The 66,463-nt window shown below is 34.7% G+C and overlaps 3 protein-coding genes across 4 annotated transcripts; 2 read left to right on the top strand and 1 right to left on the bottom strand.

Annotated features, from left to right (window-relative positions):
• The first annotated feature begins 19,862 nt into the window (after positions 1-19,862).
• Positions 19,863-21,998, top strand: LOC117325894 (galactose-3-O-sulfotransferase 2-like). Its single transcript, XM_033882397.1, has one exon. It carries the CDS (start codon positions 20,485-20,487, stop codon positions 21,808-21,810), a length of 1,326 nt encoding a protein of 441 aa, XP_033738288.1. The 5' UTR covers positions 19,863-20,484; the 3' UTR covers positions 21,811-21,998.
• A 687-nt stretch (positions 21,999-22,685) lies between these two features.
• Positions 22,686-38,224, bottom strand: LOC117325895 (organic solute transporter subunit alpha-like). 2 transcript variants are annotated; one of them, XM_033882399.1, is made up of 9 exons: positions 38,095-38,224; positions 35,633-35,729; positions 33,705-33,865; positions 33,144-33,217; positions 32,723-32,881; positions 32,438-32,552; positions 30,713-30,965; positions 29,766-29,959; positions 22,686-23,434 (listed from the first exon to the last, which is right to left on the bottom strand). In XM_033882399.1, exons 2-9 carry the CDS (start codon positions 35,682-35,684, stop codon positions 23,390-23,392), a joined length of 1,053 nt encoding a protein of 350 aa, XP_033738290.1. In that variant the 5' UTR covers positions 35,685-35,729; positions 38,095-38,224; the 3' UTR covers positions 22,686-23,389. The 2 variants fall into 2 exon arrangements, with proteins under 2 accessions (XP_033738290.1, XP_033738289.1); XM_033882398.1 differs by having other exon boundaries at positions 35,633-35,712.
• An 89-nt stretch (positions 38,225-38,313) lies between these two features.
• LOC117325896 lies at positions 38,314-47,299 on the top strand. Its single transcript, XM_033882400.1, has 5 exons — positions 38,314-38,476; positions 39,685-39,805; positions 40,280-40,416; positions 43,795-43,918; positions 44,208-47,299. The coding sequence occupies exons 1-5, from the start codon at positions 38,341-38,343 to the stop codon at positions 44,224-44,226; spliced, it is 537 nt and encodes a 178-aa protein (XP_033738291.1). The 5' UTR covers positions 38,314-38,340; the 3' UTR covers positions 44,227-47,299.
• The last annotated feature ends 19,164 nt before the right edge of the window (positions 47,300-66,463 follow it).

Below are 66,463 nucleotides of genomic sequence, written 5' to 3'. Positions count from 1 at the left end.
CATTATTGTTCTCCATGTATGTCAACGACTGTGAAATGAATTTCCTAACAGAAGGATGTCCATCTATTGAGTTATATACTATTAACTTGTTTTTAATTATGTATGCTGATGATATGGTTTTAATGGCAGAAACTCCCGAGGGACTGCAAAAAATGTTAGATACTTTATTACTTTACACAAAGAAATGGAACCTTACTGTAAACACTACCAAAACTAAAGTAATGGTTTTCCGAAACGATGGTAAATTAAGAAAAGAAGAAAAGTGGTTATATGACGGATGTGTATTAGAAACCGTAGATGAATTTAATTATCTGGGGATACAAATGAATTTTAATGGTAAATTTAAGAAAACTCAACAAAAAATTGCTGAACAAGGAAGAAAAGCATTGTCACCACGCAATTTGTAATAACGACGCAATTTGTAATAAAAATTTCAAAGTCTTTTTTATCGGATACAGTGTCATCAGAGAGAAAAATAATCTTTACTTGATACATGTTTCGACCTAATTATACTGGAAAATACTTATATATTACTTATAATGACATTTGAAAAGTTATTACAAATTGCGTTGATGTGCACATGGAAGACGACGCAATTTGTAATAACTTTTCAAATGTCATTTAAAGTAATAAAAAAATATTTTTCCAAAACAATTAGGTCGAAACATGTACAAAGTGAAGATTATCTTTCCATCTGATGACAATTTATCCGGTAAAAAAAGAATTTGAAATTTTTATTACAAATTGCGTTGATGTGAGCATGCAACACGACGCAATTTGTAATAACTTTTCAAATATCATTTAAAGTAAAAAATAAGTATTTTTCCAATATAATTAGGTCGAAACATGTATCAAGTGAAGATTATCTTTCAATCTGATGACAATTTATCCGATAAAAAAAACTTTGAAATGCTTATTACAAATTGCGTCGTTATTACAAATTGCGTGGTGACAAAGCATTATTTTCAATTTCGGGAGTATCAAAGAAAAATTTTTTTAACGTTGAAACCCAACTACATGTTTTTGATACATACGTCGGTAGTATATTTAACTATGGGGCTGAAATTTGGGGTTTTCATAAAGCACCGGATATAGAGAAAATCCACTTACAGTTTTTATGGAGGCGTTTACGCCTGCCATATTACAATCACCTACGAGTTGTGACGTCACAATCTCTCACTTTCATTTTCGTTATATTTCCTTTCACAGTTCATTTTGTAGTTTCTTTCGGTTCATATATGATGTAGTTGAACTATATATACATTTATGAAAACTATCAAGACTACAAATAAAGTGCTATTACATGAAAAAAGGTATATTCAGTATAAATTTCTCTTCGGCGGAAGCCCGGAATTTGAGACCTCTGGTGGTAATTTCTGTAACTAGGGGTAATGATTCGCTTATTAGTCCAAGTATGAGGCACGTCATTGTAGTCCGTCATTCAAAGTATATATGCACAGAAATGTATTAACTATGCTGATAATGTTGTGAACATTTCAGGAACTATTTTGAATAAACAATAAGAATAATGTCTTGTAAATATCTACACCTGCATCGATTTTTGCAAATCTATATCGAAAATACTGATTGAAGGGAGATAACTGCGATATTCTGACGTTACTTTACAGAGGACACTTGTTTAACTACTAGGAATAAAGACGGCATATATAACAACCAAGCGCAAACAAATTCCCGATTTTCATAATACCCTCCGGGTTTTGGCTAACAACATTTCTTTTGTTTACAACTTGGTAGTTTGTTCACGAGATTTTATGAGATTTGGTCCAATATTTAGCGATCACGCGTTCCGTCTGTTTACGTGAGCGAGCACTCTGTCAAAATGGAGGCACGTGGACACGGGCTTCACACGAAGCATCAAAGTGTGATGATTGTCGCTAGAAATTAATACCTATCATTATGAATTAAAGGCAAGTTGCTTACAAAGTTTAAATCTGTTTGTTGACCCACTGAAATAAGCGTTTGTTTATTTAGGACGAAACTGTTTATGATAAGTTGTTCAAGCCTGGCCAGACCACAAAATCACAATATCTACTGCGATTATAGTCTGAATTTTCTGACGATCTTGCTATATACTATATGCTGACTTTAATCAGCTTTAGGGCGATATCAACACCAGAACCCTTCGGATTACTGCGATAACTGATCGAAGTCCCTGTGTTTCAAATCTATGAATCGGTAGACCTGCGTGATGGAATTCGATCGTTTATTTTTTTAAACTAAGAAAACTGGCACATATCTGTCGTGGTGGTCATTTGTGCTGTACCTTCCCCGACAGAGACAATATACAGAATCTGGATTTTTGTGATAAGGTTTACTGCAGTAGCTACTCGCACTCGTAATATATATGAAAATGCTAAATTATTATTGAACCAGCTTGTCTTATTTATATATTATTCAGCTCACGATTCAACCTTTTCAAATGTTTTCATGTAATTTGTATGCACCAAGCTGTGAAATGTTTGTATTAAATAGAATATTTAAACAATACAAAGTAATTGTAGATTAAGTTATTAACAAAATGTATACCAATTGCATTTTAACGTATTAGTAAAACTTTTTGTTGTTTTCATGTAATATAACTTTTTGTTGTTTTCATGTAAAATGATAAATACATGTATATCTATTGGCAATCGATATACAATCCATATAATATAAGACTTTCTCAAATATCAATATTCCTCATAACTTTCAAAGTAAGTCTTTATTTGCTTTTGAAATTTCATTAAAAATGTTTGATTTTCATGTCACGAACAAATCCCTTAAAATGATCATCAATCTCCTTATTGGTCTCCAGAAAGTGTGAAAATAAATGAAACTTTTTTGTCAATAATTCTATTCATTATGAATTCATGTATAACCAGTTAGGTTTTTTCCAATGTTGACCTTTAAAACTATATATATATACAAGCAACAATCTGTGGGATGTCAAATATGGAAGGCTATAGCTGTTTCAGGATAAATTGCCAAAAATGCTTATAAGTACTGTTTCTTATCACTGATCACATATATTGGGTTTTTGAATATTATGTGTTATTGCTACTTAAGTGTGATTTTTTTCGGCTTAAGTGATAATGTATTTCTTTGTACTTATGTGCAACAGACATCACGAGAGTTTAATTCTCCTACATGTACATATAATATTGACTCCTACAAAAAGAAGTTGAGTGATCATGATTGGTTGACTACGAGAGGCATTTTATCAAATCTCATATTTACCATACTGATTGCTCATGATCATATTTCATCCGGCCTAGTAAACTCTAGAAAAAACATCTTAATTTATGAAAGTAGCTAACTCCTTTAATGTATGTGTAAAAATTAAGTATATATATACGTGTATATCGTACAAAACATCAAACTTCTAATATGGTAGATATGAAACATACATTTAGGCTGACTGCCTGATAATATACAATTTGTACAGAGTTTACAATCCTTTGACATTCAGCTCATAATATACACCATTATAATTTGATCTGTCGTCATGCGTCGGTCTTCTTCTTAAGAACAGGATATCGCAGAATGGTGTACAAAAGATTCTTAAGCTGTTTTTATCAAAATTGTTAATTTCATGGCCCCCTATGTGTCGCATTCTCCCTGGGGAGAGGATACATTTTACTATAGTTTATGTAGGAAACTCATCACACATATTTTAGCATAATTTGTTTCATTTTCATTGGAAATTGGTTAGCACGTGGTTAGGGCAAACTTTTCTCAATGATATATTGTCAGAGAATGTCAAGGCCAACGACTTATGGGTTCGAATGTCAAAAATAAAAATCTTATATTGATTATTTTTTTCATTTCGTATGAAAGAACATAGTCCACTGAAACAGAATGTGCATATTTTATTGTCATCAGATAAAAATATGGCAGAAAGATATGGCACTTGGAAAAGAATCATAAAGCTATTTTCTCCAGCCAAAATTAAAAAATAATCCAAAATTGCAGAATAAAGGTTTCTGCTCTTTTATCTATAATATACACATGAAGGCTTGATGTTTGGCGCATAGATAACGTATGGCTGGCTACAAATGTTATACTTATATTTGACCTTGACCTTCATTCAAGGTCACGGGGGTCAAATGATGAAGAAAATTCAAAGTTCTTTCAAAATTATTAATTTAGGTCACATTTTAAAGAATCAGCCCTTTTAAAGGTGTGTGCAATGTATCAAGGTCAAATAATCAAAATGACGCAGATATGGCACTTTTAAAAAGAAATTCCTACCAAAATGAAAAAAATGACCCAAAACTGCACATACACACGAAGGCTAGATATTTGGCAAACAGATACATGTAACATGTGTGACTGGCTACAAATATTGAGTTTATCTCTCTGACCTTGACCTTCATTCACATTTTAAAGAACCGGCTCTTATGAAGGTGTGTGCGAAGTTTCAAGGGCAAATATTAAAAATGATGCAGACATGCCCTTTAAAGAATGTTTTCTTGCCAAAATCAAAAATTATCCATAAATTGCAATTCAATTGTTGGCTCAAAAGGGATCAATTTGGCTCAATTGACAGAAATAACTAAGCAATCGATATAGCTCATACTTGACTGGTAGCATCCTTTTGGGTAGGGATTCAAAATTGTAAAAATGGTGGGGTTGACCCCCGAGGGCAGGGTCAAAAGGGGTCAATTGGTTTCTCTGAAACTAAGTTATGGATATAACTCACATTGGTATGGTAGCAATCCCTATGGGGTTGTACCCAAAGTCAATTTCATTTCATAGATTAATTGCACAATTTGGTATAAAACCTACATTCGTATGGTAGCATGGTTATGGGGTGGGTATTCAAAATTGTACGAATGTTGGGGTTAACCTCCCGGGGGCTGAAGGATGGGACCAAAATAGGTCAATTTCGCTAAATTGACATTTTTAGAATAACAATAAACCAATGTACATGTACCCATATAAAATGCTTATGATATATTGACAAATAAACTTAAGCATCATTCTTGTTTCATATCTCATAAAACCAGGTGAGCGATACAGGCCCTCTGGGCCTCTTGTTTTATCTGTGAAACCATTCAGATCCCAACTCCATAATCTTGCTGGACACCAAGAGATGAACACAATCCTGATTTAAAAATTAGCCCAGGGTTCTTTCCCCACCCCAAGGGCCTTATACAATCATATTGAATTGATATCAAATATGAAAGTTTTCTTCAATATTTTGCATGTAAAACGCTGTATATTTATATACAGTACCTATAGCTACTAGGCTATTATCTACATCTTGGTGGTAAATTAAAAAGCAACAAATCACAAATCACAGTTTATTGTTAATATTGCCATTGGATCTATTAAAATAGATGGAATTGATATCTAATTTTGAAATAATTGTCCTTAAAAATGAGGTCTTTGTTGAAAAAAAAGTGTAGTAACTTTTAAAAGCCGTCAATCTAATTTTGATATTATTCTAAGATCAAATTAGAAAGGAATAAACAATTTTGTTTACAAGATATTGAAAGACATTGCACACTTTCAACAAAAAAGTAGCAGACACTCCCTGTATTTTCAATACATATCGTGTATTGTTATAACTTATCGAAATGCATATCATATTGTTTCGACATTTCTAATACCCAGGCCTATAAAATATAAGTTTGTTTTAAACACATAAATGCAAATTTTGAACTACTTAAGTATAAAAGATGGTTTAAAGTATGAATGTTAATGACATGTACCTAAGTAGAAGTTGATTTGAAAAAAATTTAAATGTTCAACTTTTTAAGTAAAGGTTTGATTGAAATAAGAAATGTTTAACTACTTTTAGAAGTAGGTTTGCAACTTTTAAGATGGTTAAAACCATTATGTACATCGGAACAGTCTAAACCATTACATTCATCAGGACTGTGAAAACCATTATGTCCGGTTGGTTTGACACACTTAAGTGGAAATGTTTAGTCATGTTGATATCAGTTTAATTTGTATTCTTGCTTTATTTCAAATATCTCCTTTTACATCTGACTAACGCCTCCTACAGTACTTTCAGTACTTTGATTAAAAAGATTATTGGGGGTTAAGAAAAGTACTTCTAATTGTATGATTTACCAAGAATTAGGGAGATTACCTTTTGTAATAGTGAGGAAATTTAGAATTTTTAAATATTGGTTGAAATTAAAACAAACCAATAACTGTGTGTTAAATGCTTGTTATCAAGATATGTTAGAAAACGGGAATGAATGGTTGAATGAAGTAAAAGAAGAACTGTATAGAATGGGTGTTGGGTATATATGGCAAAATGGGGATATTTATACAGCTGATTATATTATGAATATTGTTAAATGTAGACTATGTGATATATTTATACAAGAATGTAAAGAAAAAATCAATTCATCTTCCAAGTGTTCACTGTACAAGTTTATTAGTGAAAAGTTCTACTTACAGCCATATTTATCAAAACCAATAGGTACTTCTAATTTAAAAGAAATAACTAGAATTAGATTGTCATCACATAAATTAAATATTGAAATTGGTAGATTTAATAACTTAGAAAGAAATCAAAGAATTCGTTCCTATTGTAACAGTGGAGACATTGAAGATGAATTTCATTTTATTATTAAATGTGAATTTCATTTAGACCTAAGAAAACGTTTTATTAAGAAATATTATTATAATAAACCTAGTATGTACAAATTTATTCAACTTCTAGAAACAGTAAACAAAAAAGATCTTTCAAATTTAGCAAAATATATTAAATACAGTAATAAACAAAGAACAGATTTTTTATTAGTATAAAAAAAAATGTCCTTCTACACTCTACCTGTTGTACAATGTATGTGTTAGTCCGGTTGTGTGTGTGTGTGTGTATGCGAGTGTGTGGTTTTTGTATTGTATCATTTCTGTACATGTATATATTTGTTGAACCGATGAGCCGTAAGGCTCAAGGAAATAAAGAACTTGAACTTGAACTTGAATACTCAAAGTTGGTGACGGTAAATAATACACAAAATTGATAATGACCATTAATACAAAGTTAATGATGCATGGTCATCAATACACAAAAGTGGTGACAGGCATGCACAAACAAAGACGGTGTCAGCTATTAAAACACAGGCAAAGTTGGCGACAGTCATTAATTCACAGAGTATGTGATGGTTATTAATACGCTGACACAGTTTGTGATGGTCATTAATACACAAAGGTGGTGATGGTCATTAATACATAAAGATTGTGATGTTCATTAATACACAAAGATAATGATGGTTATTAATACGCTGATAGAGTTTGTGATGGTCATTAATACATAACGTTAGTGATAGTCATTAATACACAAAATTAGTGATAGCCATTAATACACAAAATTAGTGATAGCCATTAATACACAAAGTTAGTGATAGTCATTAATACACAAAGTTAGTGATAGTCATTAATTTATAAAGATGGTGACGGTCATTAATACAAAAAAGATGGTGACGGTCATTCATACAAAAAAGATGGTGACGGTCATTAATACCAAAAAGAGCAATAAATACCAACATGAGTACGAAGTCATAATTCAAACTCGATTAAAAAAAAGGGGGGGGGGGGGGGGGGGGGGGGGGGGGGTATAAACACAAATAGATTTGCATGGAAACTCATGAAAATATAAATGGATAGTATAATCAGGTGCTCCGGAAGAATTAGCATATTCTGCTTTATCTATGACATACAAATCTGGGTCAAATTCAGGTTTAAAATGTTTGGGCAGTGAAAACGGAAGCATTGGACATATCTAGCATAAACATTAAAACGTGCATCTGACTTAATATATCGCATACAGAAATAGAATATTATAAAATTAGATGATTTAGATTTTTCCCATTGTCTGAATTCATCAACCTTTATCTCTCGAAAACTTGTGTTGTTAATTTCTCTTGAGTAATCGACTCTTTATTTGGTGTTTATTTCTTGCGTCACCTGGGACCAGAAGCTCATGTCAACGGAAAAGGAACTGTCTGTTTCGTAGCCTACCTTTAGACAGACCAGAGACATATATACAGATATATGTCTCTGGACAGCAGAGACATATATACAGATATATGTCTCTGGACAGACGTAGCGGTAGAAATATTAATTTGAATAATTATATAATAGTTATGAAATGTGTTTTGAGAGGAAGTTATTTTTATGATTATTTACGACATTCGAAACTGCGTATTGATACATTTACATTGTTTATGGTAACTTCCGATTTCGTTTTCGCCGGGAAGAGATGGCGCATACCAATCGATTGGGCGCATACAAGACAAAAAAAAATGTTTCATGAAATGATCGGCAATTATTCGGGTTACTGTACACGTGATAGACTTTAAGGTTTATGTCAGTACATAAATGTTAATTTGTATGATTGTGTTGTCTTCCGCGCATTGATCTCCAGTTAGCGATATCTTAGAATTATACATTTTACCTTTAATGGAGAAAATCTTTCCCGCTGATTTTGAAAGAATTTGTTGTCAAATAGCCGCATAAGTAACTAATAACGGGTTTTCAGTACTCACATACATGTACACCGCTGTGAATGATGTACAGTTATGTGATCGCACAACGTTCCACGATGTGCGCACGCACGATGTGCGATGTGCGATACGGATCGTGCAGGAAAATGTGCGCACGATGGGCGATTGGAACGGTACATGTGCAATATGTATCGTGGTCGATATAAAATGAGGAACGCGTCTTCTAAGTATTTAAACGTGTGGAACGATTGTAAAAGATATACAACGATTAACATTTTACGAGGCAGCTAATTACCATATTTTTGGTGAAATATATGCAATAATTATTAGGAATGAAACTAAATGCCGATGTATAGTTAAATAAGTTATCTAAATGATTATTAAAGAACTTTATATAATTTGCTCGGACGTCGTCATTCTGGTACATGTACATGTAGATGTATCACCGGCTACCAATACACGATAATGTACCAGGCCGTCGAAAACATCACGAATACTTGCGAGACAAAATGACGGTACTTAAATGGCAAAAATTAACAGGTCATACATGATCCATGAATGAAAACAATTGTTATGCAGCACATATATATAAAGCGACCATCTTATATCATAATTTTAATTTTTTCTTATATCTTTTCCTATAATTAGTTATTCCGTAATATTTATAACCCTATCGTTAGCTGTGCCGTTTGTATCGCACAGTTGTGCGGTTTGTATCACACATCGCACATTTTTGCGCACGATGTCTGCACGGTGTGCGCACGATGTTTTTGGAACGTTGTGCGATCACACAACTGTAAGATATGCCAAATACATTTTGTACGCACATTGTAGCTACACACTACTGAAATTGCAAATTTAATTTCCCCACACACATTGATATAAAAGTGGAACTGTACTAATATCCCAAACAACTCCGTAGTAGTAGCTATACAAAACATCCATTGAGTTATTTGATAAACTTTCCTCATCTATTACTATACAGTGTTATTGCAAGTTTTGGAGATGGCGTGCCCGGAGGTTCCCTGAAGTGGAACCTTAAACTATTATAATTGCTACCGGATGTAACAGATCAAGGGTACGGGTGTTGATTCACATCATCTTACGGGCGATTTGTAACTTCGATTATGTTTCCTGTCCTGTACCCGTTTAGAACAGACTTTTCAAGATGGCGGGTCATCATAATCACAGAAGATAGTACATGTATAGTGCAGGCTACAATATCAACAAAAAAGAAAAGTTCAAATCCACCAGAGACAGTCGTGACATCATGCAGTGACATAGTGTTTTATAAAAATGTGACTGGACAATAAAACACACAGTGTGTTCCGTAAAAGGATCAAATATGTTGAGGTGCAAATCAAATTATACTAAAATTGGAAAACTCATTTCCTCGTTGATTTTTCAAATTATTGTTGAAAGAACTTCTTTTTTCTCGGGTTACAAATATGATAAAATCATCGGAAGCCTCGGGTTTAACCACATTTTGTGACCCCTCCGGTAGAATACCCATATCCTATATAATTAGTAGTCCCTCCACTCCAAACCCCACACCCCACACCCCACACCCCACCCCCACACCTTGTTTTGGATATATTAAACGTTGAATTCTATTATCTATCTGGATGCCCCTTAACCCTAAGCTGTACATGCATTGTAATGTGTTCTTCAGAACAGATGAAATGTTACTTTAATAGAGACATATTTCGAAGCAGATGGATTAATGCTTTTCAATAGGAAGATACTTCAAAGCAGACGAATCAAGGTTTTTCAATAGAAAGATATTTCGAAGCAGATGGATTAATGCTTTTCAATAGAAGGATATTTCAAAGCAGATGAATTCATGCATTTCAGATGAATTATTATTTTGGATAGAAAAATGTTTACACATTAGGTCCCATGTGTTACGGCTACATTGTGTGAATGTCATAAGGTTCATATCAATAAGGTAGTTTTCTATGTCTCGAAATAGAAAGCATTGCTTATACATAATAGGTTGTGATATGCCTTAAACAAATCAATAGCGGAAGTAACAGAAGGGTTCGAATAGGTCTTTGCCGTATGAATGAGTCTGTCTAAATGAATTAAACAGAATAAAAAGCACATTAACGGACCAGAAATCAGTGTTGCGCATGCGCAGTGATACGAATACTTAATGAAAACACAAACCCACGATACGAATGAGGCATATGACCGATTTGCTGACATTGGTATGTATCTAAATTTTTCATTTTCTGTATAGTATGCAGGCGATTCAAATGTTGTATTTTCTTCGTTTTCGAATAGATGTTGATACATTTCCGTGATAACTTATTGAAATATAAATCATATAAAATATTTCAATTCTTTCACATTTGATTTATTATTCATCTAATAGCGGTCATAGCTAAAGTACATTCCACGTGTTCAACGTAATTCAAATGTGCATGTCAGACTGACACAAATACTCGTATACTCTAGTATTGTTGATTCTCTTTCTTTTTTTAGGCAGTGGGTTTTTTCATAATTATCCTGATTGCTACTTTTCAAAGTCGACCATATATTACAATTATGATATAGCCCAAAAGCTCCGACTTGAAAGTAAACAATTAATCGAGATGACAATCAGCGTGGGTTTTGGCTCGGATTAATCTGATATATGATGTCATATGAACACACAATACAGTAAAAAAAAAAAAAAAGCGGCGAATGATGTTAAACAACCTGTTTCGACCGTTGATAACTACGAATTATACATTCCACTTTTTCGCGACGACAAAACATCATTTTCAGGCATAAAATAACGCTGCCAGTTTTTTTGTTTTTGTTTGTTTGTTTGTTTTTATCTGCATACAATACAAGTAAACATTATGGGTATAAATAGGACATGAGTCTTGCCGAGTGTTGGTTGAGTTATCCCTGTCCAAATTACATACGCATGTTTGATTATTGTTCTCATATACTGCACTTAAAAAAGTAAGAAATTGTAAGATGTTATAATTCTGTTTCAACGGTCCATCATCAATGTATCATTAAAATGTGTGTCGAAATTATTGTCGTAATCAATTTGCGACGTGACTACGCTACATAAAATGATGACGATACGCTATTATGCGTACAGGTTGTCTTATTTATCTAGAATCACAGAAGGTTATGTTTCTGACCACAGTTACCCCTCGGTCAGTTATATATACATCCTATAGCATGATGTACCATGCAGATACATGTATACTTTTGTATATTTGGTGTTTGTATCTTCATATTTTGTTCCTTTTCTTCCGCTGGATTCATGTACACTTAGTTAATGCAATATCTTCCGTAGGTCACCCTGATACATGTATACCCATACCAAATCATGCGATCTTTGATAATGGGTAATGATTTTATGGGTCACAGGGTGGCAATCGGAAATTTTTATGCCAAAGCATACAGATATATGATTTTTCGATTATGTTCTGTTTTCTTCCATTTTAAAATATTTGTCTTTTTAACTAACGTCTTAAAAAGCACTATAGCTGTATGTGTAAATTTGTTGAAAAATTATCGTAAAACATATATGAGCAATAACTATTTTTTGCTTATTTTGATATTACTATTATTACAGCATATGGATATTGAGTCAAATCCAGGGCCTGTAGAAGGTGAACTTTCTGTTTTTCATTTAAATATTAGAAGTGTGAGAAACAAACTTGAATATATTGAAAATATAGCAGGTGAATATGACGTAATATGTCTTACTGAAACTCATCTTGATGTTGAAGTCCCAAGCAGCGAGTTATTACTGGATGGCTTCCACCACCCTTTTAGACTTGATAGAAATTTTGCGGGAGGGGGGATTTTAGTATATGTAAACGAGGTTTTGAAAGTTAGCAGGATAGTTGATCTAGAACGTCCCGACACTGAAATATTATGGCTCCAAATTTATCTTCCCGAAAAAAGCATACATTGGGACTGTGTACCGTTCTTCCTTTCATACAAATCAATTCTGGGAAAATCTTCAGGCTTCAATAAGTGATGCGGTGGAAATATCCAGTAATGTCATACTGCTTGGAGACCTCAATGTTGACATGCTTACTATGTCACAGAATCATGTTTTATCTGACATAATAAATTCGTTTAATTTTATAAATGTCATAAATGAACCTACTCGTATAAGTCCCACGAGGTCAAGTTTACTCGATCCAATTTTGGTATCAGAATCAATTTCATACACTTATTCCTCTGTAGTATCCACTGAAAATGTAGTTACTGACCACCAAGGTTGTGTTGTATATATTTCTGTTCCGTCATTTCAGAAACTAGCATATACACGTAAAATTTGGTTATATAAAAGAGGCGACTATGTACTTTTTAATCGTCTTGTTGAAGAATATGATTGGGATACTCTTTTCGCTACATGCAACTCTGTCAATTCGGCCAGTGAACGTTTTACTGAAATTTTTCTTGATTTTGCTCGTAGATCGATACCACATAAGGAAATTACTGTAAGACCAAACGATAAGCCCTGGATGTCTTCAGACCTTAGAAAAAATATGAGAGCTCGTGATAGATTTCGGAAAATAACCAAACGTACCAATCATCCACGGGACATAGCTAAATTCAAAAATCAGCGAAATAAAGTGAATAATATGAAAAAGTATGCACGACAGTCTTTTTATGAAAATGTTGGAAATCTTATTGAGTTTTATCATTCGTCTGATCCTAAAAACTATTGGCGACTTGTCAAAAGATTGATGGGGAATTCTGAGACATCACGTCCTATCCCTACTTTAGTTGATCCAATTTCGGAACGTTTATTAGTCGATGATAAGGCCAAATGTAATGCATTGAACGGCTATTTTTGCAGTATCACTAGCACAGATGACAACAATAACGATGTTCCTTAGAACCTAAAACAGAGAGTTCTTTTGAGTTACCTGTAATAAGTCAAAATGACATATCTGATGTTTTGATGAATTTAAAACTTGGTAAAGCTTCTGGCTCTGATGAAATTAGCCACCACATGTTGAAGTATACTGCTAAAACTGTATGTAGACCACTTGAATTGCTTTTTAATTTGTCGTTATCAACTGGTATTTATCCCGATACTTGGAAATTTGCTAAAGTGATACCTCTTTTTTAAGAAGGGTGATAGGCATTCTCCTTCTAATTATAGACCTATATCACTTTTGTCCTCTGTTGGTAAAACATTTGAAAGAGTTATCTTCAAGTATTTACATAATTATTTTCTTGAAAATTCACTTTTCTATCAGTATCAATCAGGATTTATGCCGAGTCACTCGACCGTATATCAATTAATTGATTTATATCATAACATTTGCCTTGATCTAGAAGAAAAAAAACATTCTTGTTTAGTTTTCTGTGATATTTCTAAAGCGTTTGACAGGGTTTGGCATAAAGGTTTATTAGTAAAACTAAAGGCATACGGGATATGCGGAAATTTTCTATCATGGATTGAAAACTACTTAACCAACAGACGACAAAAAGTTTTTATGAATAATTGTTATTCGGATTTTGGTTTGATACATGCTGGCGTCCCTCAAGGTTCCATTCTTGGGCCTCTATTTTTCTTAATATTTATCAATGATATCTCAGAAATTCTTCAATCTACTGTACGTCTTTTCGCTGACGACACCTCTTTGAAAGTCTCTTCATCTTCATGTCTAGAAATACAAACAGTTTTAAATAGAGACCTGGATGCTTTAAACAGATGGGCAAGTACTTGGCTAGTTACTTTTAATCCAAATAAGACGGAAGTTATTTTTATTTCTAATTCGGATAACGTTGATGAAGATCTGGAACTGATTTTTGATGGTCATTTTTAAAATTTTAGTAGTAAGCATAGACATCTTGGAGTTACATTAAATTCAGATGCTAAATGGGTAGATCATATAAATGAAATTTATAAATCGGCTATGGGAAAAGTAAATATATGGCGAAAACTTAAATATACATTAAAGCGTGATGCTCTTTTACGAATTTATAAAACTTATATTTTACCAGTTTTAGAATATGCGTGTGAAGTTTGGGATGGGTGCACTTCAAGTGATTCAGAAAAGTTAGAGAAGGTTCAGCGGGAGGCAGCTAGGATAATAACAGGGTTACCATTATTTGCTAGAAACGAGTCATTGTATTCAGAAACAGGTCTAGAATTACTTTCAGTTAGAAGGAAAAGACGGAAATTACAATTAGTTTACAAAATGGATAGACATCAAACTCCAAACTACATTACAAATTTACTTCCCTCTACAGTCGGTGAAAACAGACAGGGTCTAAGAAATAATGAAAAATATAGAATCCCAAATTTCAGACTGTCTATTACAAAACAATCTTTTCTACCTTCCTCTTTGACGATGTGGAACTCTATACATTCTGATATTAGATCCATGCCTTTTTCTGCTTTCAAGTCAGCTTTAGCCCCTAACTTACCATGCTCAGTACCCCCTTATTACTTAATTGGTGATAGAAAACTTAATATTATTCACACTAAATTAAGACATGAATGCAGTTCCCTTAATCATGATCTTTACCGTTCAAATCTGGTCCAAAACTCAAATTGTGTAAATTGTGGCTATTATTGTGAGAATGCCTATCACTTCTTCTTTGAATGTCAATCTTACACAAATGCTCGAGTTGTGCTTTTAAATCATTTAAGTGATTTAGATATAAATATATCTTTAAGATTATTACTTTTTGGAAATGAAAATATGTCTTTGGATTTAAATTGTGTTGTATTTAACAAAGTACAAAATTTTATGAAATCCAGCGGAAGATTTTAACAAGATTTTAACAATATTTAACATGTTTGAAAATTTTATTGACTTTGTTATATTATTTTGTGTGAGTGCCTAATGTTATGTAGACCTATATCTCTTTCGTACTGCAGTTGATCAGTCTGTAATATCATCTGTTGTCTATGTAACTATTGTAAGGAAATGGCTTCATAAGTTGTAATAACTTGTGCCAAATCCTATTTGCAAATATGTGTAAATAAAATATGTTTAAAGTCAAAAAAGTCATAATGCGTGCCAGATGTCTTTCTCTACCCAGTCTGAGATCAATAGAATCGTCGTTCACCCCTTTTTGGGTGAGATATGGAATTGAGGTTCCCCTGTCTCATTTCCATGGGGATGAATGATTATTTTTCTCTTACCCTGTTTACACTCTTATGTATCTAATATTGACGTTACATCAATGCAAAGAAATGTTGACGTGACGTCATTGAATTGTAGACGTGACGTCATGTACTGTTGCCGTGACGAAATACAATTATTGAGAACGTGCAAAGAGCACGTGTAGCTTGTCTTTTCTCTAGAGTGAGATTATATAAATCGATCATGGGTCTGTTCCGTGGACAGGGTTATCTCAACCCGAGCGTAATAGTTTGGCCAGTCAGCACGAGGCTTGCCGAGTGCTGGCCAGCCAAACTCTTTCACGAGGGTTGAGACATCCTTGTTCGCGGAACAGACCTGTGATTGATTATTTTTCTCACATACTTGCAACCAAACGTAAGTTTTTATGAAAGGTTTTCATCGCGCCATCATTCAATGCTCCTTGGAATGTGCGTCAAAATTGATGACGTCATCATTTACGACTTGGTTACGCAACGTAAAATGATGACGTTACGTTATTGTGAGCAGCGTCATATAGCGCGTGCCGGCTGTCTTTACCCACCCTGTGTAAGATCGATTTTTATTACATTTTTACCAGTGAAATATCAAAAATTATTCATTCTATAAAAGTGATATTTTTCACTAGTGAAAAATATCACTTTTGCTGATTTGACCAATCAAATTAATGATTAGAAAATACCAAAATAATTGACCAATCAGAAAGCCCGACATATATGTCAGCACCTGGACAGGGGGAACTACTTTTTTTGTTTACAAATTATCGCTGTAGGCCTAGTTAGCATACGGGGTAGGTTTTTCGTTGATAAAAAATGTAATAAATAGAATATCTAACCGTGTCTTCAGTAATACCAAACATATTTCACTCGTGTGGCTAATATTTTGACATTTTTCACCCGTGCTGCGCACTCGTGAAAAATATCAAAATATTAGCCCCACTCGTGAAATATATTTGGTATTACTGAAGACACTGTTAGATATCCTGTATATCATTTCCCTAGCAACCGCCGGATAACCCTGTGAAGTATGGGAGAATAATAGAATATTTCACCCCTTTTGGGGTGAGATAGGAGGATCTCAACCCGAGGAGGGAGATTGTTAAATTCCCAACACGAGGCTTGCCGAGTGTTTGGGAACTTAATAATTTCCCCCCGAAAGTTGAGATCCCCTATCTCATCCCAAAAAGGGGTGAATTATTATTTTTCTCTTACCCTGTTTTCCAATCGTAGTGTGAACCAAATCCAAACATATGTAAACAACAACACGTGGACGGCGGATGACTGTTGTGATAAGGCTGCAGCAGACGCTTTACACCTTACGATGTTGTTTGCATACAAAATATAATGTCAAAAAGGACACCAAACACTCGGTTAACTCTGATCATTAATATTTATTTTAATTTCTTTTGTGAATAATACTGATATTAACACTCAAACGTTCCGGGTCAGGTCATAGTGACGTCACCCTATCGAGAACAAGAGCACGTTCAAAGAGCACGTGTAGCTTGTCTTTTCCCTAGGGTGAGATAAGAAAATCTCACCCCGGTAAAACTGCGGATATCCCTGTCCAGGGTAAGAGAAAAGAAAATCTCTCCCCGGTAAAACTGCGGATATCCCTGTCCAGGGTGAGAAAAAGGAGGTCTGACCCCGGTAAAACTGTTTTTATGACTAACACGTTGGAAAATATTTGTTTGCAAAATCCACTTTAAGAATAACACATTGTGGATCAGTCTTATAACCCATTACGGAACCAAGTCTTCTGTGATATTGTCAAATAAAAAAAAATAAAAAAAAAATCAATGAATTACACTTACAGGGCTCAGGATATAATATTGGTATCTGTCTTTATATTTAAGATTCAAATATTAAAAATGTTCCATGTTTCACGAAAGGTGGAACGTACCGAACTTAATCGAAGTATTCAGACTACATGTTCTTTCAAAGAAATAGTCACCTAAACGTAAGTTTGATAGATTGAAACAAAACGTTGATTAAGTTGTTAGAGGCCAGATTAATTAACACAAATGTATATTCTAAACATTTTAACCGAAACATGATAACATTTGCTTTGTGAACATTTTTATCAGTTTCTTTTCTAATTTGGGTAGTATCGGGCTCACTCACTTCCTCTCTAGTCGATTTGCGTTCCTCAGAAAATTGAAAACCCACTTACCGCTCGTTACTGTCGTAAAGGTGTCCGCAAGCACAGAATTGTGAAAAGTTTCCTACCTTAAATGAAGTTTCATATTCAATGATTGGTAGATTGCCTTGTCTTTCACATATGCGCTCTCTAATCCGGGCCAGGAAGTGTGATTAGTAAACTTAACTTGATATTATTTGTTTGGCAATTGTTGTAGGTAAGATAAAGTTTATTTATAAATGATAGACCGAGCGTTGAACCCTGATTTTGGTATGATAGAAGAACCCTTTTATTCATATGAAAATGGTATTTTCTAGAACATATAATAACTTATTATTAAAGTTATTGATTATATGTTGAAGAAAATTAAGACTGTATTCCAATAGTAAACCCTAGTCATAACCTGAAGATCGAAACGTATTGTTGATCGAGACACATCCGAAGTAAATTGGACATGAAATAGTTCCGATCCTGTCTCCGTGTGTTAACTTGAGTGATGTAATTATTTCTCTTATAAACTACATGAAGCATTTAAATATATTTTTCAGCAATCTACCTTTAAAACGAGATGTTTGCACTTCATGAGAAAAAAAGTCAAATATTTCGGACATGTGTCAGGTAAGTCCATTTCTTGTTTTATCATATGATCATGTCTTTTACCATTTAATAAAACCATTCCATACAGTTGTCTTTATTACAAACGTGTAATTTTACCTATCTGTGATGTGATTGGTTGATTATGTGTGAATCGTACTTTTTAACCCCTAAACACTTTAACCAAGAGGTAAATGACTGAAATATTTCTCCGAATCGCATAATGGAAATCGTCATCATTTACGGAGTGTCAATAATTATAGCCATGTTAACGGCACACGAACAAAATCTCAAGAGTCCTTTCCAACACGAATGTGACCATTCTGTTTAAAACACAACACGGTCATGTACTGTATTGAAACGTTAAGTTTACAAGAAGTTCGGTATTTTTTTTTCATTTTTTATGCCACGTGTCCACTTGACCGACATTTGTATAGATGCTGTCCAAAACGGCACTGATCAGTTATTCTATCAGCTGTATGAACACTATGAACGGGAAACGAAAGTAATTATGAGTCATAGTGATAAACAGAATCGTTTCCCTTCATATTAGAGTAATGATGCTTGTTTCAAGGCTCGGAAAAATGAAAAATTAAAAACTCATTAATCTTATATAAAAGGACGTTTAGTTGTTGTTTTGTTGTCTTGTTACCCGCTGTCCCCAGTTAATCGCCTGACCAGCTGTCACAGTACACCTACGACAGGAAATTCAAATCTTTACCTTCGGATCAACAACACTAGTGCGTATGATGCATTGTGCTAATAATTAGATATATAATATAGTAATACAAATGACGAAGGAAGTAAATTATATGACTCGTGCCTTGACCGGGTCTCGACCTCACGATCTTTACTGCACCTAATCACCTAGCCAGAAATACCCGCAACAACTGCGCCACATCCATGTTCTTATCAAAAAAAAAAACGTTTTAATGTTCGAAGTGAATAACAGCCCAATACTCTGACATGGTGACAAATCGTCTATTACATATAATGTACATGTAGATGATATGAATATCTGGATAGCATTTTATATACAAACCCGTCATGGCTGACACCCTTATATAGCGGACACCTATTCATAACGGACAGTGCTAGGAATCCTTAATGTAAATTATTACATAACTATATTGTATATTGCGGAACCTACAAAGTACCTGAAGCGAACAGCGGACACATTTTCTGTCCATAATTTTTTTTAAATCCCGTATAACGGAGCCATGAAACCATTGTCACATATCAATTTTTGCATACCTAACAAATTTCTAAATAACAAACGGAGCATAATTCAGCTCCTCTATCACCAATGCTTATTTGAGAATTGTAACAATGGACAGAAATGTTTACGAACACCACTTGTGACAGCTAGGCATTCAACCATGGCGTAGACAACAATCATTGTCGGTTGGTAATTAAATCATCACTTAGACCAACAAAAGAGGAGGAAAGTAATAGTTATGTCTCATTTGTTTTACTTATATTACGTAAATAACCGTATACAAATGTTATAGGACGCAACTTGCAACAACTTTGTTTTCTTTGTGTATAGTATATGGTAATTGGCTGGACCGGAAAACGGTAAATCCGGGTTTAAATAATCGTTATTTATCGTTTTTTCCCAACTAAACATAAAATCAAAATAAAATCAGTACATGGATTTAAGAAAATCTATCTTGAGAATTTCAAAATGCTTACAAATTTTAATTATGAGAAAAAAATCACTATCATTTATGTTAAAATAGAAAAACCTTTCATATTTACTCAAAATTAAAATCAATGTGTTCTCTTAGTACATGTAATGATATTTTAGAATTACTTTTACTATTTTTAAACTTGTTGTGTATAAAGGACATCTTTGTCTTGTCTCGTTGGTGTCATTTATACACAGGTTACACTGTCATATTACATATATATTCAACAAAGTACACTGTATTACTACGACAGGAAAAATAAAATACTTCCTTCCGGATGAACAACACATATTGTATATGATATAGAATGAAGACACTTTTATTATTCATGCCCTGATCAGGCCTCTAACTCCTCGGTGTTAGCACGATGTGGTAATCCACTATTTGTTGTTGATGAGAAGGTAAATATTTGATTTTTTTTTGTCATGGTTGTACTGTATCATCAAAACATGTTGTCCCATCGTTTCTATTTGAAGTAACATGTCATTATTTACCCAATTTATTTTTATCAATACCAGTTTCTTGTCTATAAGTAATGTATTGTGTCTTTTCGACAGATTCTACGCATGCGCTGGGTTGGCTGTAGTGTCAGTCTGCTTCCTTTCTCTCGTCTTATTAATCTATCAAAGCACGATTCGATCCTTTACACGACACGGGGAAGCTATAACACTGCTGACAGAGAATCCCATCGAAAAGAAATCCCTGTCAAATACTATACTCAACAGGTTTGGTGCACGCGAACCAGATAGCTCTACCACACCATTTTATCCTCATTCGAGCAATCGGAGCCTGTCGTTGACTTCAAAAGAACGTCGTCATGTAGCCTTCCTGAAGGTGCATAAGGCTGCAAGTTCAACAGCTCAGAATATCTTTTTACGGTTTGCCATTTCACGAGACCTGCTGGTAGTGTTGCCGTTAGTCCCGAAGTTCTTTTTTCCGAACGTCATTAGCGGTACTACCTCGGTGACAAAACAAAACATTCTTCCTGTTCCGAAGGGCAGGTTCTATGAGATCCTATGCTGCCACGTTATATACAACAGAGATGCATTCGCTCGTATTATGCCTGCTGATACAGTCAACATAGGTATTGTACGAGACCCTTTTGAACACTTTATATCTACTTTGAATTACATGCGACCACATGAGGTGTTTAAGATAAATACTTCAGACCCTGTTTCGGTCTTCCTTCAGAATCCAACGAATTACGTCAAACGAACAAGTCAGAGTTACGCCAATAACAGGATGGCCTTTGAATTCGACTTCCCTGCAAAACTGTTTGAAACACGAGACAAAGGTGGTATAGAGCGTTATCTGCACAAGTTGGAAAGTGAATTTCAGCTAGTTCTGATTGTAGAGTTGTTCGACGAGTCTTTAGTTCTAATGCGCAGACTTCTCAACTGGGAAATGAAGGATATCCTATATGTGAAACTCAATTCTAGAAGACAATTGTTTGAAAGAATAAATTTTAAGCCCGGAGATGTACAATTATATAAAAGATGGGCCGAGATAGATTATGCACTTTATAACTTCTTTTACCGACGGCTACAAGCCCAAATTCAGGAGCAAGGGCCAACATTTCACGAGGAACTCTTGTGTTTCCGAAGTTTACGTCAGGACATGCAGATATACTGTGAGAAGAAACCGATGTCAAATGTCCCATACCACGTAACTGCGTCTTCCTGGAGTGATGCTTTTGAAATAACTAAGGAAGATTGTTCATCTATGAGAAAAGGAGAGATACCTTTTATAAGAGAAATAAGAATGCAGCAGTACGGATTTTACAACGAGATATCTAAAACTTCGTAAACTCTTACAAATCTAGTGATAATTGTAAATGTCGTTAAATTAAATCTGAACGCTTGCAGTATTGTACAGTGAAGCCAATGGTAAAGTTAACTGTGGTTCACTTTACCGTTATGTTGAAGTTAACCACTGGTAATGTGAAGCGCCCTGCCCGATCAAATTTCAATGTTGCAATTCTTTTTCACCCTGAAGATATTGGTATAACAATTATTAAAATTTAAAAAAAAATCCAATGCCCTTATCTAGAAAAAAATCAAAAGTTATTAACAACATGAAATGATGGTATCGGCATTTCAGTGATACTTTGGTAAACGTGTCAATTTAAGTTGTGGAAGGTCTAGTCATGTCAAAAACAAGATGAATTTATCGCGTTTGCATTTAATGCATTCAATTCATAATGAACATTTAACGCGTTAAAAACAATGTTCACACACAAAATAAGTGTATGTTTCACGCGTGAAACGGGATTTAACGCATTCAATACTTATCTTCCACAGCAATCTTCGGGTTTCATAGCTGGATGAATATGTTAGGATTCAGAAACCCGTCAAATCAGGATATGAACTATGTAGCATGTTTATATCAATGTCTTCAGACTGTTTGACTTCTTAAACTTAAAATTCATTAACTCAGCACGGAAAAATGTCCGTGTGTAGATGAGAGTGACATAATCAGAATACATTTCCAAGATTAAATATTTATTACTGTACTTGCTGATGCAGTGACATGTAAACACATAATATGGGTGGCCGTGTGGCGCAGTGGTAACATAGACGGGGTTCGAGTCCGAGATTTGAATGTGAAAAATCATAAAGAATTACCACGTTTTTTTCTCTCCTGGAGTCTTTGTTCAAGAGTAATAAAATACGAAAGCAAAATAATAAAACACTATACTTTAATCGTGTATATTGTAATGTTTAAAAGACACAAATGTTATTAGCACCTTTCAATACATACAGATAATAGTTAAACTGCAATCCGCTGTAAGTAATACCATTTCCCGAGGAAGATATATTGGATTTTAGACGCAATACAATGTAGTAACATGTGATATTTTCTAGATAGCCGAAGCTGCTCTAAATCTTCATGTTAAATGCTAAAATAGACATTAAAACAAACGAACTGTTTTCAGACCATCATGATTATTTAACCGAATGATGTCTGTATCATAATATAAACAAAAAACGCGGGGATCCGGACAGGAACACCCAAAATAAAAGTCGTCATATTTACCTAAATTGAATTATAAACAACCTGAAAGTATAGTATTTACATTTTACATAAATGCTACTTGAATTAACAAAATATTTTATAAAATATGAATGCTATATAGATAAAAAAAAAACATATAGTCGAATAAAAGTATGCAAATAACAAAAAGTCGTTATAGATGATATGCAGTGCATGAATATAAAAACAGCATTGAATATACATGAATTGATGAATTAATACTTAAATTTGTGCAATCGGTAAATCCCAAAATATGTCTACAACAATACACAATTAAGGAATAGAGAAGTCATTATAATGACACATGTTTTTAAGAGATAGAATTCGTTGTTTCGACGAAGATATTAAAATGTTAGTCGAGTAGATCATCAACTTCCTGTGGAGATGAGCTGACCTCCTGAAAAATATAGCAATAATTTTCTTTCAGTAATCAGGGTTACTTGGGCCTCAGAAATAAGTAGATATATTTCTAGAACATTAATCTAATCTAGCATTGCTTATCCGTGCGAGACAAAATGTGTTTCATTAATGGCAATACCGTATACCAATAGCGGGCTTGTTAGCACGGTACAGATGTCTCTCACAAACAATTAAACTTGATACAGTAAATAAAAATGAAGTTGGTGTTTCTTTAATATGGGAAAAAACCAGCATCTTATATTTAATACCTCGTTTTCTCTTGCAGTTATGTTTGGTATGCGAATTATATATGCAATGTGGTATGTCAACACACATCAGTTTTATATTATTAGTATCGGTTTACAGGATTGTATGCCAAATCTTGAAACCACATACCTTTCCATGTCGTTTTGGTCGCAACATTTAGAAAACTGTGTACCCAATACATAACTGCATGCTATTAGCAAAGATATACAACCATGTAATAAGAGTATATAACTATATTAGTTTTCTGAAATTACAAACATGCCATGCAAATACAGCGATAAGTATATTTACTGCTTTTTAAGTATATATAGAGAAAATGTAGATAGAATAGAATATTACTTATACTGCAATGAATACCAAAGAGGTGATCCTAAAGGGGTCGGTTCGTATTCCTAGCTTGTAAGTAATTATGTACAGACTTATTCCAATACTGTCCAAATAAAGGAAGTGCCATCGATATATATTGTAACATTAAACAAGTATGATCAATGAACAGACTTTACTTATTTCCTAATATTGCCGGTGATAGTAAAATTGAAATTTAACACAATGTCCTATCTAAAAGAACAGACTGGATAGAGATTGAAGTGAATATTCTTAATTTCAAGAAATTAAATATTAAATTATGAATTTACTTTTTGAGGTTTTAATTGGTGGCTGCGGTCCATGATATTGGGTTTAGGTCTATTATAATACCTAGTTATCTTTGTTGTTGGTACGTGACGTAGAAAAAATCTTATAAACAAACCAACACTTACAGCAACTATGGTTAGCTTTGTTGAAACCGTTCGAACCCATCGCCATCATTTGCATCATTTTGTAATAGTAATATTTCCAAGATTCCATATAATCCACAAAACGAAGGCAAAAAACAAACAATAAACATCATTATCAATACATCGGTTTATATTAAGGTAACAGAGAAATATCAACGAGAATAAGACCAGGCATTCCGGAAAGGTAAGCATCTTCTGCTTCGTCGACGATACCTGTCATAAAGCTACTAGTATAATATCTGTTTTGCAATTGCTACGTTGACTAACACTATACATAATCTAATATGAATATAAGACTATGACAACGAACAAACGGTATATTCCATTTTATTTTTCTTATTTGTGTACAAACACATGTATATAAAATAACAGTTAACAGTTTTATAACAACATCTCAGTTCGTAAATACTCGTTCATAAACATACCCGAATCAACTTGCTTTATGTTCTATAATAATGTGTTAGTTTTTTCTATCGCGATGGATTAAAGTTATTGAAAACAAACTTATTAAAATGTCAGATAAGTTTTACTCATTAATCTGGACAAAAAACGACACACACCATTTTAAAACAAGCCATACTATCATTTTAAATTTCGCTGTTGGCGAAAGTATTATATGAGAAAATACTTTATGGAAATTTCGTTCAATAGGTGGTTTTAATTATCGACACAACTGTGATTAAAGTTTACCGTGAATTGTTCCAATTTAGCACTAGAAGCTATCGAAAACTACATCTGTTTACCCTGTTCCGAGATTTAAGCCTTCAAAGCTTACATTGCAGCTGCGTTTCGTAACCAAACAGCACATTGGCTGTGTGTGGCTCCATTGTAGCTAAAGATGTCAAGTTTGTTTACATAACGAGTCAAAAATTGGCCAGTTCCATTTAGATCGAAAGTTTAGGTTGTCCAATTGTAGTAAAAGCACAACAGCTTAAACAAACAATTACGGTAGGCCCTAATTATAGGACAGAATGCGTGTTAAATGCGTGTATTTGACAGGGTTTGGCATACAGGCTTACTTAACAAACTGGAAAGGGCGGGAATTTCCGGAAAACTTCGTGACTGGTTCAAAAATTATCTTTCAAACAGACAACAACGTGTGGTAATTAACGGGAAATCATCTTCATACAAGGAAATTAAAGCAGGAGTTCCCCAGGGATCCATTTTAGGTCCTCTTCTCTTCCTGGTTTACGTGCATCAATGATATTGTTAATGACATTGACTCTACAATTAAACTCTTTGCGGACGATACTACTATATATATGGTAGTTGACAATCCTATTATAACTAACCAGCTGATAAATAATGATTTAGCCAAAATTAATAACTGGGCTAATGATTGGCTGGTCACATTCAATCAAAATACAATTGAGTCTCTACTTGTAAGCAAAAAACGTACTAGACCTATTCATCCGCCAGTTGTTATGAACAATACAGTCGTATCCAATGTATCTCATAAGCATCTTGGTCTCTAGTTTTGACTGGGTTGACCACATTGAAGACATTTTAAAGAAAACTTCCAAACGTTTAGGTACACTGAGGAAACTGAAATATGTTCTTGATAGAAACTCTCTACAGACTCTATATATATCGCTCATAAGACCAATATTAGAATATGCCGATATTGTTTGGGATGCACTACCACAATATCTTATAGACAAAATAGAGCAAGTTCAAATTGTAGCTGGCAGAATAGTGACAGGTGCTACAAAATTGTTAACATAGAACTGTTATATAAAGACTTATGCTGGGAAAAATTATCAGATCGAAGAAAAAAGCATAAAATTGTCCAATTTCACAAAATGTTTCACAATAAAACACCAAAATATCTATGTTCCCTTGTACCTTCCTTACACTCAGATCTTCATGATTATAGAACCAGACAAGCTGATCAGTTCTTATCAGTTCAGACAAAAACAAATTATTATAAATCATCTTTCTTGCCGTCAGCTGTAAAATTATGGAACTCGGTACCTCCAGAAATTAGAAATAATCCTTCAATGACAATCTTAAAAAAATTCCTTCATAGAAATCTTACACGTCCTCCTTCATACAGAAACTATGGAAAACGTAAATTGCAAATTTTACACACGAGACTTCGCTTACATTGCAGTATATTAAAAGAACACTTGTTCAATAGAAACTTAATTGACAGCCCGTATTGTATGTGTGGATATATTGAAGACAACTTTCATTTCCTCTTCATGTGTGAAAAATATCAAAATCAACGAGAACAGTTCATTTTTACCCTAAATATGGACTTAAACACCGATATACTGTTATCAGGACACAGAGACTTATCTGACGAAGAAAATGAAACAATTGTTGCTGCGGTGCAGAATTTCATTCTTTATTCTAAAAGGTTTGACTAAAAGGAATCTGAATAGATATTATAGTTAACCCCCCAGTAACAAACCAAATTGAAGCTATGAATGTGATAGTTATGTATCAATGTAAAATATTCAAATAACTCTCAACAAATTTTCGTTATATATGTTCCACCAATGTTCTTTAACTGACATTTCATTCCTTGGATGTATACCTTATGTTTTAATACATTATCATTTATATAACTATCTATATGAATTGTAAAAATAACAAGCAGTGTTGTGACTTGACCACTATGCTACATAAAATTTTGCTGGCCTTTTGAGGGAGATGGATTGATATAAGCTTTAAGCTTGTTTCCAGATCCTTTTGCAAATTATGAACTGTTATTTTGTATATATGCAATGTCTATGAATTGCATAAAATACTGTCTAAACTAAATGCATGTAAACATAAACATTATATACCTCTTGGTTATATCATTAAATTTATTCAATTATCGTCCTTAATTCATATTACAATTGGCCATTCAGATGTTATGGAGACTTTTTCTTATCAAAGTACCAAGGCCACTCGTAGGTGCTGTGAATGAGGGATCGAATTATAAGTATATAAAATGGCAGGAAATAAGATGATAGTGTTTTAGTGCATTCCTGGATATTTTACTAACAATTTTCCTGTCATTTCAATGAATTTTATTAACTTAAAAAGTCTGTGATTGCGTTAACGGCTTGCTGAAAGATGCAGAATATCTTTTTTTATTATTAAAGATCACTTGCATTGGATTACTATGATTAAGTTTAATTCTTAGATCGATAAATCTCCCCTACGTATTCATGTGAATATTACTGTTCCATATATTAATTGATTTGCATCATGATAAGATATTTGATCTTTAATAATGTTTGCTAGAAGAAACTTGTCTCGGAAATTCATTGTTTGTTAGCCTACCGATGAATGGGCCTACCTTATTCTTTCTGGCGATTTGTTAAATCGTACGTTCATTTTATATACATTGTACAAGCATTTCACTTTCGAATGATTTAAACAAGGCAACATCTTTATAGCTATCGAAATCTCCGTCGCAGAAACAAGCTAACGTTAGGTGTCGCCTCAATCACATCAACCAGGTCAACTAGCACGGCCATTTTGTAGGCCCATTTCTTGGAAATGACGCCAGAATCAATCAAAAGTATTCTACTTTCATTTGAAACTATCAAATGTATATTTCACTTATTGATTGTTTATCGGAAAACCCGAGACTAAAAACAGTATTCGACGAGTGAGGACAATTTTTATAAACCACAAGAGGTGACTTTCCAATGTCTCATCAACGAGATATGAACGAGCTAACTCCCCTTGCACAAACCAGTCAGCAAGCGTATTAATCTGGGCAGAAAGTAGTTCGGAATACTCAATGTTAAAACTGGTTAAGGATTTTAACGGCTTTTCTATAATTCACTTATCTTAAAACTGATGTCTTCAAACGTACAAAAGCGTGACTCATATTATTAACTACAAAACAAATATTTCGCGGAAGGAGATGGCGTGCTTTTAGGGTTTTTTTTGGGAAGAATAATTTCCGGTCGCATCCTGAACACATCGAGATTTGTTATAAAAATAAGCGATAGTTTTATTCCCAAAGGAGTTCCGAATGAATTTGTTCTCTGGAAAGACAGCGATTATAGCACCTAAAAATGCACTACATCCGACATCGGGAATGAAACACTTTAATCGCCAAGAAAAAATGTTATAAAATCCTTATACAGAGGCATGTATAGTTTCGTTGCTTACGTCGAACAGGTACAAAGCTAGGCGATATACTTGTAACTTGTTTTACCATAATAGTACAAAACCAAAGGGAACATAGTTGAGAGTGTTCCTCCAAATTATACCTCTATCATTATCAGTACATGTACTAAAAAAAATGAATCAATCTTTTCATTTTGCTGCTACAGAGTATTTTATACATGCGCTACAGTAAAATACGCAAAACAAAAGTAACGAAACCAAACCAAAAGATGGCATGCAGACAAAGAGGACCCTGAAATACCGTAACAAAAAGGAAAGGAACAATGACTTCATGTTAATAACCAATATGATGATGCACTTTAGCACCATATATAAAACCTGTAATCGTATTGTATACAATATACATGAATATATGTAAAGTTAGTATCGTATTGTAAATATAAATATTATAGTTGTAGAAAAAAAATCAAACCTTAATGTTATTTTGGCATGAAATAGACATGACCTTGCTATTAATATTATAACAGGAGTTTCTTTTCGTTGTTAATTAATATACATGTAGAAAACAGACATAGACTGCATTAACACCTAGGTATAACCCAACATGTAATTTGTGCATATTTCTATAGTCATGGAAAGGGTACATCTGGCTATTTTATCTTTTTTTTTTGCTTTTTTTTTTTTTGCTTTTTTTACTAGCGAGTAGTACATTCTTCTAGCCAATTGAAAGTCTAACTATGCCAATTTTATATTAAAACGTCAACAACCATGAATTCTACCGTCACCATAACAACTTATCCGAGTTTTCCCTTTCTTAAATAGCACAGTATCGCATACCTGTTAAGTTTGTCAAATATTTGGTTTTGCGATCATTTTGCGCTGACGCGTTTGCAAAAATGATTGATAATATGTGAAAATCAACTAATCTCGCGAGAGAAGAAGGTGGTTAACACTTCAATGATGACAACGAAATATTTTCGCATGTGGCCTACTTCAGATTCAAAGTCAAAGCAAAATTTGGAATGATTAGAGAACACTGGAGTATTTTGTAATAAAGCCCAGAATGACAGTTATCAGGAAAACTCGGACTTCAAAATGACAAAGGTGCGTCTTTGGCGTCCTTCCTACCTAGACAAACTAATCATTTATGATTCTATTATACTAGTTTGGTTCGGACACGCCCACGTTATTAACAGTTATATTTACATCGTCTATTCCTAGGTTTGTATCAGCGACACCGTTCTTATTCTCGTTTGTATCTGCATCGTTACTTTCAACCTTGGTCTCGTTCGCTCTGTCTTCTTCATCATCATCGCTAGATTCCTCTACAGTACGGTAGGCAAATCGTGCCAATAAGGCAAACAAAAACATCTCGAGAACCAACAGGAAGTGGTTCACTCCTGCAATAAAATGTAAAAAGGACTTATTTTAATCATATATATCTACTTTCTGTAAACAATTATATTTTTGCGTTAATTTCATTTTATTTTTTACTGTAAATATATATTTTCGCGGTGATCGTATTTTACAATGTAGCGTTATTCAAGTTGAAAGCTCTCCTCTATATCATGGCGCTGTAATTGACGCTTCTGTATGTGCGCCCATCATTCATCATTGCGCTAATCTGTTTAAATTCAAGTGTGCGCTAAATCTCAGTGCGCCGAAGTAAATACGTTTACAGTACAATGTCGTTAGTCTACTTTAAAATGTTAAATCCAACTTCACGAAAAAAATATTCAGTCACCTTTATATTGACTCTATCATCTTTGTGAATGATGTAAAGTAACATAGTACGATAGTAACACTCTCCAACCCTCCTTCAGTTCCAGAAAGTAAATAAAATACATTTCAATAATTATACTTTAAGTCCATGTTGTAAAGTCATTGATGATTGATTATTTTCTCTAAGCCGACAAGCTTGCATTATTTTGTCTTGCAGTTCGAAATGGATAAACAGTGGTAATGGTGAAAACATTGAAATTATAACGATTAACTTCGCTTGTCATTGTTATTGTTGTAACCACTACATGGAAAACGTCCAACCTTGAATAAATTTAATAGGTATCAGAGTCATGTTTAAGTGCTAGATGGCTTTTTTGGAAGAAAAGACAAGAACGTGAACTGATCGAAAAACATTGGTTAAAGGAACTCACGTGAGGCCCTAATGGGCGATCCAATCGTGTTGGAGCACTCCGGAATACCTGCTCTGCCGAGAAATCCGGTTATAAAGCTTTGGACATTCATAAATAACAAAGATCCTTGCAGTGAAATAAACTTGAGCGTCAGGCGATATGTCTTGAGTTTCACTCTGGTAGACCGGAATGTGACCATTAACCCATAAATTGATAATAGCGTGGATACAGCATTCACAAGATTTATATATGACGCTGGGTTGGTAAAGTCGGACTGTAAATAAAACAAGGGCGTTATCAAAAAAAAAAAAATACATCAGTCAGATATATACCAATTAATATACATGGATATAATGGTCATACAATACATTGATCAGTCACATACATACATATCAATTAATATACATAGAGGTTACACAACGAGTGGTTGTTGGATATGGAATTTATTTCACACGAGTAAGTTATTTTTTAAAAGTTACAAAAGACACGAGCTTTAGCGAGTCTTTTTTTGCAACTTTTAAAAAATAACTTACGAGTGGGAAATAAATTCCATATCCAACAATCTCGAGTCGTGTGACCTGTTTCTACCACAATAATATCGGCTTGAATCAAAGGGAAACGTGGCCAAGTATAATTTCGCGTATGCAAATAAAGTGTACCGGTGACGTCCGGGACCCGGTGATGTGACGTCATTAGATTATTGATGACGTCAATAACAATTGCAGCTTGGGTCAAAGTTCACCGTGTTAGCCAATCAGAATGCGTACAGAGTTTATACCACGTGTGGTATAAACAGATTGTTAATCAACAGCTGTAATGATTAACTGATGGTCTGAGAGTTGAATAACACGGGGTATTGTGGTAGAAATAGAGGTTACACAACGAGTAGTTGTTGGATACGGAATTTATTTCACACGAGTAAGTTATTTTTTAAAAGTTACAAAAGACACGAGCTTTAGCGAGTGTTTTTTGCAACTTTTAAAAAATAACTTACGAGTGTGAAATAAATTCCATATCCAACAATTTCGAGTCGTGTGACCTGTTTCTACCACAATAATATCGGCTTGAATCAAAGGGAAACGTGGCCAAGTATAATTTCGCGTATGCAAATAAAGTGTACCGGTGACGTCCGGGACCCGGTGATGTGACGTCATTAGATTATTAATGACGCCAATAACAATTGCAGCTTGGGTCAAAGTTCACCGTGTTAGCCAATCGAAATGCGTATAGAGTTTATACCACGTGTGGTATAAACAGATTGTTAATCAACAGCTGTAATGATTAACTGATGGTCTGAGAGTTGAATAACACAGGGTATTGTGGTAGAAATAAATATAATGGTCGTACAATACTGTACATTGATCAGTCACATACATATCAATTAATATACATAAATATAATGGTCGTACAATATATTGATAAATAATAACCCTTAAGTAATATATATATATTGTAACCCATAAGTAATATATATATTGTAACCCATAAGTAATATATATATTGTAACCCATAAGTAATATATATATTGTATAACTATATCTTTTTAGATAAGGTCGATCCATGGTTTTATTAATCCGAAACCATATTAATCGAGGACAAAGTCCGAGGTTAATACAGCATAAAGTTTCTTCCTACAAAATATTAGCCTTATCACTGATTGATCACTGATTGGCCACAGAAAGGCCCAAGTTGGCACCCCTCCTTTACAAACATCATATGACACAGACTCTGTAAGTTTGTACGTACTTGTTGTTGAAGAGAGTATTTCCCGTCTGACCACAAAACCGCCAGAAAAAACAGAAGTATAGGTCGCAGGATAGCTACCTGTAACACTAAACCTTTGATCACCATCATCGTTCGTCTGGTAAGTAAACAAGAACAGAATTACAAAATAAATCGCCCAGTGGTACAAGTCTAAAGTTCAACTCCATCACAAAAATATAAATTGAGTCCATTGAAAAAGTATATGGAGAATGTATTCATGTGTTGATACAATATTTTGTTGGGATAGTTATACAGTGTATCGTTTACCTTGTGATTGGTATAGAATCCAGACATACACAGCAGCAGCAACATGGCCCAGTTCTGAAGGAGATCGTCCGGTCTTTATAATTACAAAGCACGTTGTTCAGACCTCCGAGATAGTCTATCACCAAATTTACAAAGATGTAGACGCAAAATGACAGGTATCTGTAAAAGAAAACACACTTTTTATCGAACACATGTCTATATTTTAAAGCTTCGACTCATTTTTTTTTTCACATGACCGCCTAACTTATCCCCACAATATCATCTGCCCCATTGTGTTTGAATCATTATTATAACAATCAACATCCGGTTCCGTTTCATGACTTAAACTACATACATTTGTGTAGAAATTATTCTGAAAAAATAAACAATAAGACGTATTATGTTAGATGAGATATGTACAGACATCAGAGGCGATACTTACATACTGGATACAAACTCGCCGATCAAAGTCGAGGTCGGCACCAGAATACATAAGGTAGAGGCAGACACCACAACCTACAAGGGGAGACAACTACTTGTGAAGTACATTATTTATCACATAGTTGATAGTTGATATGGAATCTTACTAAGACACATATTTGACTCTATTCACCGCGAGTCACATCGGAAATCCAGGCCCTCGTAGGGCAATGATTCATTTAAAGATGCTACAGTAAAAAAAGTAATTACGATCGACAGAACAAAAGAAAGGGATGTTGTATATACTTTATATATACAATACCAAGGATACAAACGATATTACCATCCTCCAAAACTTTTGAGCGCTCTTTTCATAAATATGGGGAAAACAATCAATCGCATCGCGAAAATGTAACCTCTGGTTGTATAAGCGATCACCTTTTTGGTGTTTTATCATTTTTATTTATATTATTTGCTATTATCTATTTTGCCATCTGTTGGTGTAAGGTTTAATATATATCTTAATACTGTTGGGGCAGTGATCACAGAATATATTGTCGGCGAGCTCATAGGACATGCTTACCGGATATAGAGCCAGCAGTAGGATCGTCTTAGTCCGTTTAGAAGAGTCGTGACAATTATTGAACAAGAACCATACTTCCTCCGCGAACAAACCGATCACGATACAACTGATGACAACATCGATAATGGTAAAGATAAGGACGGTGACATCAGACGAAAGTACTGAAAAATACAACATTGATACTATTGTAGTAGTCAGGACAAGGACGGCAATATCTGACGAAAGTAGTCAGAACAAGGACGGCAATACCTGACGAAAGTAGTCAGGACAAGGACGGCGATATCTGACGAAAGTAGTCAGAACAAGGACGGCAATACCTGACGAAAGTAGTCAGAACAAGGACGGCAATACCTGACGAAAGTAGTCAGGACAAGGACGGCGATATCTGACGAAAGTAGTCAGAACAAGGACGGCGATTTCTGACGAAAGTTCTGAAAAATACAACATTGATAGTTGTCATGACAAGGACGGCAATACCTGACGAAAGTAGTCAGGACAAGGACGGCGATTTCTGACGAAAGTTCTGAAAAATACAACATTGATAGTTGTCATGACAAGGACGGCAATACCTGACGAAAGTAGTCAGGACAAGGACAACGATATCTGACGAAAGTAGTCAGGACAAGGACGATGACATCTGACGAAAGAAGTAAGGACAAGGACGATGACATCTGACGAAAGAAGTAAGGACAAAGACGGCGATATCTGACGAAAGTAGTCAGGACAAGGACGGCAATATCTGACAAAAGTAGTCAGGACAAGGACAACGATATCTGACGAAAGTAGTCAGGACAAGGACGATGACATCTGACGAAAGAAGTAAGGACAAAGACGACGATTTCTGACGAAAGTAGTCAGGACAAGGACAACGATATCTGACGAAAGTAGTCAGGACAAGGACGATGACATCTGACGAAAGAAGTAAGGACAAAGACGGCGATATCTGACGAAAGTAGTCAGGACAAGGACGGCAATATCTGACAAAAGTAGTCAGGACAAGGACAACGATATCTGACGAAAGTAGTCAGGACAAGGACGATGACATCTGACGAAAGAAGTAAGGACAAAGACGGCGATATCTGACGAAAGTAGTCAGGACAAGGACGGCGATATCTGACGAAAGTAGTCAGGACAAGGACGGCGATATCTAACGAAAGTAGTCAGAAGAATGACAACGATATCTGACGAAAGTAGTCAGGACAAGGACGATATCTGACGATGGTACTGAAAAATACAACATTGATAGTAGTCAGAACAAGGACGGCAATATCTGACGTATCTGACGAAATTAGTTAGGACAAGGACGATGATATCTGACGAAAGAAGTCAGGACAAGGACCGCGATATCTGACGAAAGTAGTCAGGACAAGGACGATGACATCTGACGAAAGTAGTCAGGACAAGGACCGCGATATCTGACGAAAGTAGTCAGGACAAGGACGGTAATATCTGACGAAAGTAGTCAGGACAAGGACGGTAATATCTGACGAAAGTAGTCAGGAACAAGGACGACGATATCTGACGAAAGTAGTCAGGACAAGGACGACGATATCTGACGAAAGTAGTCAGGACAATGACGACGATATCTGACGAAAGTAGTCAGAACAAGGACGGTAATATCTGACGAAAGTAGTCAGGACAAGGACGGTAATATCTGACGAAAGTAGTCAGGAACAAGGACGACGATATCTGACGAAAGTAGTCAGGACAAGTACGACGATATCTGACGAAAGTAGTCAGAACAATGACAGCAGTATCTGACGAAAGTACTGAAAAAAGAGAATCAGCCAATCATCACAAGTACAAATATATAAATACCAGTGCATGCGTATTTACTATAAACCAATTACAGTGCGTTTTACGGTAAGTGAAAACATATATATATTGAGTAATACAGAATTTCAAGTTTTAACAAAGATAACACTTACGTTGATACAGGACTTCAGTTGTGGGGAAATCTTTAGAACAGTTGAGATCCATTTCTACTATTGATGGCAAGGAACTTTGCCTACAAATTATATAAATCTATAAAAAAATATTTTATTTCAATGTTGTTGTTGTTTTATATTATATAATTGTATTTAACATATGTATACATTAAAACGGACCAATGTTATTCATACGAACAATCTTCATAGCCTATCCTGGTCGTTTTAATGCCTAAAATTTAGATTTCTATTCATCTAAGCTACACGTATAGATAAGTCGTACATAAAGACATGATGACGTCACACGAAATTCGAGTATTTGTCCTTCAAACAGGTGAACTAATGAAACACGTAAGCTGTGACGACCGTAAGACGAAAGTACCTGAAATCGGTACGAATTCACAACCCCAGGTTCATATGAATGTTATATGAGCCATTGGGGGGGGGGGGGGGTTAGTTAATACTTGTAGACTGTAACTTATTCTAAAGTCCATGTGGCTTTCTATATTGATTATTTATGTTCCCATATAGCGTTTCTTTATGATGATCATGATGCCATTTCGCCGGTACGTACGCTACAAAGTAGAATTGTGGCTAGGAAGGCTGACCATTAGTACACACATCCTCACTCCGTCCGCCCCGATAACGAGGCAAAATAAATACGAGACCGTCATAAAATTAAACCAGTAAGCGCAGATCCACTGATTCAGTGCAAGGGACATGCATGAAAGCAAGCTAATTATGATGAACACCGGGGTTGCATACCACATCAGCGAATTTCGAAAAGTTGACATAGTACAGTTGTCCGGGTATGACGATGTCATGGGAAAGGGGTATAAAGCAGTGAATCCAAAATAAGCGTCATTGTCTGTTGATCTATGGACGAATGGACGACCTCCACCACTTACAACGACACTAGTTTTAATAAGTTAATATTATCTATATCATCAACATTCCAATCCACAAACCAAACCGAATGTTTGAGGAACACTCATTTTAGAAAGCTCTACACAATATATTGTTCTCAATCTATTCCTCTATTCCTAAGTTAAGTTCCGTTGGATCTTAAGGGTGTATGCTGCGTATTTTGAAGACGGTGGGATTTTATTTCCATATAAGTTTCGGAGAGATTACGTTTTAGGGCGGAAAAAACGATACCATCTTAGCTTGTAACGATCCTATACCACTAATTGCGGGGGTATCGATATGTTCCTGAACCCATCCCCCCACCCCCCACACACACACAATTACACTTAAATTAACAGTGTTTACATGTACGAACATATGCGTACATATATCTACATGGAATAGTCCATGCCATGTTAATGTACACACACCTTTATGCGTATCCTTCTTCACTAGATAACCAGGTGTGATTAAATGTATACACGAGATGAACCGACTATCTTTGGAAGGTTATAGCCCCATTTCACGCTGTCGTGGTTCTACGACAGTGACATTTGATAGCGGTCAGTTATAGTGTCCCTCGATGAATGGATGGCCGCGATGCGACATAAAGGCATCTCCAATCCCGGTCGACCTCCCGATCCGAAAATAAGGCACCCACAGGCCAGGGCCATGTGGACGTACGGTTAAAAGGACCTCGGGTGACTGAGTTTGGAGTGGCTGGCCAGACGTGAAATGAAACCCGTTTCTACCATGTAAATATCCAGAAACATATTTAACACCTAACACATATTTCTGATGTACCTACTGAATAAGTAATAATGGAATCATATATTAAAAGTGGTATTGCATAATCTGTGTATATCATTTACGCATGAAAGACGGGATTATTAAATCGCACGGTACATAGACAGTCTATACCCATATGCCCCTGTCTATACTGATATTTTAGTTGATATACTTTCTGACTTTTGCATTCCATGGACATTATATATAGAGCCAATTATCCTTCCTCCATCCCCATTTATTTGCGTCCTCCCCACTTCTCAATTAAAATGGGAAAACAATACGCAACCATGCAATTTGAAATATTTTGATTTTACCTAATTATTTTTTATCCAAAAAATTGTGCGGTGCACTTGCGTAAATTCAGCGAGTGTCAGTACGTGTTACCAGAGACATATATACAGTATATATGTCTCTGGTGTTACGGAATTGTAGATTGTACACATACAAATATATATTTAACACCTAAAAGAGATAGCTAAAGACATCATAACTTGTGCCTGTACAAGCGTACTGTATACGTGAATACATGTTCTAATTTCATTCGTGTGTACTGCATTTGGCTATATATAGAAATTATAGTACACTTGCGAGTGTTTACAAACATTTAAAGTGTACACATACTTTATAGTATCTTTAATTCTCTCCATGGAAAGCATGCACCCGTAACGCATACACAGATAAAAGTACTGCTATCTAATAAGTATAACACATGTGTACTAAAAAGTCGAATAATAAGTAAAATCAACTAAACACGCTTACATACTCACCCTTGTGCACTACACAGTTGCTCTACCAAATCCTGTCCATAGGCCTACCGAGGACAGCAAATCTACTAATAAACAGTCCAGTGGTTGTAGGTCAATCCGGGGTCACGTGATTTGTTAACTGGTCAGCTGGACATTTCGGTAAACACCTTTTCTGAATAATATGACACTTTGCTTGAGTTGCCTCCCTTCGACCACCATGATTTAATCAATCTACTTCCGCCCATTTCAAGTGTGTTAAAAACAAAGATGGCGGGCGACATCAAGAACTTGTCACCAAAGTCACACGTTATCATTGCGATTTTCATGTTCATTGCTTATCAGAACAATTTTAGATTTGGAGTTGAAACGGTCGAAATTGCAGCAAAGGTAGAGTTACTAGGAGGTGAGTGACTGACGAAAATGGTGAAGTTGCTACGGACGCCATACTGCTAACAGTAGTAGTCTGGTAGTCAGTCCACATGCCAGGGGCTCGGTTTCAGGATTTTAAGTAACATATGATATCAGTTAACAGCCACACCACCATAGATTAAGATTTCATAACGTTATATATTATGAGACCTTATAAAATCGGGGTTATCAATGTGTAATCAACATAACGATATTGTTCGTCGTCTATCTACTAAACTTTCATGTTCTACTGTAGACCTACAGCTGTGTTGCATGTTCTAACTTATAAGTTTGTATGTGATCATTTGCAATTTAGACCTACCTGTGTCTTGATAGAGGGGTGGATTTAGTCGACAATCAACTTGTCTGTACTGTGATTATTACTACACTATTGTCATGCCTGTTCTTTATGCTGTAATGCGTGCACAATAATATGCAATGTCTTTACCATGTGCATTGATATGCTCAAAGAAAAAATCATATTGTTGTGACCAGACCGGGAATCGAACCCGGGACCTCTGCTTGGTATTCTAGCATTCTAAGTATTTAGTCAAGAGTCCAGACATTTGACTGGAGCGTGAAACCTGCTTAATTAATTTTACTACATTCTTCGCTCCCCATCTTAATTTTGAGGTCCTTTTTATCTCGCCATGATCATACGCGTTTCCAGAGACATATATAGATATATGTCTCTGCCGTTTCAACTTATGGTAGCTATCACACGTCATTTTTGCTGGTGATCCATGCATAGGGCAAGGACAGTCATCACCAGATGGGGTGGAAAAATACATTTCCCGACGACACCAATATTGTGACCTGACTTGGAATCAAAGCGGCCCTCTCACTTGGTAGGCGAGCATTCTAACCATTGAGCCAAAAGTCTGGACGTTAGGTTCGAGTGTCTAATGCTGCCTTCAATTTTATCACAATATTTCAGCCTCAATCACTGGAAATCTTTCACGTTCTAATACAGAAAGTCAGAAACTTGACTAATTCTCCCTGATCTAAAGAGACTTGCTATTAAATATGACAAATCCAAGCCAATTTAGCCTTCACAAAAATGACTGTAAAAACAGTCATGCAGCCTTGACCTTTTTCCTTCTTTTGAGTAACTAACAGTGGCCCAATGTTGTGTGTCTAGTGGTACATTAACCCTCCAGCCTTAAACAAGCAAGCAGATTGTGTAATTTTCATATATTTCAGAATGCCTAGACTACAGTAATAACACCATGGCTGATTTGGAAGAAACAAAATCATCAGCTACAGCATGTGATGCTAAAATCTGCCACAAGAAGGCTTCTGGAAATTACTTTGTAACACTCAGGTAAAGAAATATCTATGATACTCACTGACACTCGGCTAAAGAAATATCTATGATACTCACACTCAGGTAAAGAAATAAATATCGACGATGATACTCACTCACTTAGGTAAAGAAATAAATTTATTTAAGCATTGATGTCATTTTTTTTAGTTTCTTTGGGGTATGTAAACAAATTGTTTGCAAACTGTATGAATCAGTATATCACTCAAATAAAGAAACCTATATAACACATGGATAACAAGTTCTCTATAACGTTTTGATAAAGATCAGTATTACACTCGAAAGATTAATCCCCTATATTACGCAGATAACTTAGAGAAGTAAGTAGTATATTTGTTTCAGATGTATGTAGTCTATTATATCTTACTCAACTGAATTTTAGCAGTTTTCAGATTTATCGTTAAAAGCATTTGTTGTCTCTAAATGTTTGTCACAATATCATGATGTACTAGTTCACTGTAAATCATTTTGTAGTTGTCATCCGGACGTCATCAACCTAGTAGACCCAGCAAATTGTCAGTTAACGGAGGATACTGGTGCAAACTTTCCTGACTGTTGCCCAAAAGTGACCTGTGGAACTGGATCAGCCCCTTCTACTGTTGATCCTACATGTAAGTTCAAAACTAATAAGGTAAACTTGCCTGGTACTTACAGTACTGTCATTTAAACATCAATCAAGTGCACCCCCTCCCCTATTGCAGTTGTCCCTACAATAGCCTGGTGTCCCCTCCACTGTTGTCCCTACATCAATCTGGGGCCCCCTCTACTGTTGTCCCTACATCGATCTGATGCCCCTCTACTGTTGTCTCTACGTCAATCTAGTGCCCCCTCTCCTGTTGTCCCTACATCAATCTGAAGCCCCTCTACTATTGTCCCTACATCAATCTGGTGCCCCCTCTACTGTTGTCCCTACATCAATATGAGTGCCCTCTCTACTGTTGTCCCTACATCAATCTGGTGCCTCCTCTACTGTTGTCCCTACATCAATCTGGTGCCCCCTCTACTGTTGTCCCTACATCAATATGGTGCCCCTCTACTGTTGTCCCTACATCAATCTGGTGCCCCCTCTACTGTTGTCCCTACATCAATCTGGTGCCCCCTCTACTGTTGTCCCTACATCAATCTGGTGCCCCCCTCTACTGTTGTCCCTACATCAATCTGGTGCTCCCTCTACTGTTGTCCCTACATCAATCTGGTGCCCCTCTACTGTTGTCCCTACATCAATCTGGTGCCCTCTACTGTTGTCCCTACATCAATCTGGTGCCCCCTCTACTGTTGTCCCTACATCAATCTGGTGCCCCCTCTACTGTTGTTCCTACATCAATCTGGTGCCCCCTCTACTGTTGTCCCTACATCAATCTGGTGCCCCTCTACTATTGTCCCTACATCAATCTGGTGCCCCTTCTACTGTTGTCCCTACATCAATCTAGTGCCCCCTTTACTGTTGTCCCTGCATCAACCTAGTGTCCTCTCTACTGTTGTCCCTACATCAATCTGGTGCCCCCTCTACTGTTGTCCCTACATCAATCTGGTGCCCCCTCTACTGTTGTCCCTACATCAATCTAGTGCCCCCTCTACTATTGTCCCTACATCAATCTAGTGCCCTCTCTACTATTGTCCCTACATCAATCTGGTGCTCCCTCTACTATTGTCCCTACATCAATCTGGTGCCCCCTTTACTGTTGTCCCTACATCAATCTGGTGCTCCCTCTACTATTGTCCCTACATCAATCTGGTGCCCCCTTCTACTGTTGTCCCTACATCAATCTAGTGCCCTCTCTACTATTGTCCCTACATCAATCTGGTGCCCCCTCTACTGTTGTCCCTACATCAATCTAGTGCCCCCTCTACTGTTGTCCCTACATCGTCCCTGCATCAATCTAGTGTCCTCTCTACTGTTGTCCCTACATCAATCTGGTGCCTCCTCTACTGTTGTCCCTACATCAATCTGGTGCCCCTCTACTATTGTCCCTACATCAATCTGGTGCCCCTTCTACTGTTGTCCCTACATCAATCTAGGTGCCCCCTCTACTGTTGTCCCTACATCAATCTAGTGTCCTCTCTACTGTTGTTCCTACATCAATCTGGTGCCCCCTCTACTGTTGTCCCTACATCAATCTAGTGCCCCTTTTACTATTGTCCCTACATCAATCTAGTGCCCCCTCTACTATTGTCCCTACATCAATCTAGTGCCCTCTCTACTATTGTCCCTACATCAATCTGGTGCTCCCTCTACTATTGTCCCTACATCAATCTGGTGCCCCCTCTACTGTTGTCCCTACATCAATCTAGTGCCCTCTCTACTATTGTCCCTACATCAATCTGGTGCTCCCTCTACTATTGTCCCTACATCAATCTGGTGCCCCCTCTACTGTTGTCCCTACATCAATCTAGTGCCCCCTCTACTGTTGTCCCTGCATCAACCTAGTGTCCTCTCTACTGTTGTCCCTACATCAATCTGGTGCCTCCTCTACTGTTGTCCCTACATCAATCTGGTGCCCCTCTACTATTGTCCCTACATCAATCTGGTGCCCCTTCTACTGTTGTCCCTACATCAATCTAGTGCCCCCTCTACTGTTGTCCCTGCATCAACCTAGTGTCCTCTCTACTGTTGTCCCTACATCAATCTGGTGCCCCCTCTACTGTTGTCCCTACATCAATCTAGTGCCCCCTCTACTATTGTCCCTACATCAATCTAGTGCCCTCTCTACTATTGTCCCTACATCAATCTGGTGCTCCCTCTACTATTGTCCCTACATCAATCTGGTGCCCCCTCTACTGTTGTCCCTACATCAATCTAGTGCCCCCTCTACTATTGTCCCTACATCAATCTGGTGCCCCCTCTACTATTGTCCCTACATCAATCTGGTGCCCCCTTTACTGTTGTCCCTACATCAATCTGGTGTCCCCTTTACTGTTGTCCCTACATCAATCTGGTGCCCCCTTTACTGTTGTCCCTACATCAATCTGGTGTCCCCTTTACTGTTGTCTCTACATCAATCTGGTGCCCCCTCTACTGTTGTCCCTACATCAATCTGGTGCCTCCTCTACTGTTGTCCCTACATCAATCTAGTGCCCCCTTTACTGTTGTCCCTACATCAATCTGGTGCTACCTCTACTATTGTCCCTACATCAATCTGATGCTCCCTCTACTATTGTCCCTACATCAATCTAGTGCCCCCTTTACTGTTGTCCCTACATCAATCTGGTGCCCCCTCTACTGTTGTCCCTACATCAATCAGGTGCCCCTCTACTGTTGTCCCTACATTAATCAGGTGCCCCTCTACTGTTGTCCCTACATCAATCTGGTGTCCCCTCCACTGTTGTCTCTACATCAATCTGGTGTCCCCTCTACTGTTGTCCCTACATCAATTTGGTGCCCCTCTACTATTGTCCCTACATCAATCTGGTGCCCCCTCTACTATTGTCCCTACATCAATCTGGTGTCCCCTCTACTGTTGTCCCTACATCAATCTGGTGCCCCCTCTACTGTTGTCCCTACATCAATCTAGTGCCCCTCTACTGTTGTCCCTACATCAATCTGGTGCCCCCTCTACTGTTGTCCCTACATCAATCTGGTGCCCCTCTACTGTTGTCCCTACATCAATCTGGTGTCCCTTCCACTGTTGTCCTTACATCAATAAAAAATTTTTTCAAAAAAAACACACATTCACTGTGATTTCAACAAGTTAAGTTGTCCATTCTGTTCTGTTTTTCATTAAGTAAATCAAAGTGGATAGATAGCTAGAATTAAACCATTCAAATTAATCCTAAGTTTGAATTTAATTTATATTTAATGATACCAAATAGTATTTGATTTAAATATGATTTTATTGGTCTTCACTAAACAGCAATCTGAAATATATCTGTATGCATTTTTTTATAACAATTAGTATCTACATACAGATTGGAATTTTAAGAGTTAAAATTGTTTGTGAAAAACTGTTAATTTGTACGTGATCACTTGTACAGTATTTCATATGTTACAGCTTGCTATGACTTGCACACAACAAGGTCCTGTGATATTTGGTCAGACTTGACAAATTCTTGTACAGATTACTCTGTGTTCGCCATACAGAACTACACCACAGTCTACTGTAGACAAACCTGTGGGTGAGTAAATAATATCCTTACAAGCTAATTTTTAAAATATAAATTGTGCACATTGTGCTGTTCTTGATATGAAGTTTATGACATGATTGTATTAATTTTACATAATCTTTCTACAAATTACAATATAAACATGTTTCTGGTCAATTTATAAAAAGTATAGCTTTTTGTGTAAACTTCATGTCAGTTTTGTGTCCGTTTTGAATCCCACATGTTTTTGTAACATTTCATAAAATTATTGTATGGTCTGTTATTCAAAGTCACTAAAATGTCTGGGTTTTTTATTTTGCAGAATTTGCAGTTCTGGATGAATATACAGACAAAACCCCAAAACAGCTACTGTTGTTCAAAATCCTCAAAGACTAAAAACACCCTTTTCCTTGTTATTCAAAGGGTTGCGAGACCTTTTTATGTTTTTTTCTTTTCAAATTTTAGAAAAGGACCACATGAAAACCTTAAGAAAAAAATCTTTTGTAAAAATTAAAAATTGGTTGATTTTACAACCAAATAATTAATTTCCCATTGTTTGTATGCAGAATGCGGCTTTCTGATTGGTTGAGATTATTTTTTCATACCACTGTGAAAAAAAATCCGAGAATGGCGCGAAAAATGTGACGTCACAATACGAAAAGTGACGTTGCGTATTGATTTGAGAAAAAGAATCCCATATTAAACCAGTAAAATTGTACATAAAACATGTTTTAAAAAATTAATTATAAGCGTTGATGTCAATTATTTCTTAGTTTCATAGGGATATGAAAAAAAATGTGTTTGCAAACTTCTGTAAGTATCTGCTATGCGGATTCATACAGTTTGCAAACAAAATTTTTTCATACCCCGATGCACTAAAAACGATTGACATCAATGCTTAAGCATATTTATATCATATCTAAAAAGGTACTCTAAAAATTATGACATATTAAAAAGTTTATGTAAGTACTGACGACCCATTTAGATGTACAGTGTACAAAGCTATTGATTTAAAAAGTACATGTACACAGAAATTGATGACACAGTTTGACAGATGCAGAACATTAAGATACAAAAGAACCAATTCAGTGAACGCATGATGCCACAGTTCAAAGGTATACAACAATCAAAAGATGGACAAGGACTGATGACATGTAAAAAGTACAGTGTACACAGAAATATGGGACATAGTTAAATGGGACAAACAGAAAAAGGAAAGATTTTTGTACAGGTGATACTAATTATGTGCTGGTTACTTGGAGGTTTTACAGATTATAAGTTAAATCTAATAAGAAAAAAATAAATGAATAAATGCAATTTCTTACTATAAATATTCAAATCACTTGCATTTTTATGAAATGGATTCTGAACGAGAAAGTACACTTGACTTGGAGAACCCAGAAGACTCCCAACATTAGGACATTAAAACCTGTAATTTTAAATTTCTGATAGAAAAGTTTTATAATTTGATAATACCACTTGATAATCATTCATCAATCAATTTAATGATTGAGTTAAATGATTTCTGTAAAACTTTGTATAAAATATTAAAACACATTTCTTAGAATTTGTTTATTTATTGGAAAAGGCCTTTAAGTAGTTTTATTGTGTATATACATGTATAAGTGTACATGTTACTAGTTTTATGTACATGTGTAGGTAGATTATTTGCTGGACAAATTACATAGCAGTAAGCAATATTTTTCCTTGTGTATACTTTTTATTGATTTTTTAACTAATTCAAATTCGCTGTGCGAACATGTTGTATTTGCCTGTTACTCTATATTATATATATTATAATTATAAGTTCTAAACTATGGATCAATTGTGATAATTCTTTTTGGAAAAGCATATATCCATATTGTGAATATATTTCATAAATATATTGAAGGCTAATTTCAGGAATATTCTTTTACCCTTAATCATTTGAATTTATTATAAAACAGAGTGGCAGAAATTAGTTATGATCACTTTAAGATTTTGAATTTTAGTGGTTCTAAGTAATATAAACATTTAACAGGTCGGTTAAGTTGTCATAAGTATATTATTTTAATTTAACATTAAACAGTTCTGAAATACCTTTTATTTTACATGTATTTTATTAACATTAAGATAATATGCATGAAATTTATATTTTGAATTCATATTTACCATAATAAAATTGTAATTTTGAATAGCTTTTTGGAAATTCCTCTGAAAATTCCAATTGTGTAGGGATATATTTTATAAACTCATTATGCAATATTGATTTTCCATCAGTGTTTTGTTGATGATTGGAGACAGTTTTTGATCTTTCAATTTGAAATGTGATGAAGATAACTGTGATATTTCCATTCCGTATTATATTCTTTATGAACATTTGTCCTCCCTGTCTCGGGCCAGGCCATGGAAGTCAGAATCACTGTTGTATTTTGGTGACTCCCCGTTATTTGAATATGTTCTCATCCATTTAAATCAGATGACATCAAATTACTTTATTTTGTTAGAAATCTATGTTATGGAATGTTTTTAAAGATGAAAATGGACCTAATATCTTTGGCCAGGGTGACAACTTGTTCTTTATACATTTACTATGATAAATCTATTTAGATAGTTGATTAATTGTCACTGTCTTAGTTAGAGATACAGTTAGTAGTTCTACCTATATGTACATACAATGTATTTGTCACACTGCAACATAGTAGTGATATACAAACAATGAACAATTCACACAAATCTATGGGTTTTCATTTAATTTGAAATGTAAAGTTTATTGATGATAATGTAATCTCTGTTTTCTTATCTAAACTTAGTGATGAAATACCATACTACTTTTGTCAAGTATATAGAAGATATCTAACAGTGTCTTCAGTAATACCAAATAAATATATTTCACTCGTGTGGCTAATATTTTTATATTTTCCAGTCGTGCTGCGCACTCATGAAAAACATCAAAATATTAGAAATATATTTGGTATTACTGAACACACTGTGAGATATTCTGTTTATTACATTTATATAGCAAAATCTACTGGAGCAGCTTTAAAGTTTTCCCATTGTTGTTTGTAAGCAGTGTTTTGCTTGGTCAAATCAGATAAAAAGTGATATTTTTTAATATCATTTTTCACTGGTAAAAATGTTATAAATAATATATTCTAACTACAAATTCATCCGTCCATATCTTTTAATTTTCCAAGCTTATATGAAAATATACATATTTTTTATATTTGAATAATGTAATATAGATTTAAGATATCTTGACAGCAATAGAAGGCCACTTTCTGCCTTAAAATAAACAGTCGTTGAGTTATGCAAAATGTGTTTTTTTCTTTATTACCACAAAAGATTGATTACATATCTCTTATTCATATGTTCCATAAGCATTGGATACTTAAGAAATGAATTTCCTAATAAAATCAATACGTTTATGTTTTATGTTGTTGTAATACCAGTTAATTTTTTTTGTTTGATTATTAATAAAAAAAATGGTCACCAACAGGTTGCAGGTTGTACTTTTTTTTATCTCTGCAAACGATGTCTAAAGATTGCACATAAGACACACAAGATACTAGCACCTTCCAATGCTCATTGAGAGTTACAGAATGGTACATCTAGTCAATGGTGTTGGGGACACCATACAGCTCTTTCGTCCTCCTAGTACCCGTTAGTGATTCCAGAGACACCATACAGCTGTCTTGTCCCTAAGGGATTTGTCAGTGATACTATGGACATTATACAGTTGTCGTCCTCCTAGTACTCGTCAGTTATTCCAGAAACACCACACAGCTGTCTTGTCCCTAAGGGATTTGTCAGTGATACTATGGACATTATACAGTTGTCGTCCTCCTAGTACTCGTCAGTTATTCCAGAAACACCACACAGCTGTCTTGTCCCTAAGGGATTTGTCAGTGATACTATGGACATTATACAGTTGTCGTCCTCCTAGTACTCGTCAGTTATTCCAGAAACACCACACAGCTGTCTTGTCCCTAAGGGATTTGTCAGTGATACTATGGACATTATACAGTTGTCGTCCTCCTAGTACTCGTCAGAGATTCCAGAAACACCACACAGCTGTCTTGTCTCTAAGGGATTCGTCTGTGGTAGGTCCATCATGAAGCTGTCCTGTCTTTCTAGAACTCGATGGTGATGGTAGGGACACCATACATCTGTCTTCTGGGACTCGTCAGCGATGCTACAGGGAAGCACCTATATATATACATGAGTGATGCTGATGTACCTATGTGGCGACGGAAGAAACTGAAAATGGATCGTAAAAAAATGTCAAATTCTGAAATTTTCAATATTTGATTTCGAAACAACATCAAGTATACGTTTTTTTTATTATTACGAATAAAATTCGTCATTTCCTATCAAATGATATGTTAATTTCAATCTGTAACAGAGATTATAATCACATGTTTCCAGAGAGTTTAACCTAAAGTTAGTGTTAAAACGTTAACGTTGTTATAGCACATTACTGGCCGTCAGGATACAGGTCGACCAGAAACACATTATCCTTTACACAACGATAGTGCATGTGACGTCATGTGTTATGATATTCACTTATTATTACATAAGTGTGCATTTAAAAATTACATGGTGCGATGTTGTCATTGTATGATGTGCTGCTTGTCATTTTATGAGGTACGTTTGCCATTAAATCATGTTTTTGTATTTTTGTTTGTTTGTTTGCTGGGTTTATGGCCCCCGCGAGCAACCATGGTCTCTTTGTAGTAGTCAGTGAATATCTCGCTGAACAACATACGGGACGCCCGTCCCATGTTATCCAGAGCAATATTAGGGTAAATCGTCTTGCCAAAGGACACAACCACGACAGCATAGACCGGTCCGTTTTTTCAGCTTTAGGAGAAACACAAACCCACATGGGCTGGGAACGCCGAACCACGCATCTCATATCTTCATCCGAGGTACTCCAGCAATGTTAGAGGTTTTACACGGCGAGATACTTTTGACAGACGCCGTGTAACGCCGACTAGTGGCCTCTTATGTTATAGGAGTACACCCGAAGTTGTGTGACCTGTACTCTAACCGACTAAGCTATCGCGATCGCCTGTTGTTTGTTTTTTAATAATATATGATGTGTATTTGTCTTTATATGATGGAGTCCCGGATATGAAAACTCTTTTCAATTCCGTGGATTCGAAAGCACTATTTAGCTATTTGAAAGACATCGATCTTGTCCTTTTACCTTACTCTCTTTGACGTTGTATATACATTTGATATGTATATCACAAAGTTCACAAAATCTTATCGTTATCTTTTTCATTATGTTAACCTCCTTTATATCATAATGATCTAAATGAATATTTTTATCTGATTTTAAACCCAAATAAAATAAAGTAATGTTATATTGTTTGGTCCTTAATGACGTTAACTGTTGATGGACCGTATCATAGAATGACATATGCACTTTATATAACGAAGACATATACCATAAAAGACACCTATGATATTCGAGAATCTACACAAGAGTCTTTAAACTCCAGTGTGTACAATTTCATGCATGAACTCCTACAAATACTATCACCGTTTACTACGAGGTCACGCAGGCCAGCACATGTTGTTAGCAGGTCAAGGTCACCGGACGTGTTCAACCTACCTTATCCGCATCCCAGACAAGAAAGTAAACCCTGGTTTGACGACCATTTACATGCCTTGAGGAGACAATACCTATTGGCACTGAACAATTTTAATCAATCTGAATTTGAATTTGAATTTTTTAATAGAGTTAAAAGTAATGAAAATCACGAGCAATTAATGAGACGTAAGCGGGAGTACAAACGTGCTGAGGTGAGATGTAAAAGGCAATATAGTATGTTAGAGGGCGATATGTTGGAGCACCTACGGAAAACCAACCCACGTTATTTTTACAATAAATTTACAAGTGTAAAATACCATACATGTATCAACTGTATCATTGGATGATTTTTACAATCACTTCAAGGGCTTAGCAACCAACCCTTATCAAGTTGATAATCTCCAGCAGGAGTGTGCTGATTTACATGTTGATAGGGACCCTGTGTTTTTGGAACTTGACCGTGATATATCTGTTGATGAAATTAAAAGTGCTATAAAGCGTCTGAAACGTGACAAGGCACATGGAATCGATGGCCTCTTAAATGAATATTTCATCGAAGCTGGTGACATTCTAATTCAACCTTTGCATACTATTTTTAACAATGTATTTAACTCTGGGTATTTTCCTGAAGACTGGTCTACTGCAGTGATGGTTCCAGTTCATAAAAAGGTGATAAAAGTGATGTGAATAATTATCGCGGAATTAGCCTTCTGAGCTGTATGGCGAAGCTGTTCACGTCTATTTTGAATAAAAGACTTACAGAGTGGTCAGAGTCAAATGACATTTTAACTGATGCTCAGTTTGGATTTCGACCCGGATATAGCACAGTTGATGCTATTTTTGCGCTCCATGCCATTATCACAAAATCTTTAAATTTAAGTAAACGATTATATTGTTGCTTTGTTGACTATAAGAAAGCATTCGATTCAGTTGATCGTTGCAAACTGTGGCAAAAATTGTCTAAATTAGGAATTAGAGGGAAATTGTTATTAATCTTAAAAGCCATGTATAAAAAGGTGAAGACCTGTGTCTCATCTAATGGTAAATGTTCTGATTTTTTTACTAATAATCTGGGCCTCGCCCAAGGGGAAATTTTATCCCCAATAATGTTCTCAATGTACGTTAACGACTTTGAAAATGATTTCATAATTAATGGTATTAAGCCATACGAATTTGGTGAACTTAGCCTCTTTTTATTAATGTATGCTGATGATCTGGTGCTTCTTGCTGAATCAGCTAAAGAGCTGCAAAACATGCTGAATAGGTTGTTTGATTATGCAAGTGCATGGAAACTGACAGTAAATACTGATAAAAGTAAAATTGTGGTATTTCGAAATGGGGGTCGGTTAAGAAATGAGGAGAGTTGGCTTTTTGATGGAAAGCAACTTGAAGTTGTTGAACATTTTACTTACCTTGGGGTTATCTTTAAATATAATAATAAATTCAATATTGTACAAAAACAACTTTCAGTGCAAGGTCGAAAGGCTGTGTTTGCATTGCTTAAACAGTGTAAAAACATGAATTTAAATTGCCATACATTAATTAAACTTTTCGATACCTATGTGTCCAGTATATTGTGTTATGCATCCGAAGTTTGGGGTTCATGCAAGTGTCATGATATTGAAAAAGTACACTTGGAGTTTTGTAAAAAGATTGTATGTGTATACCCAGTGTTATAATGTAATTAAGTACTGGTTCAAGCTATTAAGTTCTAAGAATTGTATCCTTAGAGCTACATACGATGAATTAATGTATATGCCAAAGCGAAATAGTATATTCAATTGGTTAACTTTTGTAAAAGATAAACTTTTTTCACTCGGTCTTGGTGATTTGTGGACAAATCAAAGTAATTTAAATATTTCTGTAGACTTGCCATATATTAAGCAAAGAATTTTTGACGCTGCACGACAAGACATGTTCGCAATATTGGAGAATTCCTCAAAATGTAATTTGTATAGACTTGTAGTAGATGATATATCACTACAACATTATTTAAGTAAATATATAACAAAACGCAATAGAATTGATTTTAGTAGATTACGTCTCTCAGCACATACTCTGTACATTGAAACTGGTCGATATCAGAATATTGGAAGAAGTGAACGTTTGTGTAAAGTTTGTCAATCTGGTGACATAGAAGATGAATATCACTTCCTCTTCATTTGTCCAAACTTTCAAGCCTTAAGATCAAGATGCATTAAGACGTATTATTGGAAAAAAACATCAGTATTTAAGATGATACAATTAATTAGTACAACTAACTTCAAAGATTTAACAATGTTATGTAAATATGTATATGATGCCACAACATTAAGGAAAAACTTGATATAATTTAAAACAATTTCACAGATGTCCATTCTCTACAGGTATTGTTATGTCACTGCTATATCGCTGTGACCGCCAATTTATTGTATTGTATGTATGTGACATGTACTGATGAGCTGTAAAACTTAAAGTCAATAAAATGAATTGAATTGATATTTCTATGGACTATAAGCCGTGACCTCACGTGTAAAGGTATAGACACCTCACTGATGACGTCAGCACCCTTTCATTTTTTTTAAATCGATGGTCAAACATTGATGACATGGTTGAGGACCATCGGTAGTCTACGAATTCCAGAACATATTTTAAAATGGTGTTTTGAATAGTTCTGAATTCAATCTAAGTCTTCAAGTCTTCAGTTAGATGTTGGATATAGAGTGAGATTGTACCTTGTTTAAGGTCAAACTACTGACGGAAACCAAGACAAGATAATAAAATGCACAAGATTTCTATGCTTAAATGATCGACTCCGTAAAATGTGGTGACATCTGGTGTTAGTTTAAACTTTATTTTATTCAATAATACATGGCAATATAATATATACAATATAATATATACAATATAATATATACAATATAATATATATAATATATACAATATAATATATACAATATAATATATACAATATAATATATATAATATAATATATACAATATAATATATACAATATAATATATATAATATAATATATACAATATAATATATACAATATAATATATACAATATAATATATATAATATATACAATATAATATATACAATATAATATATACAATATAATATATATAATATAATATATACAATATAATATATACAATATAATATATATAATATATACAATATAATATATACAATATAATATATACAATATAATATATATAATATAATATATACAATATAATATATACAATATAATATATACAATATAATTTCAAAAAGGATTCAGAAACAAGTACTTAGTACTTATGTAAATCTGTCTCCTTGTAGACATAAAGTAGCTATGGAACAGTACTGACAATACTATTTGGATATATATATCATAGAGCATTTAATTACATTTTAACATGTGCATGGAATATAAAGAGTAAGGGTGCAGGGGATTGAAAGGGGCTGGGGATAATGCTTACGGTGAAGGTAGGGCAAGCGAAGATTTATTCATCGAATTCCGTATATGAAGAGGGGGCATTGGGTCTGTGCATATTGTATGAAGTAACTAATTATTAGTACATTAACTAATTATAAGTACATAAAAAAAAAAAATCTGGCGTTGATCTTGTCTGGTGAATGTCCAGCTATAGGGGCAAATTCCAGAGCTCGGGAACTACTTTCACGTCACAAAGCACCTATCCCGAGCCCTAACCTAGTGCAGGTTTCCCTTCGGATCAGCATTCTAACTTTTTGTTGAACCGTTTCACAGATCGGTGTCATTTCAACTACAGTAGCATCGAGAAAGTATACTTCATATTGCACGTAATGAATTAGAAAATAATGACTTAGATTTATCTGAAGAAATTTCTTGTTTCCCGTTTGATATTGGTACATACAAGATGTGTGATTTACTATTTACAGGATTCAAGTTCGATTTTTATATATCACACTTTGTAGGTTTTATCGCGAGGACGATTTATGTAAAATCACGACATGCTCCGGGTCCATCTCTGTCTTACTCGTATCCATATGTCAGTGCAAGAGGTGTCGAGTGGAAGATATTAATAGAAACACTAAAAAAAATAGCTATGATAAAGATAGGAAAACCCACTAATCCAGAAAGGATATTCAGCCCACGCTATTTTAAGTGGTGAATTTAATTTTGTCTACATCTAACTCGTGTAAACTCTGCATAGCGATGAACGACGTTGTAATATCCAGGGAAATGAGCAACACAATATATGTTACACTAAGATGACTAATCTAGGTACATGTAGATTCACTTGTTTACAGATAAACAGATAAAAAATAGCTATAGTGCTTCAGAATATAAATAGAAAATCTATTTCATCTACCAAAAAGGTGTCTCTCATATTTCCATCCTGTCCAACAAGCGTGGTTAATGGAAGCTGGAATAACATGTTTTCGCAATTTTTGTAAAATAAATATACACGCAGCTTAAATATAGTAAAACAAGTGATATTTATCCAGATTAAAAATCACTATTATGTTGCAATTAAACAGAAGTAACTTGACAAATTGTTAATATGTACCATGGCTATCCATTGGTCTTGAATTTGACATTTAATTTGTCAAGATACCTGTTAATTTCGACAAAACAGACATAAAAAGCATGTTTCAGGAGAACATATCAAACGGATCGATCAGACATATTGCACAAAATAACCATGTCGTTGTGATCACAAGTGTCTATATCAGGTAGTGCGAGCGCTTGTTTGACCAGATTTATGTAATTAATGAAATTCTTCATAATTATATATTCAAAATTATTGTGTGAAATCCATTCTTACAATAGCATAGTAAAAGTGGTAGTGATGTATTGATTTGTTGTTTGGTTTCAGTCTGTTAATACTTAATATATAGTATTGCTTTATTTAATTTATTTTATTAAACTTATTGATCACACCAAAAATGCTTAATTTTCTCCCTTTACTAAGTAGGCAATCAACATATTTTGCTGATATTTGACATACATAAGATCTGTATCGTTATCAATTAAAAGATGGACTGCTGTACAGGATGCATGATCAAGTTTTATAAACCAATATAGATAGCAACGGATGATGAAATCACAAATATTAACACTTTATTTTAAAATGAATGAAATATTGACAATGCCATTGGAAAATTAAAAAAAAAAAACTTTGAAAAGTTCAAATGGAAGTAAAAATGTTAAAGAGTTATTAAACTAACGGATATGAAAAGGTTGTTTTGAAAAAAAATGGCCTTTCATTCTAGGCAGAATAAATAAACTGTTTTCCACTGAGTTTGTAAAAAAAAAATCTGATTATGATAAGACTGTACTACAGAGGATGGGAGTCTTTTGTTTAAATCAAGTGATCCCAGTGGCTAGACAGGTGATACAGATATGATCATGACACTTAATTATCATTTTATGTTCTAAATACAAAAATAATACCGACATGTATGAAACTGTAACTCAAATTAGATACAAAATGATTGTATTTGTTATTCGTCATACTTTATTACTAAACATTTAATTAAAGGTGTAGTTCACTCGTGTTTTCATTCAACAATAACTTAACAACTGTTACTAAACAATTCTATAAATTACATGGATATTGACGATAGTTCTTGTATAAACCGCAATTTGAAATTGAATAGTTCAAACATATTTTTTCAATGTAAGGTGCAACTACATTTGAAATGTACCAGACGTGAATTCTGTATTGAGTATTTAGTTATTTGAGAATAAAATATATTGCATATATTTTTTGAAATTAATCTAACAATATTTTTCGTTTGGTGATAAAAGGCTTCATTTTTATTGTTTAAAATGTTCTCTAATACCTGCCTACATTGCGTAAAATATAACAGATGTTCAGACAAACTAAAGGCCACACAGAGAGTTGAGAGGTTTTATTGATGCACGGTGTGGTCGGATAATGGATGAACCTCTAGGCAAGGTTAAACGGGCTAAATGCATAAAAAAACCTTCTAACAAAACGAATATTGTGAAAAAAAAGATTCAAACATTCAACAAATTTGAGCTGTCAATTTGGACATTACCTTGCTATTGGATCTAATGTATCGTTTTTATGAGTGTTTTATTTCACACACGGAAACAGCTTTCTTTACCAGATATCTTTTTGTGCATGTTATCATTGTGTGGTCTTCAAAGATCTTTTAAATTGTCAAATCTAATTTTAAGTGTCAGTAACTTTGATGACTGTTTTGGATGATGTGTAAACGGAAGCTTTATAGTTCCAAAGGTCCCCTTGGATATACTATCTAACGGTAGATCTTAAGGGATGTAAAGACGAAATATGGGTGCATATAATTACATTTATTAAATCAATAATATTAATATCATATAATATATATATTATATAATATCAATATTTATGTCTGGTTTGTACAACAACTTTTACTTTGTTATCATTTGATAAGACTGGTACGATGTAAAGAGATCAGAAACATGCTATACACATTGTACTTTATTATAAGATGTATTCCCAAACACAACAAAAGTAATCACGGATACATTTCCTGTCACGTTGAAGGCAAAGTCCGAAAATAAGGCACTCATAATTAAATTATTTTCAAATTGTAAAATTGTGATTATTGTTAATCAACAGATAGATGATTATCACTGCCTTATTTCAGAAATCATTTAAAACAATATCATGCCTTTGTTATTGATAAATCAAAGTTTTTATCATCATTTAATTATTTAACTGAATAATTTAATATAAAACATATCCATATGGTCAATCATTGGTGCTAAACAATACAAAATCTATATGAATCTAATCGACGCGAAAAAACATTGACCTTTATTGTAGACACATCTGTGTGGATCTAAACTAGATATTTAGAAGATTCCTAAAGTAAAATGATAAATACGATCGGACATAATCCGTAATTCACATTGACCTGAGTCTTTGTTTTATTTAAGTTTTTTTCATACTGCATAAGAATATCTAACGTACTTAATTAACCGTAGCAATCACCAAGCTTTGATTTGTTATGTTGTGGCACTTCACGGGTAAAAGGCAATATAAATACACGTGTAAAGAGCGGTACATGTACTTCACGGGTAAAAGGCAATATAAATACACGTGTAAAGTGCGGTACTTCACGGGTAAAAGGTAATATAAATACACGTGTAAAGAGCGGTACATGTACTTCACGGGTAAAAGGCAATATAAATACACGTGTAAAGTGCGGTACTTCACGGGTAAAAGGTAATATAAATACACGTGTAAAGTGCGGTACTTCACGGGTAAAATGTAATATAAATACAAGTGTAAAGAGCGGTACATGTACTTCACGGGTAAAAGGTAATATAAATACACGTGTAAAGAGCGGTACATGTACTTCACGGGTAAAAAGTAATATAAATACACGTGTAAAGAGCGGTACATGTACTTCACGGGTAAAAGGCAATATAAATACACGTGTAAAGTGCGGTACTTCACGGGTAAAAGGTAATATAAATACACGTGTAAAGTGCGGTACTTCACGGGTAAAATGTAATATAAATACAAGTGTAAAGAGCGGTACATGTACTTCACGGGTAAAAGGTAATATAATACACGTGTAAAGAGCGGTACATGTACTTCACGGGTAAAAGGCAATATAAATACACGTGTAAAGAGCGGTGCATGTACTTCACGGGTAAAAGGTAATATAAATACACGTGTAAAGAGCGGTACTTCACGGGTAAAAGGTAATATAAATACACGTGTAAAGAGCGGTACTTCACGGGTAAAAGGTAATATAAATACATTTTTAAAGAACGATGATTCCAACAGCAATAGCTGGATCCATACAGTATACAGTTCGCCTAACACATGGCAGACCATAATGATGATAAAAATAAGGTATTATTTCAATAAATGTTATGTTGGTTATTTGATTTTCGATATATGTACATATGTATATATATTTTAAAATTTTTATCAATCCCCCCCCCCCCCCCCCCCCCCCCCCCAAAAAAAAAACCCCAAAACAAAACAAAACAAAACAAACAAATAAACACCCCCTGACTACCTGATAACATTTAACATTATTGTCTTCTTTTCATTAAGGCTGTTAAGTTATTAATTTGAAAATGTTTTCCTTAAATAAATGCGTATAATGGTAAACTATTTTTTGAATGTTTTATCATCCAACTCGTCCCATTCCCTCATTTCTGCGAAATCAAGAAAAGATAAAATTAAAGAAAGATAAAGACTCAAAAAGTGTATACATGTGTATATTGTTTGGCTTAAAGGTTTAAAGTTCATAATACATGTATGAAGAATTAATTGACAAATTGTCAAAAACAAGATACAGAAAACTTTGAAACATAGAATATTAAAATTTTGCTCGTGCGAGCTATTATTGCGACGAATACACGCATGATAATTTAGATAAAGTACCAATACAACAAATATTGCATTAAGAGATATCACTAGTAAATAAAATGGATAATAGAGTACCTTATCAATTGCATATGGTAAAGTCATATAAGATGTACATTATATGCAACAGAACTACAATTTTAAAATAATTAAGCATATAATTATGTTATACACTTAGTTTTAAAAAAAATGAAATGCCTATAGACATTGTCATAGAAAATAAAAGAAAGCAACAGGATTTGCAAATATTGTATAGACAGATGGAACCATCCCAGCAGTGGACCAGTCTGCTGAATACCCTGAAGTTTTCTTCTCTTCAAAAGTCATTGGGGAAACTGTTCTACGCCCGGGCGGCCTTAAAAGCTAATTACTTTTGACAACGCTCACAGTATTTACCTAGCTTGGTACCTCTGCCGTATACTCATTCATGAGGTCATAGTTTTTATTTTGTTTATCAGGTTTTGAATATATATACATGTGATATATGTTAGACAATTAAAAAAAATCATAACCTATATCTTTCAGGCGCCTTACACGCAGTCTATCACTAAAGTGAAAAAGAAAAGTAAAAAAGAGTTATTTCTGTCCAAGGACTTCCTGAAGATCATGAACACAGATCATTCTCAATAAAACACAGTTACAGAAAGGTTTTCTTGAAATCGACAATGTGGCTAGGCGCGGAAGACTTGTAGGTAGAATCTCTACTCTTCGCCATTACCATTCTGAGAGTTCCTAAAGTTGCCCTGATTTTCGTTTCCCTTTATATCTATCTTAAAACCTGACAAACGGGTTATGACCAATCGGACACCGGTATCTTTTCTAGATGATGAAAGCGAGATAATAAGTATTGCGGGGGAATCATTTAATCCAAGGGTTGTCAAAATCACAGCGAGTGACTGTCTGATGACAAAACGATGATCTGAACAAAGTCTTTTCAGGAAATTATCCATCAAACGCAATTGAATTATAAAGAAATAAGACAATCTCATATCAGTGTAGTTTATCTGCGACATGTAAAAGTATAAATAGGGGTAACACACATCGTTCAAGTATATTTTGCTGATTAAGTAAGTGAATCTAAATTAGATACATTGTATGTTGATTTAATACATAATAACCATTAGAAATAAACATATTTAAAAACTTGCTTTAATTTACTGTATATCGTGTGTAAACTTCTATATTGCAACAACAAATATCTTAAAACTTTTCCTTACTTTCTTTTTCCTTCTTCAATTGACATCATCCAAGTTTGAGTTCGTTATCTTTTATGTTAATACAAATGAAGGACTGACCCATGTCAAATGTCTGGGAAAACGTTCAATGCCCTTCTCACAGACACAATCACTCATGCGGAACATTGCACGTCACTTTATTGCGTACTAACCGGAAATACAATTCTATCAACGAATGCTTCTGCATTTGATAGCTGTAAAAGGTCAATTTTAAACGTCACCTTTGAATTTTGGCCGTTCACTTATACGACGAGACACTTTTGGTGTTGGTCTCGTACAAGATACGACACACTTAAGCAAGATGAATGACTTGTGTTTTGTACCGAATACAGGAAAGAAACTTTACGAGGGTCTAAGTGCTATCTATGATTCACTGACAACTTATGAATGAATGACCGCTATTTACCAAATGACCATGAACTACAACATGTCGTTTTGCTGATGTAAACATGTGTTTAAAGTGGATTAAGTAAATAAAGCAATGTACATAAACTTTGCTTTTTAAATTGAAATTGTATTTCTCAGAAAGCAGAGGTTACTTGGAAACGATGATTTGCAGAAACATACAAAAACAGAATAAAGACACTTCTTAATATTTCATGTTTTCATTGAAATAAAGTGCTTTATTACTGGTGATTTAGAAAAATAAAGATATACATTAAAATATTATTATGGTCTGGTTTGTTTCGAGCAGAATAATAGCAATTCATTACACACACTATTTAAGTAAGTTGATTAGATTACATTTCCCATTGCCCATTTTAATTATATAAAAATGAAAAGGCAATGTTTTATAAAATGCGTCATAGTGCAATAAGCCTAGCTTAATATTTAAAGATAAAAGATATTTCATATTCACGTTATTGATCTATTGTTGTTGGCCGAGTAGTACTTACGGGACACATGATTTTATTATCATTTTGTTAAAGTTTAAATGATTTTCGTTCTTGTTTAATTGAGATTTACTTAATTTTACAAGTTTTTAGTTTGATTTCGTTTTCATTTCTTGTGAACATTTAAAGGTAGATAATTTTCATCATACCAAATCATGCGTGAACTAGCAAGATATTTTTGTGTTGTTATTCTTGTACTTGCCACCAGCCGTCACTTCAGGCCTATAAGGTAAAACAACCCATATAGTATTTTGCTGATATTTGACATGCATTAGATCTGTATTCTTCTTATCAATTAAAAGATGGACTGCTGTAAAGGATGAATGATCAAATTTTATAAACTGATATAGAGAGCAACGGGTGATGAAATCACAAATATTAACACTTTATTTAAATAAAAAAAACCTTTGAAAGATTCAAATGGAAGTAAAAGAGTTACTAACTAACGGATATGAAAAGGTTGTTGCTGGAATGTCTTGAAAAAAATGGCCTTTCATTCTAGGCAGAATAAATAAACTGTTTTCCACTGAGTTTGTAAAAAAAAATATCTGACCCTGATAACCCCCCTCCCCTCCCCTCCCCCTTCGCTTTTATAAAGTAAAATCTGGCCAAACAAGCGCTCGCACTACCTGCTATAGACACTTGTGACCATAACGGCATGGCTATTTTGTTGTGCAATATGTTTGATCTATATGAGCTTTATTTGTTTTCCAACCCATATAGTATGTAGAATATATAACATGAATAAATATTCGAAGGCGTTAGTCTTTTGTCATGACTATGTGTTGTTTGGCCGTTCAATGCAGCAACACGCATATACATTATGCTCATATGATGTGACAGAAGTATATCTAGTAAAGATGGATGTTCAGCTGGAGTAGTGGTGGAACATTAACATGTCACCTAGTCGTGAAAAGGTGTATACATCACAAGTAATGCTCATGTCGGTGTCTAGAAAACACCCACAGACGAAAACGCAGGCAAAATAACAAAAAGGAAAAGAAAGGAAGTGACAACATTACAAAAAAGATCAAAAGATTACTGTTGGTTTCAATATTCCTTTTACAGAATACAGAGAAAAGAAATCCTCACTACTGGAGGCGCCAATTTTAGGCGGCTCCCTCGATTGCCTTGCAGTGGAATGCACGCAACTATATTCTCGGCTTTCTCGGATATGTAGAGACCATCTATCATTCCTGCAAGTGTGTAACATGTAACGGGTTAAGAAGGACGACGTGTCTGATACTATCTCTGGGACAAAACTAATAACACAGCGTCAAAACTAGATAGAGATCGAATGAACACAGGGTATGTTAATTAACATCTTAAAACAAGATATGTGCAACAGAGCCAAAATTAAAGACTACATCATGCAGGTGTTTTGTCAGTGATGCTGAGGGTCTAAAAATGATCATAAGAGTTGACCAAAAATCCTGAAGTATGCCAAAAAGAAAGTCCAAACCTGGATTCAATAATTCAATAAAAATCATAAGTTTCAATATAGATTTCTTTAAGGAACGTCAAGTACATTTCTATAATAATATTATGAACGGCATTACTATTCAAATGAAATTATAGAAACATACACTTTGACCACGACGAAGGTCAAGGTAACGCGTAATATACAACACGTGATGTAGATGATTCAATACAAAACTTAAACATATCTGATTAACTTACACATGACGCCTTCTCAAATTTTACTATGGGACATTTAACTGTCTATGTGTATATATTATACCATGCTAACGAAAGAGCGCTGTCAGTGACTAATGACTGGTTGCTGATGCTGACTATGTAGTGTCGCTGTGATGACGAACAACGACCTTTCCTACTGTCTGGAGTAGAGATTTGAGACGCTCTCCAACAGACCTTTTGTTTTAAAGGCGAATGTTTATCACGTCAATTTTAATCATGTCTTTTTGTCTGACTAATGATGATGCCAAAAAGCATATTTAAATGCAAATTAAGTCAAAGATAAAGAAGATATAAAATTTGAGCCAGCAATAATTGGAATTTTACCGTGAAGATATTACATATTTAAGTATACATATAAACTTAATCATATTTGAAACATCACATTGAGATTCAGAAACTTCTTAAATATGTTTTTATTTACACTATTAATGTCAATTCAATGGTAAATTTATCAAATCTCGAATCAACTGCGAAACAGTCGATCTAACACCTATCTAAAAATTTGGTTAATAAGCACAGTAGTATGGAGAGTGAAATGCAGAGAAGTCGAATGACACAGTGGTACATTCAATTACATGTCTTTAACCTAGGCAGCCGGTGTTTGATTTCCCGATCAGACGTGAGGTCACCTGCCCGACCACGTGGATTTTTACCTGGGCGGTTTCCTCCCACACTAGGACCCCCACGTGCTTCCATCTGGCCTAGGAGGAGTAATGTATATTACCTGATATCACTCGTTTCACAATTGTAGTGAAATGTATAGTTTGTTGTAAACTAAACATTTTACAACTACTTCTTCTTGCGAATTAAATACGAATTGTAGCATTGTAGAATGCAAATAGTTATAACTTATGGCTTCGCGCTGTATAAATTAAAGGGGCATTCCTTCGTTCGAACACCAGATGTGTGTTGTACATTAATGTATAAGATTTATGAATAAAAGTAGCTTACACTCATATTGATGATTAACTGTGATGGAAAGATGTCATATTTGTACAGAAAATCCGCAAAACTCTGCCGCTCTGCGTTCGAACTGGAATATTCAGCCACGCCTCCTACACTTCATTAAGATATCACGTGACACCATGAGTTCGCCAAAAATCAGACCCAGTTCAGTAAATATCGCATGGCATAGCAGCGAGTGATGTAGTTGTATCGTTTTTTGTTGTGATTATAAACCCCAATTATAGCCCTAATTACGCCAATTACTTATGTTAAAGTAACATGCATAACAAGTAAATGAGTTAAGAATATATATATATAAAAAACATTTAAAATATTACACATAAACATTATCTGTGTGCACAGAGTCGCATAAATATGAGCACCAAAGGTTGCAAACATGTGTGCCGTGTTTAACAAACTGATGTGCACATGGATATAAATGAAGGAAATCGCTAAAGAGAAGACCCATACATTATACACTTGTGAAATCATTTATTGTGGTTCGATGAGGTAACATTTTGTTATAGTGTCTGTGATTTGTCAGCACGGTAACAAGTGTAACCTCGAGCAGAACTTCATTAAGAACATGTCAGTCTGATGCGTTGACTATCAATTTATCTCGCACAACTTTTTAGTTACCGATATTTATAAGATATCATATGGCTATCTTGACGCTAACCTAGGGAGCCGTGTACGCCAGTTTTGTTTCTGTTCGTGAACTTGTCTGCGTAATAAAGTAGTAATGCAATTACTACGTCAATACTACACTGATACATTGAAGCATATAGACAACTATAATCTATACTAGTTGTACATGTATCTAACTGTACATATTACTAAGGGTTGGTTGTTATTTAAAACAGACATGGTAATGTAACAATTATACAATTAATATATTAAATACTTTGTATCATATTCCTAAGGGTTGACTGTAATTCTAAACGGACTTGGTAACAGTAATACAATTTATAACCATTTCATTTACCCTGTGTACTGACGTCTGAGTTGTAAATCAAGGAGGTCACGATATTGTCATTCATCGTAGATTGAACTACAAACATATCAATATAACAATTATGTACATGGATACCGTTGATATTATCAGTTAATAAATATAAGATCCTGAAATGTTTTTTTTAACAATCTACATGTTTACATATTAATCTAGATTCCGAAATTATTCTTCTAAAGGAGAAGAGATAATAATTACTTATAAAACGATCACTGATTAAGATTTCCATATGTTTAACAATTGTTTGATACTCGAGCGTCTTGTTCAGCCATTAAAGGGCCCTAGTATGGGAGAAAGTGAGATAAGCAACGAATAAGATGGCAATCCACTTCATACAACAAGTTTCCTCACATTCTAATATCAAGTAGTTTCCCCAGTGCAATATCTACATGCTACATCCCCATTATTGCTGCAAACCTCAGATTACAATACACCACTCTAGTAAAATTTGTATAATGTTGATTTAATTGATGAGACACACATACCATGAACCCAAAAGTATAACATTTCTTACTTTTAAACGTATATTTGACCTCGATTGTCGAGGTCTGATAAGACAGCATATACTGCCGAAGGAAGTGTGTTTGATATTATAGAGTTATAATTAAGAGGGGGCATGCTTAAACTCAAATCTCTTTGTGTAAGCGTTCAGATTATTTATCACAGTACATCCTTATCAGCTGCTAACAGGCGCAAAGATTTAATGATTTATTAATGTCCCCATAAACAGCCCTAGGTGTAAAAGTGTATATACGGTGTCCAGTGGGGATGCATACAAGCGTGGGGTACGCACGTTAGCTATTACAAATACATTTAACGCCTTATGAATGAATAGACCCCACATGCGATGGTAACTTGTCGAAGGTCGATAGCGGAACAAGGATATTGGTTTTTACATTGTAGTTCAATGCATTCCTTCTCTGTTATTTGAAACAAGTATATGAACATCAGATATAGGTAAAAGAACAATAACTGCAAGCAATATCGATAAAACGAGGCAAAGATATGGATTTGCGGTGGGGGGGGGGGGGGGGGGATTAAAAAGTATAAATATGATAAGTCCACATTTTCCGAAGCCACGCGAATTTTGTGTCTAGACAAAATCTAGGCAATGTTTTCACCCTCTGACCAATAGCCTGTTTGGTAGCAAGAGGACTACAATACATATCATCGACCACTGAATTGTCTTACTTTATATCGCAATAGCAAATACACTGTAGTAAATCCCAATAGTAGTATACATTCAAAGGATAGTATCGATTATGGAATTAATCGTCATTCAATAGATCCATCACGGTATTTAGATTTGTACAATTGTGACTTCATAATGTCATTGATTTTATCCACATTTAGACATGACAAAATAAGTGTTAGAGTAAGTATTTTGATATTTCCCTAAATATTTCGGATCAGTCACATTTTGATATATCAACTCAGCCAATGAAATGTGTATCTAGGTTGTTTCGTACTCTCGTGTAATATCTTACAAGCTAGTAATAGAAGACATACAGCGGTAACACTCACTTAGAAGCAAATCAATTCTGTCTCTTTAGAATGCTCTTATGCTTCTTCAGTAGTTGTCAAATAAGTAAAAAAAACAAATATATGACAGCTCGTTTTAACCAGATAACAAACGTTTTTCATTCGTAATAAGGGTATACATATTTATGTGTGTGAAAATTAAACCATAGCCTAATGCATGTACATTTGTACAGGACTATATTGAATGCCTTTAGACCAATATGCAACCTTATTAGTCTTCATGTGCTAATACTATTTTGCCATATATATAAATATGATATTGTTTTCTATATTTTATATTTATGTGGTGTATTAGAAGAACGTCAGTATGAAAATATGTTTGTTATGGTATCGTTAAGAAAATTATAATAATACGAAAATAGAATTTAAAACGGGCATTTTGAAAACTACCACTATTTAAAGAAAAGAATGGAATACAATTTATGATAATTTTACATTAATACGTGATAATCTCATTCGATCAAATGAAAATACCAGAAGGAAATTATATTCATTATGATTGCCACCCTTCGACTCAACCGGAACAGACAAATCTATACATCAATGAATTGACGATTAAGAATTAGAAGTCACTGCATGGTCTGTGTATTTATTAAACAACTTGTGATTCGGAAACAAAAAGTTGTATCACTGCCATACATTTCTACACACATGTATTCGCACTGTGCTATCGATTTATACCGTAGATAACACCGGAAGTGCCGGGTCAAATGAAGCGACAAATATCGATATTGATATCCGTGTACTATACATAAACAGTTAAATCAAATAAGATTAGACTTACTTCTTGACACGGAACTAATCCTGCAAATATCATTTCTAATTTTTGAAATTTTATTCCATGATGATTAAAATCGAATTTTGTGCTTAAATTGTTAAGAAAGCGTATTCCTGCGAGTTTATTAAGAAGTGTTACTTTCAAAATCTCGCATCACAAAGATCTCACTGGGGAAGTCTAATACATTTGATGTCCATTGATAGATGTGTATGCCTGGTGGTTTGGTTAACACCACTCTGGACCTAAATGTAAGGCATATGTCATCCTCGGGATGTCAATGAAACAGAAACAGTATATCATCCCGGCACACTCCTAACACGTTTTTACTGCTGTTTGAATTTACATTTTGTTTGTTTTTTCTTCCTCGTACTTTCGCTTTTATACAAATATTCTGTTCCTCTAGTTCAAAAATGACCTTAGATATAATAAGATTGTTATGCATTTTTTAAGGTCATCATTGTGTCTTATATGAAATCAAATTTACTTCAATTTACTTGCTGGTTGTAAAGTTACGATAGACCAAATCTTTTAG

This window comes from Pecten maximus, chromosome 4 (assembly GCF_902652985.1).
Source record: "Pecten maximus chromosome 4, xPecMax1.1, whole genome shotgun sequence".
NCBI classification, from domain to species: Eukaryota; Metazoa; Mollusca; class Bivalvia; order Pectinida; family Pectinidae; genus Pecten; species Pecten maximus.
Note: the sequence above shows the minus strand (reverse complement) of the source record. Positions and strands in the feature narration are given on the sequence as shown.

Coding starts and splice junctions, on each gene's coding strand:
- LOC117325896 (XM_033882400.1), top strand. CDS start 38,341: ATGGCGGGCGACATCAAGAACTTGTCACCAAAGTCACACGTTATCATT. Junction 38,477..39,684: donor AAAGGTAGAGTTACTAGGAG/GTGAGTGACTGA, acceptor CATATATTTCAG/AATGCCTAGACTACAGTAAT. Junction 40,417..43,794: donor TTCTACTGTTGATCCTACAT/GTAAGTTCAAAA, acceptor CATATGTTACAG/CTTGCTATGACTTGCACACA.
- LOC117325894 (XM_033882397.1), top strand. CDS start 20,485: ATGTCATTATTTACCCAATTTATTTTTATCAATACCAGTTTCTTGTCT.
- LOC117325895 (XM_033882399.1), bottom strand. CDS start 35,684: ATGGATCTCAACTGTTCTAAAGATTTCCCCACAACTGAAGTCCTGTAT. Junction 33,218..33,704: donor TACTGCTGGCTCTATATCCG/GTAAGCATGTCC, acceptor CTCCCCTTGTAG/GTTGTGGTGTCTGCCTCTAC. Junction 23,435..29,765: donor CAAACCTAGGAATAGACGAT/GTAAATATAACT, acceptor TATATTTTTCAG/GAGGTCAGCTCATCTCCACA.